Genomic DNA, 72,089 nt, shown 5'->3' on the forward strand with positions numbered 1-72,089 from the left:
CATGAGATGTGATTTTAAATCAGAATATTGTTTTTCCTCTGTTTTGGCATATCCAGGGCTTACTGTGGTAGGAGATCTAGAAGAAAGGTTTCTAACATCAATCTTAACATAGAGCTCTTGAGGCATAGTGGCTATAAAAATTTTAGGCCCTGGAAAGTTACTACATGTCTTTTTTTCAGGATACCGAGGCAAGCACATCTTGAATTTCAAGGCCGTCCTTTGACAAATCAAGTTGTAGATCAAGGAATAGTGGTACAAATCTTTATCTGAGCTACATCTTCTGCTGGAAGACTATATAAGGACACTGAAAAAAGCTGAATCACTCCTACTTACAGTTACTTGCCAGCACATCTGTTGAAACCTACTTCTACAGAAGACCAGTTTAAACAACTAACCTTGCGGAAGTGAAAAACTATTAGATTATTGGATTTCCCATTCCCAGCTGCCCATTGTTGGGTTAGTCAGACGAATGACTGGAAGTCGTTACTATAAATTTCAAATATAAATGAAGAGAGAAGGATGGACGGAAGGAAGGAAGGAAGGAAGGAAGGAAGGAAGGAAGGAAGGAAGGAAGCAGGGAAGGAAAATAAAAATCATTCTGGTTACAGATATGAGCTTTGTTGGGTTTGGCAGACAGACATCATTGAGTTGAATAAAAGACAAAATGTAAAGCACTCGAGGATATGGATATATGTATGTATGTATGAACGTACGTACATATGTATGTATATAGTATACTACATTAAAAAAAATAAAGAAAAACAGTCTTGGAAATCCATGGGCAGATAGAGTTTACACAGGGGAAGGTTATGTCATAAGAAAAGAGAATCACCACAAATTTCCTGTGAGAATGAGAAGGGATTGAAAATGCAGACCACAATGGAAATGTTAAAGTGCAGATTCCGGAGTTCCCTTCTATGTAAGTGATTTAGCAGTCTGATGAATGTCATTTGTAACAATTTCCAAACTGTGTTGCTTATGTAGGGGATATAAGTTCTGATCCAAATTGCAAGCAGAATGAAGGACCCAACTGACAAGAACGCAGGAATGTTTGGAGATACTCCTGAGTAGAGAAAAAATTATACTTTAAAAATATTTGTAAACCTTCTACAGCTTATTATATAATCATACCACTTCCCTGGTTTCCTTTCTGTATGTCAAATAATCCAAAGAATACCTCCTTGCTTTGTGACAAACTCATGGAATCTTTTTGCTTCAATTACTGTTTTATATATATATATATATTCAATTATTGTTATATATATATATTTCCATATGTGTATTTCTATTAAAATAACTAATAAAACTTACACCGTCTATACTCTGTCTGTCTGTCTCTTTGTGTGTTTGTCTGTCTGTCTATCTGTCTGTCTCTCTCTCTCTCTCTCTCTCTCTCCGTGTGTGTGTGTGTGTGTGTGTGTGTGTGTGTGTGTGAGAGTCATTTATACTGACACCAGGTACTCAGCTACTTAAGTATTACTCAAATAGTTTTCCAAAAGACATTATTTATCTTAAATTGTTTATGTATTATAGAAGTGCAGGTTAAAAATGCTATGAAAATTAGAGATATTCTCTTTTTTTAAGATATTCTTGAGAGATAAAAATAATTAATCTTAATAAATACATTTTTAAAGATTTTATGAATATGAAAATAATATAAAAATAAATTTGTTCTATTCTATGTGTTTATGAAATAATCACTTAAATGTAAGATATTAGGTTAACAGATGTATCAGTAGTAAATAATGCACAAGATTTGATGTCTAGTAATCATATATTTGTGAGTATGTTCACAGTGGGTTGAAAGAAGGCTGTAAGAATATGTGATTTGATAAATGCAGTGAGTAAACTAAACTGAGCTTAAAATTAGTGTTAGCTATACTAATAATAAATTACTTTAGAGAATTTTCATGCATATTGGAAGGGTTTGGGTTTCTTATTTTAACAATTTCACATTTTCACAAATTTGAAAATAGTGTGTTTTCATTTAGTCAGTTTTACTTTGCTTTAGTTGACATGTATACATTGAAAGGAACAAATTTAAATTAAACATTTTCAGCATTTTGTTAAATAGAAAATTGAATCATTCAGTTTTGTTTCATTAAAATTAAATATATTTTAATTTATAAGTAAAATAGTTTATGTTTGTTAATGTAATAATCTGTACTGCTTAGTATATGCATGAGTTGTGTACTGTTCCAAACAGATTATGCACATTTATAGAAGAAAACATTAAAAGTTCTCTAGGGAGAAGATATAAAATCCTTTCCTATGTTACATTTATAGTAAATAATAGTACTACTAATTTATAGTATTATCCTTGCATCTTATTGGACAATAACCTTGTCTAGATCTTCCATCTGCTGATAACATATGTGATGGTTTGATAAAATGTCTTTCAAAGACACATAGGGCAAGTAATCTTAGTAAGTGTTTGTTGTTACGTTGTTGTGTTGTTGGATGTGACTGTGATCTTTTAGGATTAAATGTTTTGCTAGGTCTAGTGTTACCACACTCACTTCTGTGACTGTTGATCCAGATGAGAAATCTTAGTTCCTTTCCACCACCATGTTTATCTTCATACTTGTACTCAACCATGATGATGTTGACTAAATTTTGGAAACTGTAAGCTAACCTCAATGAATGCTTTTTAAGAGTTCCTGTAGTAATAGTGTTTTTATTGTTGCAATAAAGCCCTAACAGATAATTTTCAATTTTTATTCTGCACTTAATATTGAGTGGTCAAACCTACTCCTCCTTAAAAAGAAACAGAAAACCAAAACCATGAGAGCTTGACCATAAGCTGAATCCAAGTTGCACCCAAGTAGTACCAGGAAGGACCCCATTGCCTTTCCTTGGCCCGTACCCCAGATTTAATCCCTAGCTACATATTTATTTTCTTTTTGAAATTTAATCCAGTTTAATTGTATTTTTAATTGGAATAGAGTTAATTTCATTCTATTCAGTTAGTATCTTCCTTTAACAAGAATAAGGATTTCAAAAAGTATTGTTTTTGAATTTAAAATTACTATTTTTCAAAATATCATAGGAAACATCACAGAATTCTTTAAAAAATTTTTGTTTTTCCCCAAAAATATTTCACTTAATTTATTCTATTTATTCTATTTAATATAAAATATTTATGCATGAAAGTTTGTTAAGATTATTCAAAACTGAATCTTGAAGAATAATATATTAAAGAACATTTAAATTGCTAGGTGTCTTTGGGCAGTAAGCTCCATTCATCAGAGATGAATAAAAAAGAATGTTACAGGAATATTTAAGTTATAAAGAGGAAATCAAATATCCATATGAATTCACTAGAGTTTTGATTTCAACATAATTACATTGGGAGAATCCTCATGAGCAATTGAGTTGTTAAAGCATAACTCTTATATATACAATTGTTCCTCTTATAAAAACAGGCTTGGAGAACACATGAAACATCCCGTTTCCTCCTCTCCATTCCTTTCCCTTTCCTGTTTTGTTTGCTCATCTTTAACAGACACTTCAAAAACGTTATTTTGAGTCTTTAAATACTTATTTTTGTAGGTTTATAGCTGTGAACCAGTGCCCATGGAGGCCAGAAGACCATTTCAGATTTCCAGGAGGTGCTGTTACAGACAACTGCATGCTACCCAGTGTGGGTGCTGAAACTTGAACTCCAGTACTTCTCCAACAGACAAAAAGTGCTCATAAGCTCTGGGACATAGTTGTAGTCCATGGCTTTTATCAATTTGAACAGGTACTGACTTGTGAAACTAAGGAGACTCTAAAATGCATAGTGATCCAAGCACAACTCATTTATTTCTTGCTGTATCTAATGGTTACTTTTCTGTCATGGGAGTAGGGCAACTTAATACAGAGCATGCCAGTCCACAAATCTTCAGTTTCTGTAATATTTCAGGAAGGTACAGATCTTTTCCCTAAGTCTCAGTCTCTACAATCTTTTATGAATGCTCTGGACATAGCTTTTGACAACAGTGAATGTTGGAGTTGGATATTGGGACCTGTGTCACAGAAAATCAAAATTATTTTGCCTGTTTGGGAGTTAGAGCAGTCAGGGGAACTACAGCTGAACTTTGCCTGACTGCGTAAATTCTGCCTCCTGTAGCCATGCTGGGGGACCTGCCTGGCATGACCCTGCTCCTGTGCTAAGGCTAGCTATCAAGGAGACCAGGAAATTAACTTTCTAGCTTGGAATTTTGTGTCTATCTATATGAGCATCCATTGAGAAATGCAAGTGACTTGGACATGAGGGAGTCAGTATGCACTCACCAGTTAAAAGGGATGAAATAACATCTAGTAAAGTGCTAACAGCCATTATCTCTGGATTATTAAAAATAAGAATTAATAAGTCATCTGTGTTTCTATGTAGTATCACTACAAGACAGTACATCATCATTCTTGTGGAGGGATCTGCTCAAAAACATGAGGTAATACCTAGTGATTGTTATATCTGTTTGATAATAACAGGAAAGCATATATAGTGTAAAACAATATTTTCTAAAATGTGTTTTCCTGGCCTTGCCCATCAGAGCACATCCTCATTATAGATTTTAATCCAAGATGATCTATCTCAGGAAGATCACCTGATAAATTTTAGCTTCGCTTAATGATTGTTTTTGCATTTGATCATGTATTTTCTCTCCCAACTCTTCCTAGAGTCTTCAATTTCTCTTTAAAAAGATTTTGTTTGTTTGTTTGTTTATGATAACATACTGTAGTTCTCTCAGACACTAATAGATGGCATCAGATGTCATTCCTGATGATTATGAGCCAAATTCTAAGTTTGCTGGAGGAACTCAGCATCCTTGGAAGGGGAGTCAGTTTTTTTTTTCTTTTTTTTTTTTCTTTTTTTTTTGATTACATTTCCCCTTTTTATTAAATTGGGTATTTTTATTTATATTTCGAATGTTATTCCTTTCCTGGTTTCTTTTGGTCTTCAATTCTATTCCATGGTCTGTCTGATCGTCTCTGTACCACCTATACAGTTTTTTTTTCACTATCTTCTTGTAATACTGCTTTGAGGTTAGGGATAGTGGATCTCCCTGAAGTTCTTTTATTGTTGAGGGATAGTTTTTTACTTATCCTGGCTTTATTTTTCCAAATGAATTTGCAATTGTTCTTTTTCTAACTCTATGAAAAAATTGAATTGAAATTTTGATGGGATTGCATTGAATTTGTAGATTGCTTTTGGTAAATGGCCATTTTTACTATAATAATCCTGCTAATCCAGTTGAGTATTGAAGATCTTTCCATCTTCTGAGATTCTCTTCTAATTTCTTTTCTTCAGAGGCTTGAAGTTCTTATCATATAGACCTTTTTACTTTACTTGGTTAAAGTTACACTGAGGCACATTTATTATTTGTGACTATTGGGGAAGATTGTCATTTTAATTTCTTTTTCAGCCTGTTTATATTTTAAATAGAGAAAGGCTACTGATTTATTTTTGAGAATTTTATTGAGTATTTTTCAGTCAAAATTCATAAGGGAAATTGATCTGAAGTTGTCTCTCTTTGTTGGGTCTTTTTGTCTTTTCGATATAAGCATAATTGTTGCTTAATAGAAGGAATTGAGTAGTGTTCCTTGTGTTTCTATTTTGTGGAATTGTTTGGACAGTATTAGTATCAGATCTTCTGGGAAGGTCTGAAAGAGTTCTGCACTCAACCATCTTGAACTGGACCTTTTTACATTGGAATACTTTTAATAACTGCTTTTATTTCTTTAGGATTTATGTACTATGTATATGGTTTATCTGATTCTGATTTAACTTTGGAAGCTGGTATCTGTCTAGAAAATTTTCCATTTCATTCAGATTTTCCAGTTTGGTTTAATATAGGCTTTTGTAATAGAAACTGATTTTTTTTAACTTCCTCAGATTCTGTGGTTATGTCTCCCTCATCATTTATGCAGATTTTGATATGAATTTGAGATACAAGACACCCTCTATGGTTAGTCTGGCTAAAATCCATATATCTTGTTGGTCCCAAATAACCAGCTCTGAGTTTTGTTGATTCTTTGTATTGTTATATGTGTCACTTGGTTGATTTCAGCCCTCGAAGCCTGGAGTTAAATTTGGCTTCTGTTTCTAGAGCTTTTTAAGTGTAAGTTGTCAAGCTGCTAATGTATGTTCTCTCCAGTTTCTTTTTGGAGGCACTCAGAGCTATGAATTTTCCTGTTAGCACTGCTTTCATTGTGTCCCATAAGTTTGGGTATGGTGTGCTTTCCTTTTAATCAAAATTCTAAAAAGTCATTAATTTCTTTTTTTTATTTCCTTCTTGAACAAGTTATCCTTGAGTAGAGCATTGTTCACCTTACATGTGTATGTGTTTTTGTTGGTGTTGTACCATGTGGTGCTGAGAAGAAGTTATATTCATTTGTTTTAGGATGGAAAATGTTCTGGGGTTTTGTAAAAAGATAATGTGTAAATTTGGTTTTGTCATGGAATATTTTGGGAAAATCGACAGGAAGGCACACTGTTAAGTCCATTTGATTTATAACTTCTCTTAGTCTCTCTATGTCTCTGTTTAATTTCTGTTTCCATGATCCATCCATTGGTGAGAGTGCGGTGTTGAAATCTCCTACTATTATTGTGTGAGGTGCAGTGTGTGCTTTGAACTTTAGTAAGTTTTCTTTAATGAATGGAGGTGCCCTTTAATATGGAGCATAGATATTCAGGATTGAGCGTTTATCTTTGTGGATTTTTCCTTTGATGAATATGAAGTGTCCTTCCTTATCTTTTTTGATGACTTTTAGTTGAAAATTGATTGTATTTGATATTAGAATGGCTACTCCAGCTTGCTTCTTCAGACCATTTGCTTGGAAAGTTGTTTTCCAGCCTTTCACTCTGAGGTATTGTCTGTCTTTGTCTCTGAGGTGTGTTTCCTGTATGCAGCAGAATGCAGGGTCCTCGTTGCGTATCCAGTTTGTTAATCTATGTCTTTTTATTGGGGAGTTGAGGCCATTGATGTTGAGATATATTAAGGAATAGTGATTATTGATTCCTGTTTGTCTTACTCAGTGTTTGCTAGAGTCACAGATCTTATGGGCAGTCTCTATATAGTAAGATAATTGATTGACTACTTACAGTCTGTAGACAACACCCCAACAATGATCAGCAGCAGGTGTGAATAATGTCCAAGGATCTACTGGTAGCTCAGTCCCACAAGGCAGGCAGGTGAAAAAGAGAGACTCTTCCTTCTTTCAGTGTCCTTATGTAAGCCTTCAGCAGAAGGTGTGTCCCATATTAAAGGTTTGCACCACCATGCCTGGATCTGGGACTTGCTTTGTCCCAGATGACTTTGAACTCAGATATCTCCTTGCCTTAAGCATCTGGGACTCATGACCACTTTGCCTCAAGATCTCCTTACCAAAGATACAGGTTAGAAAATTTTATCACTCAGCCTCAAGATAAGAATTGTAAGTGGGCCTTTTAATTCTGGATTATAGTTCATACAATATATAGTCAAGTTGACAACTAAGAATAGCCACTATACTGTAATTATTTTGGGAGATGTGGAATCAAGTTTGAGTGAGATCGTTGCAAGGAGATTATTTTCTTGCTATTTCTAGGGTGTAGTTTCCCTCTTAGTGTTGGAGTTTGCCATCCGTTATCCTTTGTAGGCCTGGATTTGTGGAAAGATATTTTGTAAATTTGGTTTTGTCATGGAATATCTTGGTTTCTCCATCTTTATTGATTGAGAGTTTGGCTGGATATAGTAGTCTGAACTGGTCTTGATGTTCTCTTAGGGTCTGTATAACATCTGCCCAGGATTTTCTTCCTTTAATAGTCTCTTATGAGCAGTCTGTTGTAATTCTTATAGATCTGCCTTTATGTATTATTTGACCTTTTTCCCTTACTGCTTTTAATATTCTTTCTTTGTTCTGTGCATTTGGTGTTTTGACTATTATGTAATGGGTGAAATTTCTTTTCTAGTCCAATCTATTTGTATTTCTGTAGGCTTTTTGAGTGAATATGGGTATATCTTTCTTTAGATTAGGGAAGTTTTCTTCTATAATTTTGTTGAAGTTATTTTCTAGCCCTTTAAGTTAGGAGTCTTCACATCTTTTATACCTATTATTCTTAGGTTTGATCTTCTCATTTTGTCCTGATTCATAGATGTTTTACATTAAGAACTGTTGCATTTTACATTAACTTTGATGGTTGTTTCAATGCTTTCTACAGTATCTTCTGCCCCTGAGATTCTCTCTTCCGGCTCTTGTATTCTATTGGTGATACTTGCATCTATGACTCCTGGTCTTTTCCCTAGCTTTTCTATCTCCAAGGTTTATGCCCTTAGTCCTTTCTTTATTGTTTCTATTTCCATTTTTAAATCCTGGGTAGTTTTGTTCAATTCCTTTACCTGTTTGGTTGTGTTTTCCTATAATTCTTTTAAAGAATGTGTTCCTGCTTTTAAAGTCTTCTATGTTGTCTTGTCTTTTCTTTTATAAGAGTTATTTATGTCCTTCTTAAAGTCCTCTATCATCATCATGAGATGTCATTTTAAAACCAAATTTTTCCTTTTTTATTGTGTGTTTGGTATCCAATATTTGCTTTGGTGGAAAAATCTGAGGCTCTGATGATGCCAAGTCATCTTGGTTTCAGTTGTTTAGTTTCCTGCATTTGCCTCTCATCATTGGGTTGTCTCTGGTGTTAGCTTGGTTGCTGTGACCCTCCTATAAGACTGTGTGTCAGGATTCCTGTAGATCTGTTTTCTTTCAAATGTATCTGGGTCTCAGTTGCTGGGACCCAGTTAATGTCAGGGCACAGGCAGGAAACCTGAAGGGTCCTCTCCCGAGATCTGTTCCTGGGTTTGTGATTCCTGAGGCCTGCAGGTAGATCATCACTTGGAAACAGAAGGGGTTGGCTTTTACCTCTGCTCTCAGGTGCATCAGTGCTCCGTGACTTGCTTTCAGCTCTGGGCACAGGCAGAAACTAGAAATGTCCTGTTCCTGACTGGTCTTAGGTTCCTGTGCCCAGAGGGCTCTAGGAGGGTTCCTCTTGGTCTGTAGTTGTGAGCAGAAGTAGTTTCTTCTCTGAGGTCTCAGGATTGTCTGCACTTCTGAGAGTCCAGCTCTTTCCCCAAAAGGATTTGGATACAGAGAGCTGTGTGGCCCATTTATCTCAGAGCACAGGCAGAAACTGGAAGGGTCCTGTCTGACTTCTTAATTCTTAATGATGATCCTAGAAGAATTCCTGAAATTATAATTAGTAATTATTAAGCTTTTATAATAGTGGGACTGCTATTAGGTTCCTCCTGGTAATAATAACTGCATTGAAAACTCTGCCAGTCTTTAGTGTTAAGAGTAAATTGTTTCTGAGATAATAAGCTGGCATTCTGTAACTTAGAGCACATTCCGAGATGTGATAAAACCAATAATTAAAGGTCATTAAAAGGGAGCTAACAATTACTATAGATGCTAGGACAGAAGATAAAAATATTGACTGAGTTTATCTATACAAGAGTTCAATACTTAGTCACAAAATCTAATGTCAACTGATACATCCCTACAAAATTCCTATACCTATCAACAAGAAAAAATCATGGAAGAGAAATTAGAAAGATTATCACAGCCAGAGGGACAGTGAATTTCTTCTGAGACCATGATCCCTAAGAATATCAGAATTTACATAGGTAAATTGTCACCAACATCACTGCTGAAACTTAAGTTGAACAAGAAGAATAGTAATAGCAATGTTAACATAGATGGGGGTTAAGTCTACAAGGCCTAAACAACACACAAATAAGTACATTCAAATAAAGAATGCTAAAGGCAGGAGGAATAGTGTTCTCCAGGGAAGAAGACACAATTTGGTTATCTAAAACTAAATAGTTTCATTTAAATCATATAGACACAAGTAGAATTATAAAGACTGAGCAAATTTTTCGTATTCATCTAATTTATGTGTGTTTGGGGAGGGCATCTGTTTGTATATAACAATTCATAAGAAAGTTTGTGAATTTGGAAGGAATGAAACAGAGTTTGTAAGGAGAGTTAATATAGAAATAATATAATTATGATGTCAAAAATTAAAATAAGTAATTAAATACTGTAATAAGAATGAGCATCACTGCCAGAAGCTCATATGTTTGAATGCTTGATTCCTTTTTAATCGAACTGATTGCAAAGAACAGGAAGGTGTGGCTTTGTTGGTTGGTGTAAGTGTTTTCCTTCGACATTATCACTCATGTACAAACATAACAGACAGTTCGCAGGGCAATGTGAACACTGAAGGACAAGCTGAAGACATATCAGATGAATGAAATATTGTTAAGAAATAATATTCTGGCAAAAATATAAGGCTGTTTCTTACCTTTTCCTAAGATCCATCAGAAGATAAATTGATGAGTTTCAAACTAATGCCATTGGCAGAGAAGATTTTAAGGCACCTTAGTATTTACTTGATTTTGAATGGTACCTCTTTTCCATATCTATGATAACAATTAGAGTATGGTGTGACACAAAATGCAAAATGCACAATCTGAGGAGAAAAGAAGCACAAGTAAATGGAATAATGAAACCACCTTCTGTGCTGTGGGAGTTAAATGTTGAAAGAAAGCACCTGATGGCAAAAGGAATAATGGGAGTTGTGATCGTGGAACAAAACTCCATCTACCTAAACATACAACCAATGAAAAAGAACTAAATAAAATATTAAGCACCAAAAGAAACCACCAATAATAGAAAGAGGTATTGAAAACATATTAAAGGATGATTCCAAGTTCCAGCTTGAAAAATCAGAGGAACTTGGAACCTTTGCTGTATGATGTGTATTTAAAGTCAAGAACTATAATATTTTAAAGGATTTTGAATTGTCCTCCATGTTTCACAGAAGTTACCAAGGCCAGTGCTGCAACAGGCAAGTCCTCCCTGGAGGCCGAAAGAGGACATTGATTGAGCTCTGAAATGAAACCCAGGATTGGGCACGTGTTAGAAACACCGGAGACCTGGGATACCTGCTAAAATGTACTTCAGAAATAGTTTGGAATGACAAAAGAGAGAACTGTTTTCCAGCAAACAAAGCTGATGGGAGTGGAAGGTCTGAAGGACATTTTGAAAGTTTGGGATCAAACATTGAGATGCATAATTGACTTCATACTGTCATTTTAACATATTCCTTTGATTGAATATTGCCTCATAATTCTTATGCATCATTTCCTTCCTTTCAATAAAGGAATGCATATTCTATGTCATTGTATGTTACCAGTATAGGTTTTGATATTTGATTTTGCATGGCATTACAATTAAGAAAAATTGCTTTTGAATATCAGAAGAGACTTTGGATTTTTAAATTGCTTTTGAATCTGTGAAAGACTACATGGACTTTTGAAGTCATATTGCATGAATTTTATATTATGATACAGTTACAAACTTATAGAAGCCTGTGAGGTAAAACATGGTGGTTTGGATGAGAATGTCTTCTGTAGACTCCTATGTTATAATACCTGGTCCCTATACAGCGCGGGATTGTATGGGAGAGTCTGGCGATGTGACCTTGCTGGAGTAGGTGTGTCACTGGAGGTAGCACTGGGTTTTTCAAAAAGCCCTTACTACTAGGATCACTGTGTCTCTCTCCTTTATGTGGATCATAACTTAAAACTCAGTTTACATTAGTATAATATATAGCACCAAATTTTTATTCTTATTAATTATTATAGATATTATTGTTTCTGAACGCTAGTGGGCTGATACTCCTTGTCTCTAAAATTGCAAGACATTTATTCAACTAGTTTTGAAATTTCCTTGGCAAAATAAACTTATAGAATTATTTACTTAATTATTTTTCTTATTTTATGCCATAAATAGAATGAAATTAACAAATATCACTGTAAACATAATACTAACTTTTCACTGCAGCTTTTTACTTGCATATTTCAATGGTGACTTTTAAATGAAATCAATTTTAGATAATATATTAAGAAATATTGTAAGGTGGGATAAATTACTGAATAATTAAGCACCTTCAAATAATTTGGATTACTACTCCAGAAGTGAAAAAGTTATCTTACAAGAGGAAAAGAATGGGAAAAGAAACGGAAGAAAAAGAAGGACAAAGGGCTAAAAAGAAGGATGGAAGGCATGGTAAGAGAAAGGAAGAAAATGAGAACAGGAAGAAACAAATAAAAGGAAAAGGAAATAAATGAAAAATGAGACGAGAGAGGCAAAACCCAGAAAAGTAATACAAGAAGATAGGAGACAGAATGAAAGTAAAAGACAGAGAAATTCAGTAATTAAAAAGAAACAGTAGAGATGGATACATGGTATTCTGTCTATAGCCAATGCAAAATTAGTGGTCTGTTTATTATCTTTCACATAAGAAATTCTAATTTCATATGAACATTTTTTCATATATTATTCTAGAAAATAGATATTTTAAAAGAGACAATTTATTACCTGGATGTATATATGTTAATCTGACTTATTGTATCCTTTTATTTTGTCTCCTTTCTTCCACCCCAATATCTTCCACTGCTCAATAAATTTATTACTCTTTATAAGTCTTCTTTTAAATTTTCCAGATTTTAGAAGTCATCCAAAAACAAAAACTAAACAATCATAGCATATATGCAAAGGGACTAATGAAGACCCTTGTAGATTCCTTGTTTATTTGCTTCAATCTCCGAGAGCCCCTATGGTCCCGTTTAGTTTAATTCTGTAGGCTTTGTTTTTCCTGGTGTCTTGAGACCCTCTGGCTTCTGGTATCTTTCCTGCACCTATCTTGCATGGGTTTTCTGAACTCTGAGGTTTTATGCATCTGTTGCCATCAGCTGACAGAGGAAGTCTGTATGTGATGCTTTGGGTTAGACCGATCTAAGAGTGAGAAGAATATCATCAGGAATCTTCCACTGACATGCTTTGCTTTTGGTCAGTATGTTTGTGTCTACCCTAAGGTTCTGAGTCATCCACCCTCAGTTCGGAGACCACCTATTCGAGGTGTCTGGTCATGAGCTCCCTCTGCGGCATAGAGATTTAAAGTTAGACCACTCATTATAGTTCACTACCATAAGTTCTGAGCCACTTTCATTGCCCTGCACACAGTCTGCAGGCAGGACACATTATAGGTGGACATTATTATGGCTGGAATAGTGCTGGGAAGTCCCACCCACTTGAAGCAGCAGTTGGCTGGACTGTTACAGAAAATGGGTTGTTAAGACTCTCGCCTCCTGCTGGGCAATCTTCTCTTGGGGTCAGCCTACTCATAGCTCCAGGAAGCATTCACTGCAGTCAGTTTCTGCATTGTCCCTAAATGTTCACTAATTCCAGTCTCTGGGTTGTGGTCTTTGCCCTTAGTACCTCCCTTCATGCCTAATGAAGTTTGTTCCAATCTCACCTTTCCCTAACAGTAGTTATGAGGGCATCTCCTGATTCATGTTTGTGCACTTCAAAACAGATAGTTTCCTTCTACTGGCTGCCAAGTCCAAAATCATGGGTATGTAGGGTTTGGAGGTAGTCTTATTGTACTGTCTAGTTTTGTGTCAACTAAACAATCTAGAGCAATCAGATAAAGTCCAGTGCTGAGGAAACACCGTCAGATCCAGCGAAGGTCTTAAATCGCCATGATCATCAATGAGGGAGGGCCCAGCACATTGGGTGTGAGATCCCTGGGCAGATGCACATTAAGTTCTAAAGGAAATGAAGGCTAGAGAATGCCAAGGGAAGAAAGCAAATAAGCAGCACCACTCCATGAACTCTGCATCACTTCCTGCCTGTAGGAGCTTGCCCAGTTTGTCCTAATTTCTGTCCTAACTTCTTGGTGAATATTGCTGTTGAAATAAACCAATTCTTCCCCAACATGATTTTGGTCATTGTGCTTTATCAGAGCAATATAAATAAACCCTACCTATGATTATTGCGTATGATATTTCCTTTGTTTACTATTTTGAATGCCCATCCTTTCAAAGATCAAACATATTCTGACGGTTCCTTCACCAACTGGACTCTCCTCCAGATATTCATTTCAGAACCGTTCCTGTCAATTGCACTTTGCTTCATCCACATCTTGTCTAGTTTTAGTCCTTCTTCTAATTGGTTGTTATGAATTGTCCTTCAGCAAATAGGGAGGTTGTACAGGTATCTCACGGCACTAACAAAAGAATCTTTTTATTTATATAATTATATTAGAATATCTATGTATGGAGCAGTTCTGTGGTTCTTGCATTGAATTTTCATGCTGATCTTCTTAGTAACTGATCTATTTTACATTCCCAACAACTCTTAGAAAGATTCTTTTTTTTTACATCTTCACCAGGATTTATAATATTAACTTTTCTGATGACTGTGATTCTACCCTACATGAAAATGAATGTGAAGAAAAACTTCCTACACATTTTTCTGATTTAATATTTTCAATATTATTTTATATCCTTATGGCAGTTTCCCTTTACCCTCTTTTACAAGTCCCATCCCATATTCCTCTCTGCCTACCTGACATCTACTCCTCTATTTCTATTTAGAAAAGGGCAGAACTCCCAGGGACATCAACCAAGCATGTCAATTTTCTGTAAGACCAGGTACTTTCTCTCATATTATGGCTAGACAAAGCAATCCAATTGAAGAAAAAGAATCACAAAAGCAAGAAAAATTAGTAACATCCCCTCCTTCCAGTTACAAGTCCTATAGACCAAGGTACACAACTGGAACATATATACAGAGGGCCTATATTAGTCTCATGAAAACTCCCTGGTTGGCAGTTCTCTCTGTGAGATCCTAAATTCCCAGTTAGTTGATTTTTTTTTTTTTTGTGGTGTCCTTGGCTGTGGACCTCCGTATTTCTTTCCATCAGTTGCTAATGAAAAGCTCTGTGCTAATAATTAGGCTAAGCATCATTCTGTGAGTATAGCAAAATATCACTAAGCATCATTTCATTTGCTTGCCTTCCTCCCTTCCTACTTCCCTCCCTCCCTCCCTCTTTCCCCCCTCTCTCTTTCTTTCTTTCTTTCTTCCTTTCTTTCTTTCTTCTTTTCTCTCTTCTTTGTTGTTGTTGTTGTTATTGTTATTTTTTGATATGGTTGTATTCTACGTCTCTAGATTTTCCAGCTTCTAGGCTCTGAACCTTCAGGAAAGGTCAGGGGTGAGCTACCTCTTGTACCAAGGATCTCAGACTAAATCAGTCATTCCTTGGACACTCCCACAATTTCCATTAGGCATTTACCCCAGCAGCTTGGGCAAGACAAATTGTATGCTGAAAGTTATGTGGCTGTGTTTCTTTTGTAGTCCCTTCAGTGGAAGTCTTGCCTGATTACAGGAGATGCTTATTTTTTCAAAAACCTAATGCCAAAGATATACAATTTAGTCATATAAGGTATGCTTCATCTCAATATTTCTTCTATAGCTTAATAGTTCTTCAAATATTGTGTACACTGTCAAAAATAAAATGAAAATAGTAACTTGTAGATGGACTCATGTAAATTTTTAAACAAATATCTTCATAGGACAATTCATAAAATATATGACTCTAGTATAGAACTTGATTTTAAACTAACAGAAGCTATGAACCAAATGGATTTGAGAGATATCTGTAGAACATTTCATTCTAAAACAAAAGAATATATATTCTTCTCAGAACCTCATGGTACCTTCTCGAAAATTGACCATATAATTGCTCATGAAACAGGCCTGAACAGATACAAGAAGATGGAAAGAATCCCACGCATCTTATCAGATCACTATGGACTAAGGCTGGTCTTCAATAACAACAAAAATGACAGAAAGCCCACATATACATGAAAGTTGAACAGTGCTCTAGTCAATGAGAACTTAATAAAGACTTTTCAGAATTTAATGGAAATGAAAGTATAACATACCCAAACTTATGCCACACAATGAAAGCAGTGATAAGAGGAAAACTCATAGCTCTGAGTGCCTCCAAAAAGAAACTGGACAGAACGTACATTAGCAACTTGACAGCACACCTAAAAGCTCTAGAATAAAAGGAAGCAAATACACCCAAGAGGAGTAGATGGCAGGAAATAATCAAACTCAAGACTGAAATCAACCAAGTAGAAACAAAAAATACTATACAAAGAATCAACAAAACCAGGAGCTGGTTCTTTGAGAAAATCAACAAGATAGATAAACCTTTAGAGAGTCTAAGGAGAGGGCACAGAGAGTGTATCCAAATGAACAAAATCAGAAATGAAAAGGGAGACGTAACAACAGAAGCCGAGGAAATTCAAAAAAAATCATCAGATCCTACTACAAAAGCCCATATTCAACAAAAGTGGAAAATGTGGAGGAAATGGCCAATTTTCTAGACACATACCAGGTATCAAAGTTAAATCAGATAAACCATATAAACAGTTCCCATAACTCCTAAAGAAAAAGAAGCAGTTACTAAAATTCTCCAAACCCCCCCCCCCAAAAAAAATTCTATCAGACCTTCACAGAAGACCTCATAACAATACTGTCCAAACTATTCCACGTATTAGAAACAGGAAGAGCACTACCCAATTCCTTCTGTGACAACTACACTTATACCAAAACCACATGAAGAACCATCAAAGAAAGAGAACTTCTGACCAATTTCCCTTAGGAATATCAATGCAAAAATACTTAATAAAATTGTTACAAACCTAACCCAAGAACACATCAAAACAATCATCCATCATGATCAATATGGTTCAATATACAGAAATCCATCAAAATAATCTACTATGTAAATAAACTCAAATGAAAAAAATAAAAAACACATGATCATCCCATTAGATGCTGAGACACCCCTTCATGTTAAAAGTCTTGGAAAGATCAAGAATTCAAGGCCCATACCTAAACATAGTGAAAGCCATATACAGCAAACCAGAAGCTAACATCAAACTAAATGGAGAGAAACTTGAAGCTATCCCACTAAAATCAGGGACTAGACAAGGCTGCTCACATTCTCCCTACCTATTTAATATAGCACTCAAAGTTGTAACCAGAGCTATCAGATAATAAAAGGAGGTCAAAGGATACAAATTGGAAAAGAAGTCAAAATGTCAATATTTGCAGATGATGTGATAGTATACTTAAGTGACCCCAACAGTTCCACCAGAGAACTACTAAGCCTGATAAACCTCTACAGGGCTAGCAGGTATGCCTTTGCCACAGCCCACATCCATGGGACCCACATCCTACAAAGAGAGAGAACTGCTCACCTCAGAAGGAAAAGAAATAAAAAGCCAGGAAGTCTTGGATCTCTTGAATGCCCCGATGAAGCTGGAAACTGTGAGCATTATTCATTGACCAGGACATCAGAAGAGAAGAGATTCAGTGGCACAGGGCAATAATCAGACAAATCAAGTGGCTCAAGCAGTAGCTATGCTGGAGCCTATCCCAGTTATGGGCAAAGAGACACCCTCTGGGAACTGAGATTGGACTAAGGGATGGCCTCACTTAGAATATACAACAGAAGAAAAGGCCCAAATTCCTTATAAGAGGAAGGACAATAACACACTCAAGAGGGGAAAACTATACTCCCCAGAGAACAAACAAAAAAACACACTTGGCCAAATGCACAAATGGACTTACATAGGGGATAAGAAGCTCATCCAAGCAGTCAAGGTATATGTAATGGAACTTAGGTTTTTAGCAAAGAGAGACAGTAGAACGGTGTTAGGTACATCAGCAAGTGAATGCTTATGTAGCCAAGAACAAACAGGGCAAGAGACCTAGGGGTAAATAACATGGGGTATATTGGGTGGCCGATTTCACAGAAGTTAAGTCAGGAATATATGGTTACAAATACCTGCTAGTGTTTGTAGATTCTCTAGAAGGGTTGAGGTTTTCCGCACCAAGCAGGAAAAAGCTACCGTGGTAGCCAAGAAGATAGTAGAAGAAATTTTCCAGAGGTTCGGAGTGCCAAAGGTAATTGGATCTGACAGTGGTCCTGCTTTTGTTTCTAAGGTAATTCAGGAATTGGTAAAGATATTGGGTACTAATTGGACACCCCATTGTGTGTACTGTACCCAGAGCTCAGGGTAGGTAGAGAGAATAAACAGAACCCTAAATAGACCTTAATTAAATTGAACTCGGAGATTGGTGCAGACTGGGTGGTGCTTCTTCCCCTGGCCGTGTCCTGAGACCAGAACAACCCCTATCATTTTAACCTGATCCCTTTTGAGATCCTTGGTGTCAACTCCCTTGGTGTCCACTGAGTTCTCCCTGGACGTATCTCAACACACTGAGAGGAACCTTTTCTTGAAGCTCTAAGCCTTCTAGTCAATACAATATGAGACTTGGCCCAAACTGTCTGCCTTATATGCTCCAGGAACACCAGAGACCCCTCACCATTTCCAGACTGGTGACTGAGTCTACATCCAGAAGCACCAGGCACAGTCGCTGGAACCTCAGACAAAGGGACCCTTCCTCATACTGTTTACCACTCCTACAGTCCTCAAGGTAGATGGTATTTCAGCTCTGGTGCATGCGTCCTATGTAAAACCTGCAGACACCCCACTTCCTGGGGACTCCTGCTACTCCCATGTGCCAGTCTGTCAAACCTGGACTGTGGTTTCAAACTGGAACTAGAGATGAGGTCACCTCCCTGACAGCCTCCAAACCCCTTAACATCTGATGAACTGCCCTCACTTTTGACCTGTGCAAGTTGGTGGCAGGACTCGACTCATGGAACATCCCCATCTATGACATGAGTGCTGGCAGAAGCAAACTGCCTATATAGAAGAAAGGGGGCTCTGGGCTCCAGGGGTGGCGATAGGGTGTGCATTCCCTGCACAGAAGTATCACCCGTGGGAGAACCCCACTTATATTAGCTCTGGAGATGGAAGAAACTGGGCAGAAGTTCACAGATGTAGGTGTTCAGACCACTTTTATTGTGAAGCCTGGGGATGTGAGTCTACAAGAAGACATGTACTGGAACCCCTCCTCCTCTTGGGATCTGATCACAGTAAAAATAAGTTACAGTACCGAGGGGCCCTACCAGGGGGACTGAGGGTATTGGGGTACGTTCTGTGCAAATGACATCTGTAACCCAATAATAATCAGATTCACTCAGAGAGGCGAAAAAACCCCAACAAGATGGCTAAATAGAAAAACTTGGGGATCCAGGTTGTAAAACTTGTGGTATGATGGTCAAGGCGAGAGAAGGGACAGCCAAGCAGGAGAGAGAGAGAGAGAGAGAGAGAGAGAGAGAGAGAGAGAGAGAGAGAGAACAAGAGAGAACGAGAACACTCAGTACTGGTTTGAAGCTTGGTTTAACTTGCCCCTTTGGCTAACCACCCTCATATCCACCTTGTTAAGACCCCTAATTGTTCTGCTTTATTGACCTGTATATTGAACAAGCTTATAGCATTCATAAAAGAGAGAATAGGCGCATGCCAAGAATATGAGACCCTGAGGACAGGACGTGAAGAATATGAGTTAGTCACCAGAGACCTCTGAGCATAGCTCCATGATTAGAGCTTGTAAAAGAAAAAGGGGGAAATGAAGGACCCTAAGATCTTTTGCCACCCACTGCCTCAGGTCAAGGCTTGGCCACTTTCCATTCTCCACCCATAGTTCTCCAGAGGAGCAGGAACATTCTTGAAAAACTGCAGAATGTACTGGCTGATAGTCACCTGACCCTCTGGTCCCAGATAGAGTTCGAATGCATGTCATATGCTTGCTAACCAATAAATTTAAAGGTCAATATGCTTAGCTAATAAATTTAAACTGTAATATTACCGATGTAACCTGTATAAAAAGAAAAGTATAAAAACTGCTTGTTATAGCCATTCGGGGTCACCTTCTAGACATTCGCCACGAGGGACTGATTGAGGGTCGACCATACCTGATCCTGTTCCCTTTCCCTTCCCCCACTCACTCCCATCTACCACTCTTTCTCCCTCTGGCTCCCATGATTATTTTGTCCCCCTTCTAATTAGGATTGAAGCACTTTAGTTTTTTAATATCTCATTATTTTCTACATATTTTAAATATTTTTTATTATGTATACATCATACAGCTTTTGTCTGCATGTATGCCTGCAGGCCACAAGAGGGCACCAGATCTCATTACAGATGGTTGTGAGCCACCTTGTGGTTGCTGGGAGTTGAACTCAGGATCTCGGAAGAGCAGACAGTGTGCTTAACCTCTCTGAGCCATATCTCCAGCCCTCTAAGCCATCTCTCCAGCCTGAAGTGGTCCCTTTTTAACTTTTATGGTCTGTAGTGTGTATCATGGGTACTCTGTACTTTTTGGCCTTGGCACATAATGTACCAGAGGACTGCCTTGTCCAACTTCAGTGGGAGAGGATGTGCCTAATCCTATAGAGAGTTGATACCCCAGGATAGGGGATGAGTGGAGTAGGGGATAGGGGACCATCTCAGAGGTGAAAAGGAGGGGGGAAAATTCTAGAAGAGGGACCTGGCAGAGGGGCAACATTTGAGATGTAAAAAATAAAATAAAAAATTTAAAACATGAATAAAATAAAAATAAAAAACAAAAAAGCTTGCAAACAACAATAACACACCCAAATTAAAATATAATCACACAATGAACTTATTTACAATTAAATTTTGCATTTGAAATGATTCTGTAGAGATTCACATTAAATTTTACTCTTTCAGTATTGAAGATATTGCATACACTTAACTTCTAGCAAAATGAAAAAAAAGCATTTCTAATAGTTGAGATGGTGTTCTGAAAAGGGTAAGGGAAGAGAATCAAAAATTAGAAAGCAAAAGAAGAGGGTACCTGGGTTCAGCTGAAGCTGCAGTCTGTTCCTCCCCAAGAAACACACTTTGACAACAAATGGGAAAGATCCTGAGCTGCCTGATCCTAGTCCTTATGAATCGGGGCTTAATGTTCAAAAGAAATGAGTGTGAAAAAGAAAACAAACAACCCAAATAATAAAAGGAAAAACTCCAAACCATAAATAAATAAATAAATAAATAAATAAATAAATACCCAAATGATAAAACCACAAGAAAAGGGACTGAACAGGCAGAGAATTCTCAGAAGACACACTTTTAATAATTCTCTGTAGTGTTATAACCTAACATTTAAGGGAAAGGCAAATTTAAACTGGTTTAAATTTCCATCTCACATGGGTCAGAATGCTCATCATAAAAGGACAACAAGGTTCTGCTTAGGATGTGAAGAAAAGGGAGCCCTTATACACTGTTGGAGGGGAACTTAGTGGTGGCAATGTTAATGAAGTCAGTAGGGTTTTTGTTGTTGTTCTTTGGTTGTTTGTTTAGATGTGTTTTTGAGATAGGGATTCATTATGCAGCCTCAATAGTGTTTTCTAAAATTACTAAAAGTAGATCTACCCTGTGATCCAGCTAATCACGTCTAGCTACACATACACTGGGAATCCATATCGTAGCAAAGAGATGCTAACATATCCATGCTTACCACTCACTACTCCTTCCACAATTTTCACAAAGGCAAATAAATGGACTCAGTCTATAGGTTCAGCAACACAGATAGATGTGTCATGAGCTCTGGTATAAATTTAATGGAATTTTTTATTGGGTCATCAAAATGAAACTCATAGAAAGATGGAGTAAATTGGAAAATATGAGTGAGGTACTTGAGGACTAGAAAGACAATCCCACCACGTTCTCTCTCGTGTACAGATACTAACTTCTGACTTCATGCATGTGCAGCTTCAGCTCTGTCTCTCTTTGGTGACTCATCGCTGTGTGTGAGGCAAGCACTCCATCTTCTTGGGGAGTGAGCTGTGGTTCAGGCTGAAAGATGGATGGGCCTTGTGAAATGTTTACTGACTACAGTGTAACAGTAAGGAAGAGATTCTGGAAAACCAGGTGGTGCTTGAGATGCAATAAACGGGCATAGTTATCAATAGTGATGTGCTTAAAAATAACAGATAGTGAGGAAAATTGATATTAGCATAATGCTTTCATGTAGTTTATTGTAATTGTGACAAGCAGTGAATGACAGCTGAGCCTACTCTTTTGGATCTATACCTTTGACCATGAGACTGTGTTCCCTAAATCATCACCCCTGTACTCTGTTCTCAGTGAGAAGATCTAGGACCATCTGTGAACTGGCCATGATCACACATTGCTGTGTAATCCTGGTATTTGAATAGTATAGATAAGAAGATCAGAGTAAGTTCAAGGCCAGCTTGGTCTACATAGTACTAGACCATCCAGGGCTAGAATATATTTACCCTGGAGACACCTCAGATTATCCTTGGCTTTATTCTCATACCCTACATTAGGTCTACTGATTTATTTACAGTGTTGGATGCATTCCCCATTTTATTGGCTTCTCCCCATTTAGCATTAGTGCTAATGTCCACCTAGTTCTACACTGTTTCTATTATGCAACTTAAAAAGGAAACTTTACTTCTCAGTAAGAAGAAAGTTCAATTCTCTGGGGATCCTGAGATACCCCCAGTCAGAACATGATGGTTCATCTCATATTTTCACTTTTAGTGTTCCATGTGGCTTCACTTTCCTGTTTCCTGATAATCCTTCCTAGTTTTCAGTCTTTGAAAATTGGGAAAAGGTCAGGTGTGGTGGGAAACAACTTTGGTCCTAGCACTCAGAAGTCAGAGGAGGCCATGGGATGTCTTGAGAGTGCAAAGCCAGAATGATCTACATGGCCAATTGTAAACCTGCCAACAGAGTGAGCTAATCTGAAACATAAATAAATGAGAACCCTTTAAAGGTCAGGAGAAAATAAAGAGAAAAGGCGAAGAAAAGGAGAGACACTGGTGAAGAGAAGTTGTTATTCTTGAAGATGTCCTGGGTTCCATTCACAGCACCCAGATGAGGACAAAAAAAAAAAAAAAAATCATCCGTAACTCCAATCCCAGGGGGGCCTAAACTTTCTTCTGACCTCCACAGGCAATAGGCATGCATGGGGCGCACAATTGTATATGCAGGCAAAACACATGACATAAATCTAATAAAAATTTATACGTAATTAGAAATGGTACTTTTAGGAGATTACGATGTCATAGCCTCCTAGAAATAGATACAAATGCCCCGGACATGTGAGACAGCCTTGGACTTTCAGTGCATCACATTCCTTCTGCCTTGTCTGGTTGTAAGGAACTGAGGCAGTTTGATGGTGGCCTCCCTGGAGCGTGAATGAGGCTATGGTACTTTCTGAGAGAACAAAAATCACTAGATGAACCATAATAAGTATTGGTAAGATTTACCTCTGTCAGTGGTAGCGCGCATGCACGCCTTACCACAAGTGGGAGGTGTGTAGGCTGTGCTAACCATTACAAAACAACCGGAAGTGACCTAAGGGGACACACCCTCTTGGGGTCGCTAAGGAGTTTGTGGCTAAGACAGCGCGTGTGCTTTGATACGGACCATTGGAATTGTGGGTGTCTGCGGGCGGAGTTTGTGCCGGCTCGGTGAGGTGCGGCGTGAGGTGAGTGGTGGCCTGGCTAGCAGGAAACAGGGCTGTCCTGCCCTGTTTGTGCTGACTGAGGGCTGCAGGTGGAGATCAGCCCTGTTTTCATTCTTCTCTTGCGGGATTTTCGCGTCTGTTTTGCCACTTCCCCATGTGTTCTGCTGTAGGATTTCGCCACGTCGTTCGTATTTAGGACACAGTTTGGGCAAGACCCAGTGCCTGGGCGCTGCAGTGTCCGAGCCTGGGACCAATGAATGGTGCTTGCAAAGGCAACCGCGGTGCTTGCGAGGGTGACCGCGCTGTTTTCTGGTCCCTTATTGTTTAAGTAGCTGGTAACTGGCCCGAGAGAGGAGAAACACTTCAAGGAGTAAGAGAAAACGGGAAAATGAGTTTATGTACGTTTGGCCCAAACTAAGGACACAGTATCTGTGATCAGCCTAAGCAGCATTAGCAACAGATTGTTTCTATTAAATAGAAGGACCTGTGTGAAAGCCAGGAAATCGGGGTAAGCTATTTAGTATGGTCCCAGTCATCTGAGCTGGGATATAAGGCTTAGTGTTTGCCCTAGACACCAGGCATTCTGATCATTTCCCTTCCCTGTGTCATATTTCCTACATGGAGCTGAAAACAGAAAGGGGATTAAAAAAAAAAAAAACCTAAACCGAATTCAATTTCTATTGCGAGTTTACCTAACTATTGGGGTCCGTAGCAGATGTGTGGCTAGGTCAGTAGTCTGGCCTGTCCTTCTGACCCGTGGATGTAGGAAGGGCAGGGGGTTGGTGGAAGGGAACAGAAAGGTGATCTAAAGAGGTTTTAGGTCAGAAACCTAGGTTTTTGCATCCAAACAGGCCTGGGCCAGCCTCAACTAGTATGTCTCCTGTAGAGACCAGTGATGAGGAAGGGCGGAAAGAGGGAGGGAGCTGAGATGTGGATGAGCAGTGTTGGGTTCCCAGCACCCACATTCACACTGTGGCTTTGAGCTGCCAGGAACAGTTCATAGGAATCCCTTGTTCCCTTCTGTCCTCCTGGTGTGCACACAGACAGATAAAACATCCCTGTAAAGTAAATAAATAATAATAATAATAATAATAATAATAATAATAGAGTAGGCTGTTAAAACATTTCTCCCCAGTGACTACCTTCTCCAATTATTCCCCCTCCTCCCCACTCACACACCTTTTGGGAAAAAAAGGAAAGAAAGCCAGAGGATGAGATTCCATACATTGCTCATGTTAAGTAGAAGAATAGTTAAAGTGACTCAATGTCCCCATGTCTGTCTCTGGTGTACAGAGATCCAGTGTCCCCATGTCCATCTCTGGTGTTCAGATGTGAGGTTAAGCTTAGAAATCAAGAGTTATGTATTAAAGTAGTTCGGCAGGCTGTGGCAGCACACAACTGTCCTGTAATCTTAGCACTCTCCATGCAGAGGCTGGGGGATGACTGCATTGTGGAGACCACGCTGGGCATGAAGGAGGTTAGAGTCAGCACAGAGTAGGAGTCAGAGCCAAAGAGGACAAGACATATATAATGTTTCATTTTTAAGTATTTTTATTTTATGTACATAAGGGTTTGACTCGATATATATAGGCACATCAAGTGTGTGGCAAGTGCCCAGAGAAGCGAGGAGATCTGAGATCCTGGAATTAGAGTTTCAGGAGGTTGTGAGCCACATGTGGATGCTGAACCTGGGACCTCTGTAAGATCACCAAATGCTCTTAACCTCTGAGCCATCGTTTTCGACTTTGTTTTGTTCTCTTACTACAACAGTTTTGCCAAGCATATTATGAGAAGACAGACAGCATTTAGTTCAAGCACGGAGAGCCCAAGTTTGTCAAAATTACACATTGCTTGCCAGCTTCATGTCTATAAATCAAACTAGATTAGCTCTGGGAACATGTCCAGAGACACGTGTCTTTAACATGCATTGTCCTTGATTTTAAATTAAAAGTTGTTGAGGTTTGGTCTTCTGCACTGCGTATTCAGATGCTGATTTCTGTGTGCTGAGATCTCATTAAAGCCCAGACATGGGAATGGTCATGAATTTTGAAGAATCTCCTATACCAATGTGGTGTAATGAATGCTCCCCAATTAACTCAAACGAGTGTGCAGAGAGCCAGGGGTCCCAGGGAGAAGAGCAGGGAGAAGGCGCTCACCACACGGCAGGTGAGGGTACAAGGGAAGAAGGGCCATGAGGTAGAGGAAGGAGGAGATTGTTGCTATGGGATCAGGCACGATTCACCAAGGGGGTTCTCCATGGGGACACCCAGGTACATCAAGGAGCCAAGCAGAGACCGAATGCAAGTAACTCAGAGAGTGTGGCTGGGAAGTAGCGAGGTAGCATAGGGGCTTAAAACTTGTGCTAAGTTATTCTGATTAAAAGCTTATTGAATAAATCAATAGGTCTCTGTCTCAAATATTTGGGGGCTAGTCAGGTTAGGAAAACTGTCTCTTAAATCGAATCATGTGTGGTGTTGAAACTCACAGTGACAGCCTGGCACGCGGTGTGTGGTGCCTTCTTTGCATGGCCCGAGCAGACTGTTCCCCGAACCTCAGTGAGTACAGCGTGCGTTCTGCAGGGCGTGGAGTCGGCACCGTAGAGTCAGAGAGGAGAGGACATCATGCGTCTAATAGTGGTGCCATTAAATCTTCAGAGATGTCTTTTTAGTAGCTATTATTTCAAATTCAGTTACCCAAGAAATGACTGTGACCAAAACTCTGAGTTAATATGGGTTTATTTTCCTGCCTTCACTCTGAGTAATGGAAGCCTAGCTGTGTTGCAGGAGAGCACGGATGCTCTCATTATAGTCCTGCCAAAATCCCTAAATGCTGGGTCTTTCTTTTTTGCCCACCGAGAGGTTGTTTTGTTTGTTTTTATTTCCTTCCTCCTACTGGGGGCTGCTAACCTTTCCTTTTTGACAGTCTCTTGGGGTGCAAAGCTGGACGTTGGTGTAGAGGCTTACCTTGTGTTGGACGTGCTTCCTATGAGACGGTGTTGGAACAGTTTGTCTTTAGGGCCTTTTAAAGTTAAGTTTCCACTTTCATTTCTAACTCAAGGAATTGATTATACTCAGGAACAGTATTGAGCTCTTAAAATTCTATGAGTCTTTATTACTCGTAATAATTTAAAACTTACCAGTTTTCTGCGACTTTGGGATTGATGGGAGTAAGTATGTGTGGTGTCTGAATGATGCACAAAGTCACTTCTCAGTACTGTGCATTGCATTCTTGGTGCAATTGAATTAATGAAGTCCCGTTTTGCAAAGAAGACTCAAACATGAGAAAATATTTATCTTTTAATAGATGTTGAAGTGCCAACAAGGACAGTGATGTTGGCAGATGGAGGTTGGGCATGTATCTTAACAGCAAAGGTATTTTACAATACTGAGATCTCATGTTTTGGTATGAATTTCGCTTTCTGTTTCTCATGTGTCTCATGTGCTTTTGACAGTGCATTCAGGAGAAGCAATGTTGTTGTGAAAAGGAAACTTGTGAATGAATCTACTCATGAATCTCACTGCAGTGTTTCAGCATATGATATTTTAGGCTGGGACACGGAAACCCAACAGAATACCTCAGTGGAGGCCATGGTGGAACATTGATTTCCTCCTTCTTGGTCCTAAGCATCTAGATTTTTCACCCAGATTGAGAAATAGTTTCAGCTGCTGCTAAGCTGCAGATTTCATTAGTTATTCTCAGTAGAAGCATCAATGTTGTTTTATACAAATGCCCCAGGGAAACATAAACCAAGGAAAAGTTCTTTGGGTGTCTGACTGATAGCCATGTTCAGGCTCTCTGGAAATGCAGGTCTGCATGTGTAATATATCGCAAGTCAAGTCACCTGCACAGGTCCACATTGTAGTCCTTCCTCTTGCTTACAAATCAGGGTACCTAAATGCCAAAATGGCAAACCCTAGGCTTGGCCTGCCTCTAGGACCTTGTGGGGAATTACATCTACTCTCTTTCAGGGCAAGGGGTGAGCTCATATAGGATTCCTCCTTTCCAGTCTCTGAGTATAGTAGGAGGTGGGAGTTTGTTCTTGGCTTCAAATCCAGATTATTATCAGGAAGGTGAAATTTTGAGAAGCAGTTTCTTGCAAAGATCTAAGCAGAAGGGTAATGGTAGATGCCCTGTTCTCAGGTAAACGTATACTCTCTGTGCATGGGGAGTGGACACAGTGACTGTTCTTACAGGAATGCTGGTTTGCAGAATCCATCACCTTTCCTGTTTCCTCCCTTTTTACAGTGCTTTGTTTTCCTTTTCTCAAATGATTGTCAATGTCAACTCTTGTGAAAAGCATGTTACCTGTTTGCCTTTGTCTGTTTTCCATTTTGTATTCTTCAGGATAAATTCTCCTCAGCATGCATAACCCGCAGTGTTTATAAGCTTTTGATTTTATAAATAAAAACAGCCTACTGATAATGAAATTGCGTCATCATTTATGAATAAGGACCCATTTTTTTTTTTTTAAAAACACTGTGTTCAGCTTTAATATCATTACAATGCTCAAGATAAAATCCTTGGAAGCCACAAAGCTACTTAATACTTTTGATTTGTCTTCTAATTTTTTTAATCTTTATTAACTTGGATATTTCTTATTTACATTTTGACTGTTATTCCCTTTCCTGGTATCCGGGCCAACATCCCCATAACCCCTCCCCATCCCCTTCTCTATGGATGTCCCCTCCCCACCCTCCCCCCATTACCGCCCTCCCCACAACAATCACACTCACTGGGGGTTCAATGTTGGCAGGACCAAGGGCTTCCCCTTCCACTGGTGCTCTTACTAGGATATTCATTGCTATCTATGAGGTCGGAGCCCAGGGTCAGTCCATGTATAGTCTTTAGGTAGTGGCTTAGTCCCTGGAAGCTCTGGTTGGTTGGCATTTACGTTTATATCGGGTCTCAAGCCTCTTCAAGCTCTTTCAATCCTTTCTCTCATTCCTTCAACGGGGGTCCCGTTCTTAGTTCAGTGGTTTAATGATGGCATTCGCCTCTGTGTTTGCTGTATTTTGACTGTGTCTCTCAGGAGAGATCTACACCCGGTTCCTGTCGGCCTGCACTTCTTTGCTTCATCCATCTTTTTTTTTTTTCCTTGTCAAGGTGTGTTTACTGAGAGGAATGTACAGCATTTAAAGCTCTGAAGCAGGAATTGAAGCTTAGGGCAGAGGGAGTACTGGGAAGTGCCCACAGGATTAAGGTGAATCATTAAACTGCAAGATATTCTTCTTAGACAATGAGGCAACAGTCTTCCGGGGACAAGTTCTTTGAAAAGGTCAGGCCCTTCTCAGGAATCTGCTCAGGGCAAGGCTCTACCTTTGCTTAGTTCGGACGTCCGGTCCCTGACATCACCGCCTTTCTTGGCTTTGAGTGTTTGCCTCTGCAAATATCAGCTGTTGGAGGAAACCTCTTTGATGGAATTTGAGCTAGTCACTGTTCTGTGAGTATAGCAGAGTATTATTAATAATCATTTCATTGATTTTGATTTTCTTTTTCCAGTCATGTTTGGTTCTACCCTAGGTCTCTGGGCTCTCCACTGCCCAGTTCCTAGCTATCCAGGAACTGTCTGTCATGGCTTTTTCTTGTGGCATGAACCTCAAGATAGTTCAGTCAATGGCCACTCCCACAAGTTTAGTGTCTGCATTGCCCCTGCACATCTTGCAGGCAGGAAAGACTGCATGTTGGACAGATTGTGGGTTGAAACCTTTGTGACTGGATTGGTGTCCCAGTCCCACCACTGGTAGCCTTGCTTGGTTGTAGAAGACGGTTTGTTAGTGCTCCATATGCCCCATTACTATGGGATTTCACTAGGGTTACTCCCATAATTTCTAGGGAATTTTCATAGCATTAGGCTTCCCCAAGTAGTAGTCTCCATGTACCCTCTCCCTCCATCACTCTCCCCACACCTCTTGTTCTCATCCCACCCACCCCCTAGTTCACCTTCAAAATCTATTCTATTTCATTTTCCCAAGGAAATCCAGAGAGATGTCTCAGGCACTAAAAGGTTAGGATCACCACCAAAATATCCTTGACCCATTTTTTATTTCAACAGGGAGTTGTTCAGTTTTCGTGGGTTAGTAAGTTTTCTGTTCCTGTTATTCTCTTTCTTTTCCAACTTTAATCCATAGTGGTATGATAGGATGCAGGAGTACTTCAGTTTTCTTGTATTCTAAAGACTTACTTTGTACCCAAGTATGTTGTGGTTTGCCCTGAAGTTACCTGTCTGTTGATGCTAATTCCACTGCCCCAAGGACAGCTGCCTAGCCAGGACTCAGAACTCAGGTGACTTCACCAGAACCACCTCTCCATTGAATTTGTAAAGTACAGGTGGGGGGCAGGTACAGGATAGCAGGAGGCCTATCATTGGAGGAGAAGGAAGGATGGATGGGAAATAAGTTTGAAGGAAGATGAGGAGACAGAGAGAAAGGAGAGACCAGAGGGAGAGAGGGGCGGAGAAGCTGTGGCAGGACAAGATGTCAGGTGATGTTAGGATTCTGCTCTGTGTGTTTACAGGTTGTTATTAATGTTCTCAAGGGATGGATGGTACTGGGCTTTGTATATTTAAGTGGCCAATTATATCTTATCAATTGGGTCAAAGATTATTGTGTTGTGTGTTCTTTTATGTGAAGGTCTGAGTGTAGGAAAGTGCGCGGCAGGGGTGTTTCCGCCAAGATATCTAGCAGATATCTTGGGGCACCGAGGTGCGGACCTAGTGGGGTAAAAGACAACAAATACTCTTTTATTTTTATATTTTACAACAACACAAGTATGTGGTTAATTTTGGAGAAAGTTCAGTGAAATACCAAGAAGTTATATTCTTTTTTTTGTTTGGGTAAAATGTGCAGTAAATGTGAGTTATGCCCATCTAGTTTATACAATCAACTAATAGCTCAAGTATTTCTCTTTTGACTGGATGCCTCTTTCCACTTTCTGGTTTTTAGAGACCCTGTTGAGAAGTTGGGTATAATTTTAATAGGTCTGTCTTTATATGTTATTTGGTCTTTTTTGCTTGTAGTTTCTTATATTCTTTCTTTGTTTTGTATGTTTAGTGTTTGATTACTATGTGATAAGTTTATGTTTTTCCTGGTGCAATCTCTTTGGTGTTCTCTACTCTTCTTGTAATAATGTAGGTATCTCCTTTAGGCTAGGAAACTTTGCTTCTGTGATTTTGTTAATGTGTAGCAATGAACATGTATGTGCAGGTATATCTGTGTCAACAAAGCGGTATACCATGTGACATACTATGACACACTATAATTTCCACAATGAGATATTTTTGTTTCCTTTTGGTATTTTTCCTTTGTATTTGCTTTTGGATGTGAGGTTGCAAGGGAAGACGGTATATTTGAATGAACAGAGAAATGAGTAGGATTGGGGTACTTGATGTAAAATTTACAAAGAATCAATAAAACGTTTAAAAAATATTTTTTTGGGACTTTGAACTGGGATTCTTCTCTTTTCTCTATTATTCTTGGGTTGGTCTTTTCATAGTGTCCCAGATATCCTGGATATTTTTGGGTCAGCAATACCATTTGCTTTGACTCATGGGTCCATTTGTTCTATAGTATCTTCAGTGCCTGAGATTCTCTCTTCCACCTCTTGTATTCTGTTGGAGAAGGTTGCCTTTGTAGTTTCTGTTTGCATTCCTAATGTTTCCCTTTCCAGAATTCACTCAGTTTTTGTTTTCTTTATTGATTCTGTTTTCAGTTTCAGGTTTTGAACACTTTTATTTGTTTTCTTCAACTGTTCCCTGCCACCCACCAGGATTTGATTAAGGGATAATGTTAAACATGAGATTATTTGCCAGAGAAACCCAGTTCTACCATTTTGAGCCAAATTTGAAGAAGATTTATTAAATGCTGACCAAGGTGGACTTTGGTCAGGGCCACTCCCTTTATTACACTGCTGAATGCCCCAAGACACCTGTAGTCAGGGCTTTTATGGACAAAACCATTTGCTCACCATTTTTTCCAATGAGACTGTTAATTTTTAACAACTACAACTCCCAGCATTCCATGATGTTACTTGGTCCTTGAGTGGGTGGGGCTTGCAGGTTAATTTTGGGCATTAGAATTTATTCCCTTCCTCCAATTGTTTGCCTGTGTTTCCCTGCATTTCTTTAAGAGGTTTATTCATTTTCTCTTTAAGGAGCTCTATTATATTCTTGTAATTGGCTCTAAGATCTTTTTCTTTTGCTTCAGCTATGTTGGAATAGTCAGGGCCTATTGTGGTAGATCTCTGTGATTTTATGGGGTCTGATTAGATAGATCCAGCACAACTCAAAACACCAGGTCGATGCACATGACAAATTTATTGAAATCACGCTACTACGGATTCATCAATATGCAGAACAGACCCAGCAGCTGCATTGGGACTTTAAGCCAGAATGTTACAGAGCTTTTAAGTTTGAAAACCACTAACATCTTCGTCAAATTTCAGTCCACCAATCAGGATTTAGATATAGGGGACTTTGTTAGGAACATATCTTTGTGCTACACCATGTTTCTGTTGTTTGTTTTATTCAACTGTGGCAAGGCGATTTGCCTAGCATTCGTGTCCCAACTTGCTACCCAGGATGTCAGTCATCCACATACATTTGTAGTCCTGCCAAGCAGGAAGTCAGTTACCTAGGGAGGTCTTGGGAGCTTAAACATTATTTCACCTATATTTAAAAATGGAAGTTTTATTCAAAATGGCTTCTGTTTGGTTCCTTTTACAAGCTTTGGTTGAGACATATTGCCCTGGCTGTTATTGATTGTGTTTTGGTGCTAGCATCTGCTTTGGGGGATTATGGGTCAAGGTGTTTGTTTTTGTTACGAGGGTGTTTTGTTTCTTGGTTTCTGTCTCTTTTCTGGATTTTCAGAGATGCATTGCTTTTTGTTGTCTATTTTATTGGCTTGCTCAGCTGGTATGTTCATCGTGAGTGATTATTTTTGTTGGAGGCTGGAGGAAGAGGAGTGAGGGGACAATGGCTAGGGGTGACCCTGAGGATTGGGTTTGGAGAAACAGGATGGAGAAAGTTTATGGTCAGCCTTCCTGGTCATGTGGCATGTATGTCTTATGGTTGAGCAGGGCGTGATAGCTGTTAGCTTAAGTTTAGTCCTGGGGCACACTGCAGAGGGAAGAGGAAGGCCAGGGGGTGTGGCAAGTGATATTCTTTCCATGTTCTGATATTTTATCTCCTTTCTTTCTTCAGAGGCTTGAAGGCCTTGTGATACAGGTCTTTCAGTTGCTTGGTTAGAGTTACACAAAGATATTTTGTATTATTTTTGGCTATTGTAAAGGGTGTTGTTTCCCTGACTTTCTTTCTTAGTTCATTTGTTGTTTGTATCCAGGAGGGCTATTGAGTTTTTTTAATTAATTTTGTATCCAGCTACTTTACTGAAAGTGTTTATCACTGTAGGAATTCTCTGGAATAATTTTTGGAGTCACTCATGTATAGGATGATAACACATATGAGTAGTGATACTTTGATTTCTTCCTTTCCAGTTTGTTTTCCCTTAATCTTCTTTAGTTGTCTTGCTGCTCTAGCTACAGCTTCAAGTACTATGTTGGACAAATAGCAAGAGAGTGAGCAGCCATGTCTTGTCTTTCAAAGGCTTGTACTCCACAAAATTGGAAAATCTAAATGAAACAAGTGATTTTCTAGATAGATACCACTTACCAAAGTTACATCAAGATTGAGGAAACTGAACAGTCCTCAGAAACTCCTACGAAAATAAAAGTAACTATCAAAAGACTTCAAACCAAAAAAGCCCAGGGCCAGTTGGTTTTAGTGCAGAATTCTACGAAAATTTTTATGAACAACTAGTACCTATTCTCTTCAAACTATTCCACAAAATAGAAACAGAAGGAGCATGGCCACACTCACACTGTGAGGCCAGAGTAACACTGATACACAAACCACACAAAGACTCCACAAGGAAAGGAAACTGCAGACCAATTTTCCTTATTAACATTGATGCAAAAATATTCAATCAAATACTCACAAACCCAATTCAAGAATACATCAATAATATCACCCACCATGATTAAGCAGGCTTCTAGTTCCAAGGCATCTAGGTTGCATTGCCAGTGTGAGAAATACTTTTAGCTGTTCTATTGTGTGCTCTCCACCAGAGAAGTCTATTGTGACACAGGCTAAACCAATAGAAAGCCTTTATTAGCCATCTGATGACTCTAACTGGGTGTTTGGAATCCAAGTGTATTCCTGACCCTTTTTCAGGGTGAGTTTTTAAGCCCAAAACCACATTCTTTGTCGACATCTCAGTTAGCAAAAACAGTTAAACAGAAGCAGAACTCACTACACAAGTCAAAAATGAAAGATGCATTTAGTCTTTCCCTGCACTAAGGACTTTGATGGATTAGGTCTTTGACTTTGTTTTTGGCAGGTGGTGCTGTGTTGTGTTGTGTTTAATGCCTGCATGGTGCTTCCACTGTGGTATCAGTTGTTAAGAGGCCATTATATGGCAAGCCTACATATTCTAGCCATTTTCCCAAATAGAGAAATTGGTTTTGTTTTACTTAAGCATCTCAGACAAATAGAAAATGAGAAAAGGGTCTCTAGGGTGTCTGAGGTGTGCTCAGCCTCCATTTTAAAAGCCGACAAGCCTGTGTTAAATGTGGTCATGCAGCCACCTTTCCAGGTATAGAGAAACATTCACTGCGTGGTGGAAGAAGCGGCTACCTCCATGTAGCAAAGGAGAAACTTAAATTTTCTCTCTCTGAAGGCACTCATGGTTTCTGAGTGTGTCCTGTGCCACAGGGTATCAAGTGAAGTCATTTTCAGTTTCTGCTTTCCAGACTGCGGGTGTGGCAGCAGGGAGGTAGAAGTGCTACCACCATTAAATACAGAATAGCATCAGGAATGTGAAATATTAAGATAATCTTCGGAAGAGTGTCCACTGTTGATTGTAAACTACATTGTGCCTAGAGGTCCCAAAGCCCTGGAAAGGCAAACTAAATATGTCCTTTAGACCAGTAACAATTGGGCCAGCCTATGGAAGACCAGGTGTGCCCCCATGTAGAGAAGTTCATGAAGTAGAAATACTAACCCTTTTCTCCTTAATCCTTATAGATTCTAAACAGATGTTTCAAGTGGCTGTGCCCTTACCCATGTCTGAGCTTCCACACTTCCATCATGATGTCCTTATGTGGGTGACGAGGATCCCAACCTGGAGCCTGGATCCAACACTGAAAGGCCCATAACTTCTGGTCCTCACCACCTCTCCAGCAGTGAAGGTCCCCAATGTCATCCTGTGGACCCAGCATACCCAGTTGAAGGAGGCTCCAAGAGATAACAGAAATGGGTCGTCACCAGGTCCTCCAACTCCCTAAAGATAGGACTAACGCGGGCCCTGTAATTATGGTTGACCTCTTTTGTCTTTTTCATTATTCTGATAATTCTCTGTATTAACCCTTTTTTCACCTGTGGGCACCCACTTGTTTTTCCATCTCTTCTCTCTCACTCTTTATTTCTCTCCAGGAAGGCATGACCTGAAATATTTACAAACTTCCTGATATCAGAGGTGAATGTAGATACTAACTGCTACCGAGAAGGATGTGGGTGGTTACTGATCACCGAGGAGCTACGCCTGCTCCTAAACCATTCATCTGAGGGTCTGTTAGATCTTTGTAGACAAGTCAGAATGTCTTCCTTCTCAGATCCTAACTTTAGGAAAATGTATATTGATTACTGATAACAAAACAAATTTTTGTAGTTACTTTACTCTCATTCACTCAGTAATGACCAAACCAGTGGCTATAAGAGGAAATGTTCATTTTCATTTCAGAGTCTGATAACTTTCAAAGACGTGGCTATAGAGTTTTCCCAGGAGGAGTGGGAATGCCTGGACTCTGGACAGAGGACTTTGTATAGAGATGTCATGTTGGAGATCTACAGCATCCTGGTCTCTGTGGGTGAGAATAGTTTTCTTTTGTGATTTCTACTTGATGCTACAGTGTCTATCAAGTGTGTTTATTATTTGTATCTGTTCATTGTCTGAGTCATAGCTCTCAGTCTGTCCTAGACAGTGGTGATTGTCTTTTTTTTTTTTTAATAGAAACATTTGAAATCACTCTAACTTTTGTTTACATTTAGGAAAATCCTCCAATTTAGTAGTGCATTTATATGTATCTGACATTTGGTAGCACAAAAGAGTTGATTTTAACAGTTGTTTTTTTTCATGTGGGAATTTAAAGGAGAATAAATATATACAAAATCTTAAATGTATTGATTTCAGAAAAGTCTAAAATATGTTTCAGGACGTAACAATTAGAAAGTCATTTGTGGATCTTCCATTCTGTTTCCTCTTATTCAGTGTGTACAATCCAGTGGTTGAGACACAACTTCATTGAACATAATGTAAAATGATGTCATTTGCCTCTTCTAATACACAGGCCTTTCGGTATCAAAACCAGAGCTACTCACCTGTCTTGAACAAAAGGAAGAACTCTCCTTTGCAAAAGACATAGAGCCAGGTAATTTGGAATGAATCAAAGTCTTGTGGCAATTCTAATTCAAGTAGTAATCCTAACTTTTAGAGATATTAGCCTATCACCTTTCTAGATGATACTTATATAATGTATCCAGACTGTAATACACAGTGGAATTAAATTGTTTATTTCTCATTTTATCCAAATGGTGTTGAGTTAAAATATAATATTATAGTACCAATTTGGCAATGTTTGTGGGTTTATTGTTTTTTTACTACATGCTGTATTTTTCTGCAGTGAGCCAGTACAGATATATTTGCTTAAATTTTTATTTATATATTTTTAATTTTATGTAACACAATTTCTCATTTATTTTCTCCTCTCACCATGTTCCTGTCCACTTGCCCTCACCCACACTGACCCATCATCATAATTTCTCTCTTATGTGCATTCTTCCTCTTTCTCAAACATGAAAACAAGACTGAAAAATCATAAAAGACCAAAGATTTGGATTTCTATTGGTCAAATGCTCTTGCACATGAGGCATTCTCGGAAATGTGGTTAATATACCCAATGTCATTCCACTGAAGAATAATTTTTCCCATTTCACAGAATCTGTGACTTTCAAATACGTGTTTGGCTAGTGGTAGGAGTTTTTGCTTGTTTTCCCTTTTGAGCTGTGAGCTTCTCATTCCTGAGCTTGTACAGGTCTTGTGAATGCCAGAGTCTTAGTGAGTATATGTGGTCATTAGTCCTGATGTGTCTGGAAAATGCTTTTTCTTTACAGTTATCCAGCACGTCTTACCTTTATAGTCTTTCTGATTCCTCTTATGCATGGGCCCTAAATCCTTGATTGAAGGGTTGGGATAACGACTGCTTGTATAGGTCTGAGTGCTCTAACATATTTCATTCTCTGCATATTGTCTGGCTGTGGGTGGTTATGTTAACCTTTGCTGGTGAGGGTTGAGGGATGCACAGATCTGTGTGTATAATGGCCTGTCAGTAGGATTCTTTGCCATGTTCATTTAGCAGAATTCTAGTATCTGGTACATAGGGCCTATGAGCACTCTAGTCTCAGGTTCTTGGTCTCATCAACAGTATCGTGTATCTGTTTCTACTCACCTAGGTATCTTTAGACCATGTCTGAGGGTTTCAATAAGTATAGCTCTCATTGGCCCATGTATTCCAATGCTTAGTCATCAGGGCATAGCCATACTTGAGAAGGATTAGGAGGTGTGGCCTTTTTGAAGGAAATGTGTCACTGGGGATGGGCTTTGAGACTTCAAATGCCCAAGCCAGGACCAGTGTCACTCTCACAGCTGCCTTTGAATCCATATGTAGAATTCTCAGCTTCTTCGGAATCATACCTGCTGATATGCCACCATGTTCCCTGCCTTGATAGTTGACTAAATTTCTCACATTGTAAAGAATCCCACTTAAATGCTTTCCTAATAAGAGTTACTGTGTTCATAGTAACACTTCATTTCAACAGAACAATAAGCAAAACAGAAATTAGTACCAAGAGTGGGTTATAGGCCTACCCAGCTGCTTGTTGGTAGAATGTAGACTTTGGGGTCTGGATTAGGAAAGTATTTGAATTTGATATGCAGGGCCTAGTTGGTCATACTAGTAGGAGCATGGAACACAGTGGTACTAAGAGGAACATAGATTATGATCTCCTGGCTCAAGAGGTGTCTGAGAAGCATATTAGTAAGTTCTATAGAGACAGTTACTGTTATATTTTGGTCAAGAATATGTCTACTTTATGCCCTTTTTCTAAGATCTCTCTGAGGGTGAATTATAGAACTTTGACTTAATGGCAAGAGCAGAGGAGATTTCAAGACAACCTAGAATTTGTGGTCACTGTAATGCATAGCAATAATGAAGGTGAGAGGCCTGAGCAAGGAAAAATAATAAATGTACATTAGATGGGAAAGGGAGCACCAGGAAATGTAGATAAGAAAGGGAGCACCAGGAAATATAATGGTGCTAAGTCATAGCCTCATGCTAAAAAAGGGAGGGAGGGAATGATGACTTCTGACTTGTGAAACTGAGTTAAAGAAATGATTAAGCAGAGAAAGCAAAAAGCTGATGAAAATTTATTTGAACAAGAGGCCAGGTTCCAGCTCTAGCAAGCAAAAGAATGTGGCAGTTTGCACCATGTGATGCTGGCTTTAGAGACAATGATACAAAAAAGGCAGTCTGGAATCTCCCTTCATGGTTGGGAAAAGCTACTGAGGTCTGGTATGTGCTAGGGGTGTCTCTACATGGAGACCCCTCAGAGAAGCCTTTGCATGAAACTGTAGAGTTGAAGGCTGTGATGTGTTGGAAACTCCAAGATGTTGGAGATGCTAGAGTTGTGGACTACCTGCTGAAGAGAGCTGCAGACTTATTGTGGAACCAGGCTCAGAGAGAAATGTGTTGCAGTCAACAAAGCTAAAAGATTTAGAATTCTGAATAGTGGATTATCATCAGATGTGGGAATGTATAATTTGGAGTTTTCCCTGCTTATATTCATTCCTTTTTAGGTCCAGTATTCCTCATTATGATCCCCTTCTTCCCTTTTGGAATGGTATTGTATATATAATATATATATATTATATATATGTATATATAATGTATAATATATAACATATATTATATATATTATGCCATTGATTGTTGAAAGTATGTGATTTGCATTTGAGTTTGATTTCACAGCAGGTTACAGTTAAGAAATTGCCACAAGTCTCAGAAAAGAGTTTGATCTTTGGACTTTTAAACATTGTTGATATTTTTACAGATGATAGGGACTCTGGAGATTGGACTGACTGCCATTATGATAGTAAAAGTTATGTTTTTCGCATTATGATGGGTTTACAAGCCAATGGGGGCTAATGATTGTCATTTGAATAAGAATGGCCCCAAAGTCTCTTATATTTGAATGCTACAGTCATCTGAGGTAGTCTCAATTGAGGGTATGTCCTCATCAAAATGACTGGTTGTTATGTTTATGAGAATTTGTGTGGATTGATGATTGACATCGGAAGGCTCTTCCACTGTAGGTAGTAATATCCATGCAGCTGACTACACCTGTGAGAGCTTTATCTTAGTGAAATCATGTGAAGTGGGAAAACCTGGTTCTTTTGATGTGGGAAGATCTACTTTTAATTTGGGCTACATGTATTTTATGGACTGGTTTTGAAAGCTTTATGAGTTTGTTTTTTTTTTTTAAGATTTAGTTACTTTTATTTATATAAGTACACTGCAGCTGTCTTCAGACACACACCAGAAGAGTGCATGGGATCCCATTACAAATGGTTGTGACAGAACATATGAAACTCAAGAAGGATGACCAAAATGCGAATGCTTCACTCCTTCTTTAAAAGAGGACCTTTCCTCTCTGCCCTGCTCCTAAGATGTCTTCTCTCTGCCTGGTGACTAATTACCATGAGAGCAGACATCTTCAGTGTATGATAGACACATGACAAAAGAGTACCAGAGACAGAAGAGAGCCATAGTATGCCAATAACTCTCAAAGATAATGGAGAGACTCGTTTGTATCAGGAAGCTTTCTTAAGAATCATCAAGGTAGCAGAGTTGGTGAGAGAACTTCCTCCTGGGGGTCTGGGCAGTGATAAACATTTTGTTGAGTCTTTTATATGATGCTCTTAAGGTTTGTGTGAAACGAAAATTGCAGAGGAGGAAGCTTGTGAACATATTTAATGTTTTAGGGTGGGGCCGGAGAGATGTCTCAGTGGTTAAGAGCACTGACTGCTCTTCCAAAGGTCCGGAGTTTAATTCCAGCAACCACACAGTGGCTCACAACCATCTGTAATGAGATCTGATGCTCTTTTCTGGTGTGTCTGAAGACAGCTATAGTGTACTCATATAAATAAAATAAAATCTCTTTATTGTTTTAGAGTTCCTTTAATGAATCACTTCAGCATGAACTAATTTCTGTGATATGGGGTCTTTCCAGCAAGTTGCAATGAGGCCATATTGGATTATAGTGGACTGATGGGCAGGGTGGGTGGACAAAAGCACTTGCTCCCAAGTTTGATGACCTAAGTTGAGTTTTGGGGACTTCCATGGTAGAAGAAGAGAACCAGCTCCTGTAAGATTTCCTCTAACTGCCAAGTGCATACTGTGCCACACACACAACGCACCCCTCCACATTCACATAAATTAAATGTCTTAAAAGAAGGAAATTGTATGCTTGGGAGATGGTTTAGAAAATGCTTGTTTCACAGAATGAGCAACTTCAGATGGAATTCCCTAGAACACTATAAATGCCAGCCCCAGTAGCACATGTCTATAATCTCAGCATTATTCCTATGAAGCAAGTAGACGTAAGATAAGGGAATCTCCAAAAGGTGGAGGGCTAGCTATCCTGGTGCAACAAATAACAAGAAAGATCCTGCCTCTAGCAAGGTAAAATGTGGACGTTGTCTGCTGCCACACACACCATGCATACCTACACACTCATGTATGAGTATTGTACATGCATATATAAAATTAAATATTTGTAAAACAGAAATTTGGGTTCAGATTCCCGTGGGGCAGAGAGGATATGAAAACTAAGCAGAGGCTGGGGGAATGTATGTACAATCCAGAGGAGGAGACTGTGGTAACCACCAGGACCAACACCTGAGGAAGTTTCTCTCTCATGGCTTCCAAAGGGAGCCAATTTAGCAATCCCTTTATTTTGAATTCTGGCATATTTTTTATACAGATGTCAATGAATTAGGAATGGTAGGTAGTAAGTCAGGGAATATATGTGGAGTAATTCAAATCCCATCGCTTTAGTTCAACAATCAAAACTAAATGCTATTTTCATGGTTCTATTGAAATGTTCCAGAATCTAGTAATATAATTCTGACTCCCAAAATGCAGGTGTTCTTTTGCGTATATGAACTGGTGAATACTTGGGATGATTCAGAATTAACTTTGTTATTTATACAACTACAATAGGGTGTTGATTCTAACTTTAGGAGTCTGACCTAGAGTAGTTTATTTTTAGGTTCAGTTAAGCACGGTAAAATTTGTGAACACTTTCCTAGTTAAAATTAATCTGTTCAATCCTGTGTGACTAATAAATACAAAATGAGGTAAATATAGATCAGATGTAATTATATTGAGCTCTTTGTAAAGTAAGTGGGTCACTGTGACGGTTTGTATATGCTTGGCCCAGGGAGTGGCACTATTAGGAGGTGTGGCCTTGTTGGAGTAGGTGTGTCACTGTGGGTGTGGGCTTAAGACCCTCACCCTAACTGCCTGGAAGTCAGTCTTCTATCAGTAGCCTTCAGATGACATAGAACTCTCAGTTCTGCCTGTATCATGCCTGCCTGGATGCTGCCATGCTCCTACCTTGATAATGGCCTGCACCTCTGAACCTTTAAGCCAGCCCAAATTAAATTTTGTCTTTGTAAGTGTTGCCTTAGTCATGGTGTCTGTTCACAGCAGTAAAACCCTTCCATAAGGATGGGGTCTATAGACTTATTGAGAACAGGATGCTTATAATAAGAGTAGGACCCCTTGGTTTTATCCATAAGATTGCAGATATTACAAGGCTATTTACCTCCTCTTCCTCCAGCCTCCTAGGTGGATAACAAATTATACATTCCTTTCTTTGAAGGAACAACCTGTGTATATAACAGTGAAATTTCCCCTAGTCCTTATCTATGAGAAGAAAGATCTCCTTGCCTCCTATATATTCCCCTTTTTTTAGTTTTTAAAGAGAAAATTGTGGTTTTAATAGAGGCCAAGGTTGAATACATTGCCTTCAGGGCTAGTCTTTATAGGCAAATGTAATAGAATTATGTGAACATCTAATAGAACCAAGGAAAGGGGATAGCTTAAGCCCAATGGTTTCTCAAAGGTCACTTGAAAGATTTTATCTCTTGATGGAGGTCATTAATTTGATGATCAATAGTATGAAAGAAATCTAACACATTAAAATAACTCATGCCAGAAAATTATAGACAACCAAGATTATACTTGAACAAGTAATCAATATTAACTCTTTTTTTTTTTTAAAAAAATAAATGATAGTTCTTACTTTGCCCATGTCTTTGGTACTTTCTGCTAATGTATTTGATTTTAGTCTTTTTATTAATTCTACAGTCATAATTCATCTTGTATTAGTATATAGATAATCACTCCTGGAATTGATAACTTAAAAAAAAAATAAAAACAATCCTTGGCATTTGAAAACAACATCATACTATTTCCTATTACACAAATGCTCCCCACCCCTGACTCAAAAAAAAAAATGGAGTTTTCATTGACAAGCTGAGTATTAACATGTAATGTAGTCAGTAAATGTGAGAGCTTGGTTTTGTGTCCTTGATGTCTCCCAGGTCACCTACTTATTCTTCCTCTTAGGTTGTATCCTCTTTACAGACTTGTCTCTTCATATGCTTTCTTCGTCTGGTGATCTTCAGGCCGGTGTCATGGTTGCAGGCATTAGAGCAGGTGCCATCTGGGACTTTGTTTTTCTGAGAAGGCACAAATATTGTATCTCCCTGATGCTTGGAGGACATCTTTTTCTTTTCATTGATTATTTTCTAACCTTCCATTTTTAATATTTTAAACTGTGTCTCCTTTAGTGTAAAAAGGTTTTGGGCAACGGCAAAAATCAATCTTCACTGTGAATGAATTTGAAACTGAGATGGCCAAATGCAGCCCAGGGTGTGATGATCTGGGCGAGCATGTATGCCCTCTTCTTATCTTTATAATTTGTTGTTTAAATATTAGGCAGGATACTAATTCCGATGTTACTTAGGAATCATAGGAAGATGGGCGTCTTGGCTGGGAAGCCTCCATTGTTTTTACAGTAGCATTTGTGCCTCTGAGGTCATGTAACAGTCAAAATACATGTTTGGCTTTTCATGAATTACAAAAATAGGGAAATTTCAAGGACTGCTGAAATTTCTATATAGGCTGGTTGTAATTGTTTTCATAGTAGAAGTCGGGGCTGTTTTAATATTTAATATTTCCTCATGAAGGGATTGCTAATCATTCCATACTGGGCCATGCCCACTGAGAGGAACCCATGTTATTTCTCTCTCATCTTTGCAAATCTCCTTGGTGATGGAAGTAGCCACTTGCTTAAAAATATTTTTGTTCTTACCTTCAATGAGGACCCTGCCCTGCACTTTGTGTGCCAGTTGCAGGAGTCTCTGCAACCACCTAGGCTCGTAGAATAATGGTCTAGGGTAAGGAAGAAGGCAGCTTGGTTCACGCACAACTAAGAGCTGGTGTTGATTCAAACTTTGTTGGCCTGACCCTGAATAATTTTTTAGGCACCCTTAAGCACAACAAAATCCGGTGACCTTTTTGCTTGTAATAATTAACTATATCCCGTGTACACAATAAATCTTTAGACATGACAACATCGAAACTCTTCATAAAGCACATGTGACATCCTCCATAAAGATGGGTTCTGTAGATTGACTTCTTGTGGTACCTCCCATAAAATAGGTTTTACACAGATAGATACATAGATAGATACATAGATAGATAGATAGATAGACAGACAGACAGACAAGCTTGAGTGGAGGATCCTTGGCCTTGGCCACACAACACAGACTTCATCAGGCTGTTATCCACATCTTCTCTCCCAATGTTATGGGTTCATAGCAAGTTATGTGCCCCACCCCCCATTTAAAGGAACAATTCTATGTGTTGAACATTTCAGTTTTCCCTAATGCCAATCTCTGAACACAAACATCTTTAATCTCTTACACAGTAAGAGGGACACACACTTAAGACAAAAAGCTCAGAATCACCTCAATAGACAGAGAAATGGTCTTTAAAAATACAGCATCCTTTCATGATAAATGTCTGTAAGATATTAGGGAAATGAGCATCATATCTACACATTATTATATTATTATATATTATTATAATATTATTATATTACAGAAAATGTAGATTCAAGTAATTCTAAATGAAGAAAACCTCAAAGTGACTCTGTAAAATCAGGAATCAACAAGGATAACCATTTTGTTCACACCCATCTAACACAAGGAACAAACCATGTTGTCCACCCTGTACATCCCTGACTTCTACTCTGTCGAACTCTTAACTATTGGCCTAAAACAACTTGGGGGAGTTTTAGAGGATAGGTATTGGGAAGGGAAAAAGAGTGAAATCCTCCTTATTTTCAGGTAGTGATTATATAAAAAAAATTTTTAAATGAGGTTTCCCATGCTTGCTACTGGGGTTATTAACAGTCTATGGTTCTTTTGGGGACTATTGTTAATCCAAGTGACATAAGTTTATATATCTCACATATGTATTGTGTAGAACTTCACACAAATATAAACCAAAACATAATAATATAACATATTATGTTATATAATATATAATAGTAAAGTATATATTTAAATTAAATTTTATATATATAATAGGATAAAACTATTTACTTGAGGGACTGTCAGACAATCTCATTTTCTTTCTGTGTTGACTTCCCTACTTCCAGAAATGAAGTCTCTTTCCATTTTTTTGTTTCCAATTCATATCATCTGTATGTCTTGTCCTAGCCAAAGAACTAAATAAATAATAACTGCTAAGAGATGGAAAATTAGCCTCTCTCAGGGCTGAGCCCTGTTATTAGTTGTTTAATACAGAGTGGCCAGCCCTGAATGTATATGTATATAAGCTACAAAGACTTACTAAAAGATTTTATTTGAATATTTATGCATATGTGTGTGTTTGTGTGTATGTGTGTATGTAAAAGAACCTGATAATAAAAGAGGAGGGTATCTTGAAGATAGCACTAGGTAGAGTTGCATGGAGGATGTTTGGGATGAGCTCTAGGGAGGATGGGAAGGGGAAAGAAATATAGTTCTCTTTCAGTTAAAATTATATTTAAATAATATGCATATTTTTAGATATAATCTCTGCTTTCTTATATGTTATTTTGAAATTGAGTGTGGTTGAAAATTGTAATTTGTACACCAAAGGGCTTTTCTTGTTTTGTTTTGTTTTTTTTTTAAAGTCTAGGTATCTGAAAAAAAAAGGACTGTCCTAAAAATTAGTACTATTTGGAGATTTTGAAACTTGTGTCTTGGCATCCACTAAATTCTGTGGCCTTGTAGCTTTTATTTGTTTACATATTCTCTTTGTTCTCTTACTTACTCATTGTTTTCAAGTGTAGTGCATAAAATGACATGTTCTGAAAAGTATGGCTTAATCTGCAACTACGATTCAATTCAAGAATAACCATATAGTGTATTTATTCATTTTTTAAATTATTTTCCTTGTGTGTTTAGAAATCTATTTTGTGTTCAATATCATAATTCACTTTCAAAGTGAAGAGACCATTTTTATTATCAAGTAATAATTTCACTTTACATTGTGACACAATTCTGTATGAATTGTCTGTTGCACTACAGAATTAAGGCCAGCACTTCCATTTATTACAAATTGTATGATATGTTTCCATGTGATATCCTCTTGCATCTGTCATGTTGAGCACATTTGTTTCCTGATAGTAGAAGAGTTGAAGGTTGGGTAGGATCATCTTGGCACAGTTCTTGTATCTGTGTACTTTATTGCATCGTGTTTCTGTGTTATTTTCATGTAAGTCCACAAAGTGAGTAAATGATTTTCTTTCATTTCTTCCAGCCCAGTCTTGCTTTCATAACAAGGAACTGTTCAAAATAGAGAGCCAACAGGAATCTGTCCAGAGAGAAGGATCAGGAAAATTTGGAAGGAAGAGCCTTGGAGAGCTACATGTAAGGAAGTTCTGGGAAGGTAGAGGTGACAGTGAAGAGCATGAATTCTGTGAGGGTGGAAATGATCTGTAAGCAACACCCACTGCTGACATTCCTGACAGGGGAGATAAAGAAACGCCGTCTCCTCCTGACACAGCTCACTCTGGGCCACTTCCACACTCACAGTGGGGGGGCTCCTCTAGGAAAATGTTCACATCCATTTTTGAAACATAACTTTACTCTTCATGGAAGTGTGAATACACTGAGAAGTAACATATAGGGGTGTACATACGAGCCTTTGAGATATGTTTATGCAGTATGGGATTAAGCAGTATTTCAACATTCTGTGAAGAAGGGATTAATATCACAGAAAAACACATACAATATTATCACAGTGAAATGTATTTGACTGAAAATTCTCTACAACTTCCTTAACAGGTAAATCTACCTTATGACAGAGACTGCATTGTAAATCAACATAAGACTGTGGATGTGAATCCAGTAGGACATGAAAGACATCATCAGATGAGTATTTCTGAATATCCCCACAGATATCATGAGGATAATAAAGGCCTTACCATGAACCTGGATAATAAACACAAGAATCAGTTTACAGAGATTACTTACCAAGGTAATGACGTCTGGGATATCTATAAACATGATATAACTCCTAGTGATGATCAGATAAATAATTGTTTTCTGGAGAATTGTTACAATAATGATGGATGTAGGGTTGTCTCTGGAAAGTGCACACAGTCACCTTTGCACCAGCAGAACTATAGCCAAGAGAAGCTATCCACAAGCAATCAGCAGGGTAAAATTTTAAATCGGTCCTCAAATTGTAGTCATTGTACTGACATTAGGGCTGGCAGAGAAGTTAACAGACAGAGATATGATAAGTACAGCAAAGTCTGTATCAAATCATCAAGCATTGATTGGGATAAGGTAAATAATATTCAAAGAAAACCATGCCTGTTTATGGGAAGTGATAAATCCTTCGATTTCTATTTAAATATGACTCAAAATGATTCAAGCCACACTAGAGAGAAACCTCAGAAATACAAAGTGTATAGACCAGAGTTTACCCCTCCTTCGAAACTTGTTGGGAATCCAAGATCATTTGTTCAACAAAAATATAGGAAATCCGGGAAGTGCTTCAGGAGTTCCTCCAGCCTCACTAGAATTAAGATGCTTCAAGCTGGCGAGACACCATGCAAATTTACAGAATGTGGAAAGTCCTTTTCTCAGTTCTCAAGCCACAGAGAAAATTATACAATCCATAATGGAGAAAAACCTTATAAATGTAAAATATGTAAAAGGTCCTTTACCACGGGCTCATATCTGCAAGCTCATCAGAGAATCCACACTGGCGAGAAACCATACAGATGTAAAGAATGTGACAAGTCCTTTACTCATGGCTACTCTCTTCAAGTCCATCTAAGGCTTCATACTGGAGAGAAACCTTACAAATGTACAGATTGTGGCAGGTCTTTTGCTGAGGGGTCAACTCTTAAATCCCACCACAGAATCCATACTGGAGAGAAACCCTACAAATGTAAAGAATGTGGAAAGTCCTTTGCCAAACGATCAAATCTTCAAGCTCATAGCAGAATTCATACTGGAGATAAGCCTTACAAATGTATGGATTGTGGTAAGTCCTTTACCAGCAGCTCATGTCTTCGAACACATTATAAAACCCACACTGGAGAGAAATCTTATAAATGTAAAGAATGTGGCAAGTCCTTTACCCAGTACTCCCATCTTCAAACCCACTACCGAATTCATACTGGAGAGAAACCTTATATATGTACAGATTGTGGTAAGTCCTTTTCTAATAGCTATTCTCTTCAAAGGCATCACAAAACCCATACGGGAGAGAAGTCTTATAAATGTAAAGAATGTGGCAAGTCCTTTTCCCAGGGCTCACATCTTCAAGCCCACCACAGAATACACAGTAGAAAGAAACCTTGCAAGTGTAAAGAATGTGGCAAGTCTTTTGCAGAGGGCTCAACTCTTAAAACCCACCACAGAATCCATACTGGAGAGAAACCCTACAAATGTAAAGAATGTGGCAAATCTTTTACTGAGGGCTCAACCCTTAAAGCCCACCACAGAATCCATACTGGAGAGAAACCTTACAAATGTAAAGAATGTGGCAAATCTTTTACCATGGCCTCAGCTCTTAAAATTCATTACAGAATCCACACTGGAGAGAAACCTTACAAATGTACAGAGTGTGGCAAGTCTTTTACCCAGCACTCACATCTTCAAAGACACTGCAGAATCCATACAGGAGAGAAACCTTACAAATGCAAAGAATGTGGCAAGTCTTTTGCCGAGGGCTCATCTCTCCAAAAACACCATAGAATCCATTCATAAGAGAACCTTTACAGATGGAAAGAATGTTTGAAATTTATTTATTACCCGATTTGCAGATCTTAATGATCATCCTGGAATCCATATTGGAAATAAACTTTACAAATGTAAAGAATGTTTTGAATACATCACCACAGGCTGTAAATTTAGAACACATAAAATTTAAGCATGAGACATCTGACACATTGTTCACCCAAGGAAAAAATGTTCTTTAAAATACGAAGTATGGGTAGAAGCCTTTAACCAATGTTCAACCCTTACTCAATATCAGAGTCACACTAAGAAGCCCTACACTGGTATGAATTTGAAAACGTTTTACCCAGAAATGCATCTATAATTCTCTCTGGTGGTTTGACTGAAAATGGCCTGTATAGACATATAGGGAGTGATATTATTAGAAGGTGTGGCTGTGTTGGTGTAGGTGGTTTTTTGTTGGAAGAAGTCACTGGGGGTGGATGTTGAGGTTACACTCTTTCTTACTGCCTCCTTTTACTCCATGAAAAAACTCTCATCTCCCTCTCCAGCACTATGTCTGCCTGTATACCACCATGCTTCCCACATGCAGATAATTGACAAAACCTCTAAAACTGTAAGTTTGCCCTGTAATATTTTCCTTTATAGGAGTTACTCTGGTTATGGTGTCTCTCACAGCAATAGAAATCCTAAATAAATACGATATCCACTAAGCAATTTCTTTGAAAACAGTTTACATGTGTACTAATGTTTCATACAGAATTATTCTGGAATCAATTACTAAAAATGGTATAGAAGTCATGTTACACTTGACTAAACTAGTAATAACTTAAAACCTAAAGACTTGTAACAGTAATATTTCTAATAACCATCTAAAACCCAGACTGTTGCATATTTGTACATTTCAGTGGAACAGGATATTTTAATTTATATGATATACCTTTGATGTAAAGATTATTGTATCGATTAAATTTGAGCTTTAAATGTATGTTACAGATTATGTATAATATTAAATTAACTTCCTCATCTCAATACTAATAAATAAATTAGAGCTTGTATTTGTTTACTGCTGCCTTGGGGTAATGAGTATCTATTTTATACTGGGAAGGTATCATTAATGTTAGCCACTTTATGAGTGATAATTCTAACAAAAACATGTGGCAAAAATAGAATGGGCAATTGGGGGCTTTTTAGGGATGTGCGATGGAGTGAATGTGGACTGTTAAGATGAACACCACAGCACAAGTGATCTGGTAGTGGACATAGGAAAGAGGATTCCTGAGGGAAGTAAATACAGGAGGAAGGAGGGTCACATTATAAAAAAATGCCTGAAACAGTCATGGGACATTAGTGATCTGATAGGGGAAACAGAAATGGAGGCTTCTTAAGGGAAGGGTGAGGGAGGCAACATGGAGGGAGGGTACCATATAAGGATATCTAAGACAGCTACAAAGAACCATAGTATTAACTCTTTGCCTTGAAGCCAAACTTCACTCAATTCTGTTTATAAAACTACATATATAGTTAAGTATCTTACCTTAGCTGAGAACCCTCCAAGAACAGAGAACCTAACTAAAATCCTAATAGCAGTCCTGAGAAGTTCTTTTGAATTGTTGACCAGGGCTATCCAAGAGACTATGAAAACCTACAGTCTATTGGTCCTTTACCTGACCACAGACGTGGAAGGGATGTATCCATTGCTAAGGACACAGAGCCCAGAGATTCCTGAGCTGGAACTGTGCTGAATGCTCCCTCCCTGGGACTAGCTATTATGGTACCAGAAGCTAGTTCCCAAAAAAGACAAGCAATCAAGTCTTTCATAGCTATGGTGCTTGTTAACCACATCGGTGACTAGGATTGCACAATAAGTAACAGTAAAGTAGTGGCACATATACCTTGACAATAAACAACAGTTTTAATTAGATTTAAGACCCACTCAACTAGAGGGAAAAACCCAGGCTAGCTACTAGGATGGATTCCTAGCTAACTACTTTGTTAGGTGGTTATCTAAGAAGACTCCACAAGCACTAATTTATTAAACTAGCAAAATCCCTACAATCTATAAATATTTGCCTTTATACCTACAAATAAATACAACTGTCACCTCTCATCAAGAAAACTTCTGTTTGCAACACAGAGATGACTACAGAAAAGCACAACCAATTAACATGCAGAGTTGTAGTATCAATGACACATGTAGAAAAACACTCATATATCAAAGACCATTTCTGAAGAGGGAGCAGAAAGACTAGACCATAAGAGCCAGAGGATTGGGAACTTTATAGTGAGATCATGTTTCCTAGTAAGATCAAAAGTGATACCCTTAAAGTCTCACCAGCATGGTAGCTAAGCATGAGCTAAATGAATAAGGTCACCAGTGGACAGGGGAAAGACCAAGAGGTCTTGAGTATATACAAATCACTATAAATAACTACTTTTTCTCCTAGATTCTCTTGGAACTTTATAGATAAGTCACAATGTCTTCCCTCTCAGAACATAAGTTTTCAAACAGTTTATATAGATTATTGATAGTAGAACAAAACCTTTAGTTAACAAACATTTCCTTAGCAGAGTAAATGACTCATCCAACTCAAACCATGGGAAGTTAATTTTCATGTCAGGGTCCATCACCTTTCAAAGAACATAGACTTCTGCCAAGAGAAGTGATGATACCTGGGCACTGCTTAGTAGGTAAGGTAAAGGTAAAGGTCAATTTATTCTTAAGTAAAAGTCAACCTTTGTGAAGATACAGGGTAGAGGTTAAGTAATGACGATAATGAAGTGGTAAGTAGAAAAGAAACTAAAATGGATGTCCTAATTCTTGGACATGGATGAATGAAGATCTAAAATTATTCTCCTTGCTTCCCTGGTAAAGCTGGCCTTTGTTTTCCCAGGAAATGCTTTCTGTCATTTGAGGTAGGAACAGTGCAATTAGTTGGGTAATTCAAGTTTGGATGGATAAATCAGTATGATATGTTATAGATAAGGGCTGTAAGGGAGGAAATGCTGCAAAACATGCTTTGTTAGATGAAATTTGGGGCATAGATTTGTAAGAACAGAGGGAGAGGTAAAGATCAGCAATTAGTCTACCTACCTCACTGCCCAGGTGGGACTTTGTGTCTTCGATTCTGCTGCATTTTCACTGCATTCAGTAAGAGAGAGTAGGTTAGGAGAGAAGAGCAGGATCCACCAGAAATTAGGTGAGCAGAAAGATCCAAAGGCAGCCAACAAAAGTCAGAGACAGCTGCCACTCCAATTAGTTTTTGTTGTTGTTGTTGTTGTTGTTGTTTCATCTTTATTAATTTGAGTATTTCTTATTTACATTTCAATTGTTATTCCCGTTCCCGGTTGCCAGGTCAACATCCCCATAACCCCACCCTCTTCCCTTCTATATGGGCTTCCCCTCCCAATCCTCCCCCCATTACCACCCTCCTCCCAACAATCACGTTCACTGGGGGTTCAGTCTTGGCAGGACCAAGGGCTTCCCTTCCACTGGTGCTCTTACTAGGATATTCATTGCTACCTATGAGGTTGGAGCCCAGGGTCAGTCCATGTATAGTCTTTGGGAAGTGGCTTAGTCCCTGGAAGCTCTGGTTGGTTGGCATTGTTGTTCATATGGTGTCTCAAGCCCCTTCAAGCTCTTCCAGTCCTTTCTCTGGTTCCTTCAACGGGGGTCCTGTTCTCAGTTCAGTGGATTGCTGTTGGCATTCGCCTATGTATTTGCTGTATTCTTGCTGTGTCTCTCAGGAGAGATCTACATCCGGTTCCTGTTGGCCTGCACTTCTTTGCTTCATCCAACTTATCTAGTTTGGTGGCTGTATATGTATGGGCCACATGTGGGGCAGGCTCAAAATGGGTGTTCCTTCTGCCTCTGTTCTAAACTTTTTTGCCTCCCTATTCCCTGCCAAGGGTATTCTTGTTCGCCTTTTAAAGAAGGAGTGAAGCATTCGCATTTTGGTCATCCTTCTTGAGTTTCATGTGTTCTGTGCATCTAGGGTAATTCAAGCATTTGGGCTAATAGCCACTTATCAATGAGTGCATACCATGTGTGTTTTTCTGTGATTGGGTTATCTCACTCAGGATGATATTTTCCAGTTCCATCCATTTGCCTATGAATTTCAAAAAGTCATTGTTTTTGATAGCTGAGTAATATTCCATTTGTAGATGTACCACATTTTCTGTATCCATTCCTCTGTTGAAGGGCATCTGGGTTCTTTCCAGCTTCTGGCTATTATAAATAAGGCTGCTATGAACATAGTGGAGCATGTGTCTTTGTTATATGTTGGGGCATCTTTTGGGTATATGCCCAAGAGAGGTATAGCTAGGTCCTCAGGTAGTTCAATGTCCAATTTTCTGAGGAACATCCAGACTGATTTCCAGAATGGTTGTACCAGTCTGCAGTCCCACCAACAATGGAGGAGTGTTCCTCTTTCACCATATCCTCGCCAGCATTTGCTGTCACCTGAGCTTTTGATCTTAGCCATTCTCCCTGGTGTGAGGTGAAATCTCAGGGTTGTTTTGATTTGCATTTCCCTTATGACTAAAGATGTTGAACATTTCTTTAGGTGTTTCTCAGCCATTTGGCATTCCTCAGCTGTGAATTCTTTGTTTAGCTCTGAACCCCATTTTTTAATAGGGTTATTTGTCTTCCTGCAGTCTAACTTCTTGAGCTCTTTGTATATTTTGGATATAAGCCTTCTATCTGTTGTAGGAATGGTAAAGATCTTTTCCCAATCTGTTGGTTGCCATTTTGTCCTAACCAGTGTCCTTTGCCTTACAGAAGGTTTGCAGTTTTATGAGATCCCATTTGTCGATTCTTGATCTTAGAGCATAAGCCATTGGTGTTTTGTTCAGGAAATTTTCTCCAGTGCCCATGTGTTCTAGATGCTTCCCCACTTTTTCTTCTATTAGATTGTGTCTGGTTTGATGTGGAGGTCCTTTATCCACTTGGACTTAAGCTTTGTACAGGGTGATAAGCATGGATCAATCTGCATTCTTCTACATGCTGACCTCCAGTTGAACCAGCACCATTTGTTGAAAATGCTGTCTTTTTTCCATTGGATGGTTTTGGCCCCTTTGTCAAAAATCAAGTGACCATAGGTTCGTGGGTTCATTTCTGGGACTTCAATTCTATTCCACTGGTCTATCTGTTTGTCTCTGTATCAATACCATGCAGTTTTTATCACTATTGCTCTGTAATACTTCTTGAGTTCAGGGATAGTGATTCCCCCAGAAGTCCTTTTATTGTTGAGGATAGTTTTAGCTATCCTGGGTTTTTGTTATTCCAGATGAATTTGCAAATTGTTGTGTCTACCTCTCTGAAGAATTGGACTGGTATTTTGATGGGGATTGCATTGAATCTGTAGATCGATTTTGGTAAAATGGCCATTTTTACTATGTTGATCCTGCCAATCCATGAGCATGGGAGATCTTTCCATCTTCTGAGGTCTTCAATTTCTTTCTTCAGCGGCTTGAAGTTGTTATCATACAGATCTTTTACTTGTTTGGTTAAAGTCACATCGAGGTATTTTATATTATTTGGGACTATTATGAAGGGTGTCGTTTCCCTAATTTCTTTCTCAGCTTGTTTCTCTTTTTTATAGAGGAAGGCTACTGATTTATTTGGCCACTCCCATTGTTAATGGAACAACAGGAAGACCAAGCTGCACATCAACTACAAATATGTATAGTACCTAGATCTAACCCTGGATTTTCTTTGGTTAGTGATTTAGTCGCTGTGAGCCCTCATGGGCCCAGGTTAGTGGACTCTGTGGGTCTTCTTGTTGTATCCTTGAACCCTCTGCCTCCCTCAACCCTTCTGTCTTTCACCTGTCTCCCTGATCTCCACCTAATGTTTACCTGTGAGACTCTGCATCTGTAAGCATATCATTAATGTAAGAGTATCATTCATTGTGTCAGTGGTAGGCTTTCTCCCAGGCACTTGTCTCAATTTCGGCCAGTCATTGGTGGCCGGTCCCACAACTTCTACTCCATCTTAATTCCTGCACATCTTGTAGGCAGGACAGATTTGGATCAAAGTTTTTGAGATTGGGTTTGTGCCCCCCATTCCTCTACTTGAAATCCCACCTGGCTACAGGATGTGGCTACTTTTGTCTCCAAATCTCCAGCTGCTAGGAGTCTCAGCTAGGGTCACTCCCATAGACTCTTGATAGCTTTTCCCCATCCCAGGTCTCTGTCTCATCCAAGAGGCGCTCCACCCATCAATTTTTTTCTCTCTCCCAGCCTTCTCCAGCCCCTCCACCCCCACTGTCCTCTAACGTGATCCTCACCCCCTTTCCCTCCTTATCCCTCTCCCACTCAGTTCCCTCCTTCCATCCATTTCTGATACACACACATACGCACACGCACATGCACACACACATACATATGAGAAGGCAAGGAGTAATGTGGGAGGGGTTTGTGAGCATAGAGCTGGCAGGAGAGTAGGGAGGGGGCTGAGATGGGGTTGTAAAGTGAATAAAAATGAGTAAATAAATAAATGAACTATTAAGAAGGTAAAGAAAAAAAAAGCTCAGATATGGTCCCATTGGTATGAAGTAGACTGTGAGTATTGTTCATAGATATTCTTTTTTTAAAGATTTATTTTATGTACTCATATAAAAAAAGCAAATAAATGTTTGTGTTCTTCCTTGTACTTTGTGTTTGAGTAGTTATAGCTGAACTTGTTTCCTTTCTCCGGTCTCTTGGTTATCCTTCTTCCTCTCTTAGTCTTAATTTTCCCCTTTTATTATTTAAATCAATTTTTAATTTTAAATAAATTTTGATTACATTCTTCCTCTTTCTCAAGTCCTTCCAGTTCCTTTCCCTCTCCCTGCATGCCCAACTGTAAGTTTTTTTTCCTCAAAAACAAATGAAACCCTAATAGAACATCAAACCCCCAAAGCAAAAGAAAATAAGATAAAAACACACACACACACACACACACACACACACACACACACACACACACACACACACAAGCTACCAACCTGTAAACAAATAAAAGAACACCAAAAAAACTGTATCCATTATTTTATTGGTCAATTACTCCTGAACATGAGACCTGTCCTTGAGTGTTTTTGATACAGTGAGTGTCACTAATAAATAAAACTTACTTGTCTGCTCACAGCAGGCGAAGTGACAGTTCAGTTGTTCACACAGTGGTTAGGTTTTCAATAAATCATTTAGTTATGCATTCATTATTTGAGTTTCCAAGGAAGCCAGAAATTTCCACTTCAGAGCCTTTCAATCTTTGAGGGACACCGTCCTGAGAAGAACCAGACTCTTATCCTCTGGCAGGCCCTTCTGCCTCATGGCACTGAGCCCCTGGATGGTTCCTGGGCTCTGTGAACCCTGCATTGAAGTTGCCCAAGGTCTACAGACACTGCTTGCTACTCCCCTTCACCCTCATCCCATTTTCCTGCTGTGCTTCACAAAAGTACTGTAAAATTTCTGCACTTGTAGCCTGTTCTCCTTCAGTCCATATCTTCCCTTCAGATGTTCTACAACATGCTCTGATCTCAGCAGGACCCCACTATGGACCTGCTCCTGAACCCAGTAGCTTCCAGCAACCCAGGACTCAGGCCTCCTTCCTCTTTGAGTAGTCACTCCAGGATGAGAAAGGTTGGCCTATTGCTGGGTCCTTTGGTCCTTAGGCCTTAGCACCTATGATTTTCCCTAGACTTTGCCTCTTATTGCTAACCAGCAGCTACCATTGCCTTCCTTGCCCTGCCTCTCCAGTCACATCTGCCCTATCTGAACATCCTTGGCCTCACTGGGTTTCTGGTGTGCCACGTGGCTTCTGCCCTGGACCTGGAGTTGTTTACATGCTTGTCTTGTGGCTGCATCTAGACATAGAGGCAGCACCTGACTGTACTGCCTAAGCTGGCCTCAAACTCCTAGTCTCAAGAGATTCTCCTGCCTCAGGCTCCCAAGTGCTGGGATGACACTTGTGTGCCACCATGCCAGCTAGAAAATAGGTTTGATCAAAGACAGGGATCATTTTAAAGGTCATACTTAAAAAAAGATAGTCAACAGAAACCTAAAATCTTGAACTCATGACTATGAAAGTAGATCATATATTGTAATGTTTTATCACAATAACAGTGATTTATCACAACTCCATTGATTAATGTTAGAATTCTGAACTTTTGAAGTCTTAATATAACAGTGGCCTGGCAGGGTGGGGGAGAGGGTGGGGGGAGGGAAGAAATCTGAAGCATTTTGTACCTTAATCATTTTCCTATTACTAAGTTTTCTTTTTATGTCCTCCAACCTTTATATCTTGCAATTATCGACCTCAAGACACTTTCTATCCTCAAATATTTTCTTGGATCCTCATAACTTGAGCTTGTATCCTCAGACCTTTCATAAAGTTACATCTTTCCATACAATTATTTGCCATGAGACATAGGTGGTTGATCACTGGGGATCAGTCATTGCAAACAGTTTTTTAGATAAGGGGGTAGCAGAAGGTTACACCTGTGAAAGATTACATCTGAAATTTGTCTATCTTTTATCATGAATCCTGTGAGCAAGGCAACCAGTCTGTCTCTTTGATAAGAGATCTGGTAGTCTTAACTAGCTAATGAACTGACTAATGAGCTAATATGGTGGTGGATTACCTTGGGGTAACAAGCTAGTTGCCCCTTCTCTAGCTGTCAAGCTGCAGCTAGCTTAGGTGTCAATGTAATCAGAGATCTGAGTAGAAGAAATTATCATCTAGATGTCATATATTAATTAAATGTATTTTATAAAACGGAGCCAGTGGTGCCAAAGGAGTGCTGCCTAGGCCCATGCCCATGTCCATGCCAAAGCATTCCCTCTGAGAAATCAGCCATAGGATGGGCTTACTATAAAAGGGAATTTATTTGGGACCTTTTGTAACAGGCAGAGAAGAGGGGGACAGAGAGGAACAGAAAGAGAAGAGAGAAAGAAGGGAGGAGGCTGGCTGGGACATCTGGGCGAAGAGAGAGAGACAAAGAGAGAGAGAGAGAGAGAGAGAGCGAGCGAGCAAACAGTCCTTTTATATCAAGCCAGGCTCTTACCTGGCTGTTGCTAGGTAACTGTTGAGTGGATCATGGAGGAAATGACTATTATTGATGAATGTTTGTTCTTACACACATAGACAGAGATCTTTGAAATTGTCCCAACATTACAATAATCAAAATGGTGTACTAACACTTGGGAACGAACAGAGTAACAAAACTATAATCAGAAACTTAACCAAAAAGAAACTAGAATGCCTTACGGTCCAACACCAAAAGGCCACCAGTTCCAGTAAGAGAAGCCTACGCCTTCAACTCAAGTCAGAAGGTGTAGACAGGCAGATCTATGTGAGTTCTAGACCAGCTTGGTCTACATGCCAAGTTCCATCCAGTGAAAGTTACTTAATGAGACTCGGTCTTTTATAAAAATCTGCAATTAAAAACCGCCAAAATCATCACTGCTGCTGGGCCCACACAGTATCAGTGTCAAAAGAAGCCTCTGGCCCGCGGGCCGCTAGGAGGAGTCAATCTCAGGTTTCCGAAGACTACAGAATGCTCTCCCACTGTCACCCTGGCCCAGCCCCGGGTGACAGAGCCAACTCAGTCGGATGCCCTACTCCGTAAGGGATGGCTGCTACTCGCTTACATAAGGTTCAAAATGGCGCGGTTCCGCGCTGTCCTCATGGCTGCGCAGAGGGCCCACAGCACACTGCACTCCTGCCCCCCAGATATCTCTCCCGCAGAGGCAAAGCAGAACACCGAGCACCGCCAGGAGGGAAAACCCGCCTCCTACCTGTGCTTCTGAGGGAACAGCATGTCCCGATGCCCTGATTGGCTAAAGAGTTGTGAGTGACAGAAATTGTCTTTGGTGGAAAGGAGAAATTATAGGTAAAGCCACAATCCTTCCCAGTCGGGAGTTTCGCTAAAGGTGCAGACCTGTTTCAGATCCGGGGAAAATTGCATTTAAGCAGAATTGTGTAGTGGGCAGTGCACATGAGCGGTCCTGTGCTCTGAAGCAAGTCGTGCCTGATAAGTGCCAGAAGACAGCCGTGCAAGCTCTGGGAGGAAGAAACATTTTCTGTGTACATGTAGATCTCACTGGAGCTCACTCAGGTCCACACTCAGGGGAGAAGGCAGGGCTGGGAGTGAAAGGCTGTACTGGTCCCTTCTGCCCTTAGCGGTTTAAGGTTGCTGTCACTCAAACATTACTAGCCAATCAGAGCCTCCAAGTAGGCAGTCCAATCGAGTGCCAGCGGGAGGCGGGACTTCTTGGCCGCCATGCTCCCTGCTAGGCTCTAAGGCTGAGGTAGTCGCTTTGGAGACGCTGCTCTGTGGGGAGAGCACCGCTGTGGCAAATTATGAGAAGAGTGCGGGTGAGCCTGGAAGCCGCGCTATGGTGAGCACGGGACCCTTGTCCCCAGATGGGGTGGATCCGATGGGGTGGATCCTCACGGGGTTGGGGCGGGGCTTGCAGTTCTGGGACTAGGATCCCCACTCCCCGCGGATTTAGTGTCAATCCCCAACCCCTACGCCCCCGCGGGCCGTGGGACTTGATAGGCTCTGTCCAGCACAAGGAATGCTTCAATGTTGGTGACGTCACTTCTCTGTGTGTTAGCACTGGTAGTGGTGTTGGCGTAGCACCTGAAAGCAGCACATTGCTAACCTTAAGACCCTCTAGATTTTCTGTCTCTAGATTTTTTTTTTCTCTAGAAGTTCCGAATGGTGCAGGTTATATTTAGATTTAGGTCCCACTTGGTAAAATTTTATTTATTTTTATTCTTTTACACTCTTTTGGGAGAGCATTCTCTTTGTTTTAAAGACGTATTTATTTATTGCGGGCTGGGAAATGTGCCAGTGTTCCTGTGCAAGTCAGAGAACGATTTGTGTGAATAGGTTCTCCCATTGTGTTGGCCTAGGGTTTAAATTCAGGGCAGCAGTCTGGGAGATAGGTATCTTTACTAGGTGAACCATCTTTCCAGCCCCGATTCTATTTCAACTTTTGTGAAGGTTTATTTTTATGTATATGAGTATGTGCTTGCATGTATGTGTATATACCACATGCATGTGCAGGGCAGAACAGGGTTTGGATCTCCAGGGACAGGAGCTTTAGATGTTTTTCAGATGCCATGCATGTGCTGGGAACTAAACTTGGCTTCTCTTTAAGAGCAACGAGTAGGCTTTAACCACTAAGCCATCTCGTCAGCACCCTAATTATTAGTTTAAGAATTATTTATGTTTTGTATATGTATGTGTCTCTCAGTATAAACGCTACATGTGTGGGGACAGAGACCTGAAGAGACTGTCTGAGGCCTTGAAGGTAATGTTAAAAGCTGTCATCATTCACTGAAGTGAGTGCTGGTAACCAAACTCAGGTTTTCCAAAACAGCACACTGAACTGCTGAACCATCTCTCCAGCCCTACAAGTACTGCAAGAGACACTAAGAGACCAGCGTAAAGGTCTCTGGAGAGACATGTCCTCCGTGTCCTCATCTGTCTGGATCCGGAAGCCCTAGCACTGAGCTTTTCTACCCTACACAGTTTTCTCTAGGTGGGATTGAGTGGAACCACAGGAGAGTCTGAGATCCTAGCTTGAATAGCCAACACCCTCTGTGGCAGTTCCTCTCATCTTTTCTAATGCCAGCCTTTAATACAGTTCCTCATGTTGTTGTGACTCACAACCATAAAATTATTTTTTCATTAATGAATGAATGAATTAATTAACATCCTGATCCCAACCCCTTTCCCCCCTACTCCCACTTCTGTTCTTAGAAATACGTCCCCACATTACCTCCTTCCTTTCCCCTCAGAGAAAGAGAAGCCCCCTTTGGGTGCTGCCCTGTCCTGGGGCATCTAGTCCCAACAGAACTAAGCACATCCTCTCCCACTGAAGCCTAGCCAGGCAGTCCAGTTAGGAGAAAGGAATCCAGTAGCAGGCAACCGAGTCAGAGACAGCCCCCCACGACAATTGTTAGGGGACCCAGATCAGAACCAAGCTGCTCATCTGCTCCAGATATAAAGGGGACATAGGTCCAGCCCCTACATGTTGTTTGGTTGGTGGTTCAGTCTCTGTGTGCCTCCATGGTCCCAGGTTGGTTGGGTCTGTAGGTCTTCTTGTGGTGTCCTTGACCCTTCTGGCTTGCTCAATTCTACCCTTCTATAAGACTCCACAAGCTCTGCCTGATATTTGGTTATGGGTGTCTGTATCTATTTCAGTCTGCATGTGGCTCCTGTCTGCAAGCATAGCAGAGTATCGTTATTAGTATCCGTTTAGCTGTGTCCCATTTGGGGTAGGTCTTAACCTGGAGCAGTCATTGGTTGGTTGTTCCCTCGGACTCTGCTCCATCTTCATCCTTGCACATTTTGTAGGCAGGAAAAATTGGGTTGAAGGTTTTATGGATAGGTTGATATCTGGCTCCCTCCACTGGAAGTCTGCCTGGTTACAGGAAGTGGACACTTCAATCTCCATATCCCTCACTGGTAGGAACCTCAGCTAGGGTCACCTTTATAGACTCCTTGTAGCCTCCCCCATCCCAGTTCTAGAGCTAGTCCCAGAGATGTCCTAGATCTCCATTTCCTCTTCCAGCACTGTCCTGCCACACCCGATCCCCATCCCCACGGCCCTTCTTCACCCCCCTCTCCCACCCAGTTCCCTCTCTTTATCCACATCCAAAGACTATTTTGTTTCCTCTTCATGTATTCTTTCTTGGGCCTTCCTTGTTACTTAGTTTCTTTGGTTCTGTGGATCATAGCAGAGTTATCCTGTACTTTACAGCTAATGTCCAGTTATAAGTGTCTTTCTGGGTCTAGGTTACCTCACTCAGGATGGTATTTTCCTAGTTTCATCCATTTGCCCACAGTTTTCATAGTGTCCTTGCTTTTAATAGCTGAATAGTAGATGTACTACATTTTTAAACTAAATCTTCATTTGAGGGACATGTAGGTTGTTTCCAGTTTCTGACTCTTACCAATAAAGCTGCTATGAGCATACTTAAGCAAGGGTCCTTGTGGTATAGTGGAGCATCTTTTGGGTATATGCCTGGGAACTATTTCCAATTTTCTGAAAACCCGCCAAATTGATTTCCAGAGTGGTGGTACAAGGCTGCACTCCCAACAACGATGAAGGCATGTTCTCTTTACTCCACATCCTCGCCAGCATGGTGCTGTCACTTGAGTTTTTGATCTTAGCCGTTCTTACTGGTTGTAAAGAATCTCAGAGTCCTTTTGTATTTCTCTGATGACTAGGGACATTGAACAGTTGTTTAAGTGCTTCATGTCCATTCGAGATTCTCTGTTGAGAATTCTCTGTTTAGTTTGGTACCCCATTTTTAATTGGGTTATTTGGTTTGGTGGTCTCAATTTCTTGAGCTCTGTATATTTTAAATATTGGGCCTCTGTTGTATGTTGGGTTGGTGAAGATCTTTTCCCATTCTTTAGGCTGCTGTTTTGTCCTATTGATGGTAGCTTTAGCTTTACAAAAGCTGTCCAGTTTCATGAGGTCCCATTTATTAATTGTTGATCTTAGTGCCTGACCTGTTAGTGTTCTGTTCAAAAATTTGTCTACTGTGTTCAAAGCCATTCCCCACTATTTTTCTATTAGACTTTTAGTGTGTCTCTGTCTTAGTCAGCCTTTCTATTCCTGTACAAACATCATGACCAAGAAGCAAGTTGGGGAGGAAAGGGTTTATTCAGCTTACACATTCACATTGTTGTTTATCACTAAAGGAAGTCAGGACTGGAACTCAAGCAGGTTAGGAAGCAGGAGCTGATGCAGAGGCCATGGAGGGATGTTACTGGCTTGCTTCCCCTGACTTGCTCAGCTTGCTCTCTTACAGAACCCAAGACCACCAGCCCAGGGATGGCACCACCCACAATGGGCTGGGCCCTCCCCTCTTAATCACTAATTGAGAAAATGCCTTACAGCTGGATCTCATGAAGCATTTCCACAACTGAGGCTCTTTTTTTCTGTGGTAACTCCAGCTTGTGTCAAGTTGACACACAAAACTAGCCAGTATATTCTGGTTTTATGTTGAGGTCTTTGATCCACTTGGAGTTCAGCATTGTCCAGGATGATAGATATGGATTGTTTCAATTAGTATTTCCTTTTCTGTGAAGAGACATGATGACCAACTCTTTATAAGAGGCAACTCTTTTCTTTTTTCTTTTCAAAATATTTATTAGTGCCTACCATGTGCTAATTGAACAGACCAGGGTGATGCAGCAGAGAAATAATTTGGAGATCTCTGCTTTTGGAACCTCACGAAAACCCAGTCACAGAGTTCTGAGAAAGAGGCAACTCTTATAAAAGAAAACATTTAATTAGAACTGACTTATGCTTTCTGAAGTTCCATCCATTATCATCATGGTAGGAAGTATGACAGCCTGCAGGCAGGCATGCAGGAGGAGCCTGGAGTTCTCCATCTTTATTCAAAGGCATCCAGGAGAGGACTCCCTTCTGCAGGCAGCTTCGAGGAGGCTCTCCTTCAATACTGGGAGGACCTTGAGTATAGAGACCTCAGGCCCCATCCCCTCAGATACACACTTCCTCTATAAATGTTACCCCCTCCTTCAATAATGACACAATACCATGGACCATCACATGAGTCTATTTGCATTCTCCTACACGCAGACATCTAGTTAAACCAGCACTATTTGTTGAAGATGCTTTCATTTTTCCAATGTAAAGTTTGGGCTTCTTTGTCAAATATTAAGCATTTACAGTTCATAGGAATATGAGTTTGTTTTTGGGTCTTCGATTCTATCCATCAGTCAACCTATCTGTGTTTATGTGAATATCATACTGGGTTTTTTTTGTTTGTTTGTTTGTTTCTTTGTTTGTTTTGTTTTGTTTTTAATTAAGATTGCTCAGTAGTATAGTTTGAAATCAGGAATGGTGATACCTCCAGAATTTCTCTTGTTGTACAGGATTGTTTTAACTATCCTGCTTTTGTTTTGTTTCGTTTTTGTTTGTTTTTTTGTTTCTTGTTTTTTATCCTAGGTTTTTGGTTTTTGCATATGAAGTTGAGAATCGCTCTTTTAAGAATTGTATTGAAATTTTGATGGAAATTGCATAGAATATGTAGATTGCTTTTGGCAAGATGGCCATTTTTACTATGTTAATTCTACAGATCCATGATCATGGGAGATCTTTCCATCTTTGGATGCGTTCCTTTATTTCCTTTTTCAGAGACTTGAAGTTCTTCTCCTACAGGTCTTTCACTTGCTTGGTTAAAGTTACACCAAGATAGTTTACATTATTTGTGGCTACTGTGAAGGGTGTTACTTCCACAATTTCTTTTCACTTTTGTATAAAGAAGGTCTACTAATTATTTTGAGTTAATTTTTCATCCAGCTACTTTGCTAAAGGTGTTTTTATCAGCTGTAGTACTTCTCTGGTAGAATTTTTGGGGTCATTTATATACTAACATATCATCTACAAATAGCAGTATTTTCCCTTCTCCCTTTCCAATTTAGTTGTTTCATTTCTCCAGGTATAAATTCGAGCTCTATGTTGAATGAATCGGGAGAGTGGGCAGCCTTGTCTTGTCCCAATTTTAGTGCACTTGCTCTCATTTTCTCTTCATTTAATTTGAGGTTGGCTATTGGCTTGCATATATTGCATTTATTATGCTTAAGTATGCACCTTGTATCCCTGATCTGTCCAAGACTTTTAGATGTAGGTATATTAAATTTTGTCCAAGGCTTTATTAACATCCAATGAGATAGTCATGTGACTTTTTTCTTTTAGTTTCTTTATATAAGGATTGATGAATTTTCATATATTAAACCATCCCTGCATCCCTAGGATGAAGCCTACTTGATTATGGTGGATGATGTTTTTTTTTATGTGTTCTTAGAATCAGTCTGCCATTATTGAGTATATTTCCATCAATGTTTATAGTAGAAATTGGTCTGAAATTCTCTTTATTGGCTTTTTAATGTGGTTTAGATATCAGGATGACTATGGCCTCGTCAAATAAGTTTGGCAATGTTCCTTCTCTTTCTATTATAGAATTGTTTGAGAATTATTAGCTCTCTTCTGAAAGTCTGGTAGAATTCTGCACTAAAACCATCTGGCCCTGGGCTTTTTTTTTTTTTTTTTTTTTGGTTGGGAGACTTTTAATGTCTACTTCTGTTTCCGTGGGGGCAATAGGACTATTTAGATAGCTTATCTGATCTTGATTTACCATTGGTAAGTGGTATCTGTCCAGAATATCCATTTTCTTTAAATTTTCCTTGAGAGCTTATTTGGTGGTTCTAGAAGGGGAATGCAACTATTCTTGTTCTCCTGACCAAAGACCAGTCTTCTTTTTGTGATACCTGTCTAGAAAATCTTTCATTTCATCCAGATTTACCAGTTTTGTGAAGTATAAATTTTCAAAGTAAGAGCAAATTATTCTTAAGATTTCCTCAGTGTCTGTTGTTATGTCTTCCCTTTCATATCTGATTTTATTAATTTGGATAGTATCTGCCATTTAGTTAGTTTGGCTAAGGGTTTGTCTATCTTGTTGATTTTCTCAAAGAACCACCTCTTGGTTTTACTGATTCTTGTGTTGTTCTTTTTGTTTCTAAATCATTGATTTTTTTTACCCTGACTTTGATTATTTTCTACCATCTACTCCTCTTGTGTGTATTTGCTTCTTTTTTTTCCCTAAGGCTTTGTTTGAGGTGTACTTTTTAAATTGCTAGTATGAGAACTTTATACATACATATATATATATATATGTGTGTGTGTGTGTGTGTGTGTGTGTGTATTCTCTCTATATTTTGATTTCAGCCCTCTCCCAGTCGCACCCTTAAAAGTCCTAACCCCCAGTTACCTCTTCCCCTTTCCCTCAGAGAATGGCCCCCTCTTGCATACTACCCCACCTGGGACATGTAGTCCCAGCAGGACTAGGACATCCTCCTCCACTGAGGCACAACTAGCAATTCAGAAAGGGGGAAGGGATCCAATGGCAAGCAACAGAGACAGTCTCACTCTAATTGTTAGGGAACCCAGATGTTCTTGGTGTAGCTGGCCTCGGATGAGCAGCCTTGGCTGGACAGTGGAGATCAAGAGACAGTGCAGTCTTAGAGTAGCTCAACATGCTGGGGATGGGGTAGGGGATATGAGGGAGGGAGGGATCTATCTTGTATGTTCCTGGTGCTGCAGTCAGCTTCAGTTTCTATTGTGACTTTGACCAGCTCCCCAAATGAACTTAAGTCACAAAGAGACTTGTTTCCTTTTCTCTTTCCCAGGTGTATTTGATGTCCCAAGACTCCCTAATAGGTACCAGTTTCACCTATCTAAATAGATACTTTAAAAAAAAAGATTTATTTATTTATTATATATAAGAAGAGGGCATCAAATCTCATTACAGATGGTTGTGAGCCACCATGTGGTTACTGAGATTTGAACTCAGGACCTCTAGAAGAGCAGTCAGTGCTCTTAACCACTGAGCCATCTCTCCAGCCCTAAATATCTACTTCTCTTGATTTCCTTACCACAGTTTCAAGAAGTCTGAGGTCACTTATATCCAGGCTTTCTTCCTTTGCTGCCTATTCTCCCTCTCACCCTTTGACCCTCTTGTGCTTGTGGTAATTGACTGAGTAGTCCTACAAGCTAAGGAGGTTCTTTGAGTCCCTATGTAAGGGCAAAGAACTACTTCTCTTCTTTCTTCGGTCTTCCTTTACTCTGTAAGAATTCTAATTTTCCTCACTCCTCTCCATTTTTTTGCCTGCAAGACTCATGCTGAGATTCATCCTCAGCCTGCCCAAATTTTGTGAGTATCAGGGACAGAGTGGCTGACACTGTTTATCTGCCAGTATTCTTCTCAGCCACACATTCACATCTGAGCAATTAGTCATGGCTCAGATTCTCCAAAATGGAATTCCCGCATCAAAAGAATTCATCAGCTTGTCTTAGACAACTTATAGGAATTAGTAAAAGTAAAAGTTCTGTCCAGAAAACACCCCAACAAACCAGAATTCAACAAATCCAACTCCAAGTGGTCTTACAAATAGACAGTACCCGCTCTTGAAGTTTGATTACAGATAGCCTCTAACCCCAGGGCCAACAACTTGACTATAGGACAGGGAACTCCACCCCTACCACAACCCAACCCAGCTTAATCCCACAGCTCTTCCCCCTACCCCCCTCCTTTTTTTAAAAAAAAATGTTGCTCTTTGGTTTCTTTCTTTCTTTCTTTCTTTCTTTCTTTCTTTCTTTCTTTCTTCCTTTCTTTCTTTCTTTTTTCTTTCTTCTTCTTCTTCTTCTTCTTTTTTTTTTTTAAATAACTAAGAAGGCTGGAGATATTAGAAAGCCCAGACTACCAGATGTGGTGACACACACCTTTAATCCCAGCACTCAAGAGGCAAAGGCAAACTGTGAGTTCTGTGAGTTCGAGGCCAGTTTGGTCTACAAAGTAATTCCAGGATAGCCAGGGCTGTTACACAAAGAAATCCTGTTTGGGGGTGGGGGATGGGAGTGGGGTAGAAAAGAAAAGAAAGTTCAGACCAAGGTAATGGCCCTAGCAGATAGGTCTATGAACAGGCCGGGTAGTACCCAGTCCTCCGATGCCTGGATAGCAAGGCGGCTTTACTCTACTCACATATTTATCAAGCTCTGCCTCCCTGACTTAAAGCATTTCTGTGGCCCTGGCCATGTAGCCTAAAATCCTGTTCCTCCACCTTATCACAAAGTTTAAGTTACACACTGTGTAAACCTACTACTGTCTGATGCAAGACACCCTCCCCCCCAAAAAATCTTTAAGAATGCACAACTTGCTGGATGTGGTGGCTTACACTTGTAGTTGCAGTACTCAGGAGGTAAAAGCAGGCGGGTGAGTCTAAGGCCAGCCGGGCACATGGTGAATTCCAAGACCCGCAGTTGTACATAGTAAGACCCTGTCAAATTTTTTTTAATTTAAAGCAGTATTTGAAGCCCCTTCCCCTGGATCTCCATGCCTTTTGACTCTATAACTCTCTAATATATTATTGTCACAGAATAATTCCAATAGGTGACAGGAGCTTATCTCTTTTTGGGATTATTATTAGATTATTTGAGTTTATATTGTAAACATTCTTGATGTTTGTCCTTCTGAAAAGAAAAAAAAAAGATTTTGGGGTATCTGTTCCCAGCTGTGCAGACTGTTTTGAACAAAAGGACTGTCAAACCTGTTGGACTACACTCATGCCAAAATTAGTGCTTTAAAAACATTATAGATGCTTCGAGAAACCTAGACAGGGTTTACAAATGGTTGTTTTGACGATCAAAGGGGCAGGCTAACCCAATAATGGGAATGTTTTAAACTGCTCTTTTGTCATTGTTTTTGTTTCGCTTTGCTTTTAAGACGGGTCTCTAGCTCAGTCTTGCCTTAAACTCCCTTTGTAGCTGATATCTTTGAACTTCTCATCCGCCTGTCTCTCTCTACCTTTCCAGTGCCGGAATTACAGCTGTGTGCCACCATGACCAATTTATATGGTGCTGGGTACTGAGGGCCTTCTGTAGGTTAGGCAAACCTCTACCAACAGTGTTATTTCCCAGTGTTATTTTGTGGTGGACTTTTCCTCTCACAACATTCAGTAAACTCTAGAATCTGTCCTCTGGTTAATCTTGCAGTCATTTCCTTTTATGTCTTACTAGGCGAACCTCCTCCAGTGGGCTATCAGGGAACAGATATAACTGACGTAGCTAAAGAGACAATGCTGTGATTGTTTTCAATATGTCCTTTATTTGCATGAGAGGTTTGCTGAGATTGCTGCAAATACTGCTCCTCTGCTTGTCTAAGTCGGCCTCAGTCAGTTGGGCAGTTCACTTGAGCAGGCTATAGACACTCAGCACAATAAAAGGCTTCTCCTGATGAAGGCGGAGAGAGGGCTTAGTGGTTAAGAGCACCAACTTCTCTTCCACAGAGGGCCTAGGTTCAATTCCCAGCACCTGTGTGGTGACTCAAAATTGTCTGTGACTCCAATTCCAGGTGGTTTGACACCCTATTTTGGCCTCCTGGGGCACCAGGCATGTGGTACACAGATGCATACATACAGGAAAAGTACTCATACATGTAAGTTTTTTTTTAAGGGCTTCTCTTGAGTTTGAGTGGTCCTGTCCAATAGAGTAGTGTGAACTAAGTTGGTAGCAGAAGAAAAAGCTGCAGAAACAGCATAGCCGATGTTGATAATGGTGCAAAGGCAGACTGTGCTGAAAGTGATGGTGGAGGTAGAGAGAACTGAAAGCTGAGGCTAAAAAGGGTCAATGTCTATGTAGAGCCAAACAAGAGAAATATAGGTGTCCAAGGTGAAGAGCGATGTTGCCTTAATTTGCTTTCCATTGCTGTAAAGACCATAACAAAAGCAAAGGGAGGAGGAAAGGGTTTATTTCGTCTTATAGCTTAGAGTCTATCTTGAAGTGAAGTCAGGACAAGGACACAAGGCAGGATCTGAAGAAGTAGGATCTGAAGTAGAGACCATAGAGAAACACTGCTTATTAGCTTGCTTCCCACCCTTACTCAGCCTGCTTTCTTATACAAACTCAGAATTATCTTTCCAGGACTGGTACTGTTCACAAATGAACTGAACCCTCTAATGTCAATCATTAATCAATAAAATGCCCCCACGGAATTGTCTGCAGACCGATCTGATGGTGACATTTTCTCAATTGATGTTTTCTCTTCGTAGATAACTGTCCTGTATTAAGTTAGTATAGATAGTTAGCACGCATGTCAAGTGAACGGTCTCAAGACATAGCCTGCCTAGGTTGTATAACATTGGTTTGTTATCAAGGTATGAAGAGACCTGATACTTTGGCCTACCAGAAACCTGCAATGCCAGCTATTACCAAGAGCTAAGGGATCCTGACTTTCTACGGGTATATAGGAGCATAATCGTTGTAGAGCTTACAGTCCTAATGGTTTATGACTACATACGAGGTCACATAAACAGTCTGGGTAGAGGTAGGGTCAAATTGGGCCGCAGTATTTCTTGAATATGCAGTGACCATAAATTCAGAATCAAACATGTGATAAATCCAAGCTATTTCTGAGCAGCCTTGGTCATGAGCAATAGGCTGTTTATATTATAGATGCCGTCCTACTACAAAATAGTAGTTTTGCCTGAAACACCTCCATTCAGAACGGAGATTATTGCACGCTATGAACAATGGCATTTTTATTATTCATTCCGCTTTCTGCTCTTAGAACAGAATGTTTTAATTCTAAAAAACAAGGACACTTAGTTTCTTACCATTGCTAAGCATGTAAGTGTAAAATTACTATGTAAAATTTTATTGTGTAAGGGTATCTGATTCGATTTTTTTTTTCTTTATATTTTTGGTTGTGCGCCTAGCCATTAACGGCTGAGCCATCTCTCCAGCCCTTTTTTTTCTTTAAAGTTTAAAAGTTATGTGTGATTTGTAGGTACGGGCATATTGCAATGTACGTGTAATGGTCATAGGACAACTTGCAGAAGACAGTTATTCCCTTCTACCATGTGCATGGTACCCAGTAGTCACCATGAAAAGGGAAAGAGTGAGATGGAATGACTTTTAATAGTTCTTTCTGTAACCTATGTGAAGTTCCTGAATGAGTGGGATAGGGGAATGTATCTAGGCAGGTAGGTAGGAGGGAAGGGGTTGGAAAGAATTTTACACGTAAAAATAAAAGGACCGAGGGAGACAAGTAAAAAAGGAAGGTAGTAGCAGAATTGTTAGGTGGAGGAGAGACTCACAGAACACAGTTAAGGAAGGTTGCGTTTGTGCTTGAATGTGCCTAAAAGGAGTGTCAAGACTATCATTTAGGGCTGGCTTTAAGGAAGATGGGCTGGTTAAGAGGCTTTAATAAGAATACAAACTATTTCTCCAGAAGCTATGGGTCCATGACAGCCTAGATAGATAGGCTAGGACTCTGGACTAACAAAGGAGATCTACTTTCAGGATGGTGTTTAGTGAGGAATGAGGTGATCAGCTTTCACGCTTCAGGCATGTGTACAGTCGTCTGGTTTCAGTACAAAAGGAACTACATTCTTTCTTTTTGAGAGTTGGTATCAACTTTAGGCCAATTCCTATGATGGTGTAATAGGAGTGAGTGAGAAGCAATGGATGGCATGAGACCCTTCTGGATCCTAAGAGTTCACTGTCCCTCCAAAGGGTATTCCTAGATTAGGGCAGTCCTCCTGTTTAGCCAGAAGGGATTACAGACAGTGCTTAGGCTGGGGTACTAGATGAAGAAGAGTAGATTTCTAGCTCACCAAAGTGAAACTCAGTTTTACATTGGAGCCATCTGTCTTATATAAGTTGGCCTCAAACTCCTAAAAATAATGGCATCTTTTTAGTTATTTTATTCTGATTTGACATTTTTCAATGGAAATTCAAAAGACATTCCATTATGATTAGGCCTGGAATAAACTGTTTTGGGGCTTCTAAATATTTTTTTCTGGGGGTGGTCACATAGGATGTACTCAAATTCCATTTAAGATGTGACTTGTGAAAGTTTCTATGAGGGAAGCCAGTTAGACCTCTTCCCTGCCTCAAGAGCCCAATCTGAGGATTGTCACATAGTCCTTGGCAAAATTACAGATTCAACTTCCTCCAGATAAGAATCTGCTTAGCAAGCACCTAGAATTTATGGAATGCCCCTCCCTGCAAATGAGATATTATCAGAAACGTAAACCTCCATGAAACTTCACCCTAAGCAGAACCTCTTCCTGGTCTCTAAGGTTATATATAGCCCTCGATTCACCCTGAATAAAGGATATCACATAAGCCATTTCATCTAAGAGAACTGTAACATTCAAATTTTCAGAGGAGGACCAGGATGCTGTAGACCCCACTGATTCTCAGCTCTGCTTCATCCTTCCAGCCTGGTGTGCAGTGGCATCTGGACACCCTAAGAGAGGAAGCAGAAAAGGAACCACAAGGATGTGGGCCTTCTAAATACTATAGTTTGTATTAGACTGAGAAGGATCACAATAGTTGTATAGATCATTGAGGAAAAGTGAATTAATCTTCTGGTTTATGTGCATGGAATCTGTGTTAGAACTTTTCATTCCCTCATGACTTTAAAGCTTAAGCTTTTTTATAAGAAATTTCTGGGGCTGGAGAGATGGCTCAGCAGTTAAGAGCACTGACTGTTCTTCCAGAGGTCCTGAGTTCAATTCCCAGCAACCACATAGTGGCTCACAACCATCTGTAATGAGATCCGATGCCCTCTTCTGGTGTGTCTGAAGACAGCAACAGTGTACTCACATACATTAAAAAAAAAAAAAAATTTTTTTTCTAAGTACCAGCAACAATGCTCTACAGATGATAGAATGATAGATTTTTTTTTTTTTAAATGGGAGCCACTAAAGATCCACCTTAAAGAGACAAATTGGGGTGGCCCAGCAGTATATCCTACTCCCTGTGCCAAGGTATAAGGGGAATCTCAGTACTATCTGAGGCCTAGCTGTGCCACAAGATAAAATGTTTGGAGACTATAGAATTTCTTGTCAGTTGAATTTAGATGTATAGTGCCTTATATTTCACCATTTCTCTTGCACATATTTGTGGAGTGCTTTAGGATTTAGTTGTCTTTGAGGATGTGGCTGTGAGCTTCACCGAGGAAGAGTGGGCTTTGCTGGATTCTTCTCAGAAGCATCTGTACAGAGATGTAATGCTGGAAACCTACAGTAACCTTGCTTGTGTCGGTAAGAGTATCATCACCCCTTCACTTCCTCCTCAGAGAACCCATATTTGGGTTATTGATGTTCTACTGTGCCTTGGATATGGGGAGGGTAGAATTTCGTGAATAAAATCAGACATAGTAGCAGTTTTACGAAATATATAATAATTTCTCATGATTTGCTTTTTAGGAAACAAATGGGAAGACCAGAGCATGGAAGAGCAGCACACAAATCCGAGGAGAAGTCAGAGGTAAGGTCCACGTAGAGGCAGAGGTTCCATGAATTAATCTTAATATATTATTGAAATTTAAAGAAAAAGAAATAAGCAGAGATTTAAACTTAGTCATCTTTAGTTCATTTGGAAGCAATTCTAAGAAATGCATTTTTAGACAACTCTATGGGAGCCATATCAGAAAATCCCAAGTCCCCTGATTTCAAACCATTCACCGGTACCAGAATGTTTAAATTTTCTCTTATTTTGGAGTAGTACTTATCCAAGACTAATAATCAAAAAGTGAGTAAAATCACTATTGCTAATGTATGTTTCATTGTTCTAACAGAATGTGTACATGTGAGAGACTATATGAGAGTACCGAAGGTTGTCAATCTGAAGAAATCTTTACCAGGACACCACATCTGACAAACATCTTCCCTGGTCCAAAAGTTG

The 72,089-nt window shown here is 39.5% G+C and overlaps 2 protein-coding genes across 2 annotated transcripts in view; both read left to right on the forward strand.

The window, feature by feature from the left end:
• The first annotated feature begins 23,222 nt into the window (after positions 1-23,222).
• Positions 23,223-48,870, forward strand: LOC116891864 (zinc finger protein 2-like). Its single transcript, XM_032893264.1, has 6 exons — positions 23,223-23,337; positions 34,394-34,636; positions 35,109-35,235; positions 35,716-35,796; positions 45,367-45,476; positions 45,894-48,870. Exons 2-6 carry the CDS (start codon positions 34,622-34,624, stop codon positions 47,832-47,834), a joined length of 2,274 nt encoding a protein of 757 aa, XP_032749155.1. The 5' UTR covers positions 23,223-23,337; positions 34,394-34,621; the 3' UTR covers positions 47,835-48,870.
• Positions 48,871-58,043: 9,173 nt separating this feature from the next.
• Positions 58,044-72,089, forward strand: part of LOC116891865 (zinc finger protein 14-like) — a 16,633-nt gene continuing 2,587 nt past the window's right edge. The window contains exons 1-3 of the mRNA XM_032893265.1: positions 58,044-58,187; positions 71,320-71,446; positions 71,612-71,645. Of these exons, the coding sequence (XP_032749156.1) occupies positions 58,185-58,187; positions 71,320-71,446; positions 71,612-71,645 (164 nt within the window). The 5' untranslated portion in view covers positions 58,044-58,184. The remainder of the gene's footprint in view (positions 58,188-71,319; positions 71,447-71,611; positions 71,646-72,089) is intronic.

The sequence above is a fragment of the Rattus rattus genome, chromosome 2 (genome assembly GCF_011064425.1).
Source record: "Rattus rattus isolate New Zealand chromosome 2, Rrattus_CSIRO_v1, whole genome shotgun sequence".
Lineage (NCBI taxonomy): Eukaryota > Metazoa > Chordata > Mammalia > Rodentia > Muridae > Rattus > Rattus rattus.

What these genes read in the sequence shown, in the direction of transcription:
- LOC116891864 (XM_032893264.1), top strand. An exon ending in CAGCATCCTGGTCTCTGTGG is followed by an intron (nt 35,236 to 35,715) that starts GTGAGAATAGTT and finishes TCTAATACACAG; the next exon opens with GCCTTTCGGTATCAAAACCA. An exon ending in AGAGCCTTGGAGAGCTACAT is followed by an intron (nt 45,477 to 45,893) that starts GTAAGGAAGTTC and finishes CTTCCTTAACAG; the next exon opens with GTAAATCTACCTTATGACAG.